The sequence below is a fragment of the Nomascus leucogenys genome, chromosome 19 (genome assembly GCF_006542625.1).
Source record: "Nomascus leucogenys isolate Asia chromosome 19, Asia_NLE_v1, whole genome shotgun sequence".
Lineage (NCBI taxonomy): Eukaryota > Metazoa > Chordata > Mammalia > Primates > Hylobatidae > Nomascus > Nomascus leucogenys.
The window spans coordinates 18,033,373-18,105,461 of NC_044399.1; the positions used below are offsets into that span (position 1 = coordinate 18,033,373).

At 37.9% G+C, this 72,089-nt stretch overlaps 2 protein-coding genes and 1 non-coding gene across 8 annotated transcripts; all 3 read right to left on the minus strand.

Moving 5' to 3' along the window:
* Window positions 1-15,909: 15,909 nt before the first annotated feature.
* Window positions 15,910-21,907, minus strand: RDH14 (retinol dehydrogenase 14). The gene is made up of 2 exons (XM_030800133.1): window positions 21,406-21,907; window positions 15,910-16,999 (listed from the first exon to the last, which is right to left on the minus strand). Exons 1-2 carry the CDS (start codon window positions 21,796-21,798, stop codon window positions 16,382-16,384), a joined length of 1,011 nt encoding a protein of 336 aa, XP_030655993.1. The 5' UTR covers window positions 21,799-21,907; the 3' UTR covers window positions 15,910-16,381.
* Window positions 21,908-24,060: 2,153 nt separating this feature from the next.
* Window positions 24,061-50,790, minus strand: NT5C1B (5'-nucleotidase, cytosolic IB). 6 transcript variants are annotated; one of them, XM_003275966.2, is made up of 10 exons: window positions 50,666-50,790; window positions 48,735-48,824; window positions 48,175-48,405; window positions 47,487-47,624; window positions 45,750-46,211; window positions 45,303-45,470; window positions 44,070-44,199; window positions 37,983-38,105; window positions 37,394-37,578; window positions 24,061-25,310 (listed from the first exon to the last, which is right to left on the minus strand). In XM_003275966.2, the coding sequence occupies exons 1-10, from the start codon at window positions 50,693-50,695 to the stop codon at window positions 24,987-24,989; spliced, it is 1,881 nt and encodes a 626-aa protein (XP_003276014.2). In that variant the 5' UTR covers window positions 50,696-50,790; the 3' UTR covers window positions 24,061-24,986. The 6 variants fall into 6 exon arrangements, with proteins under 6 accessions (XP_003276014.2, XP_012353241.2, XP_012353239.2 ...); XM_012497785.2 differs by having other exon boundaries at window positions 24,422-25,310; window positions 48,226-48,405; XM_004091343.2 differs by having other exon boundaries at window positions 24,427-25,310; window positions 48,226-48,355; window positions 48,736-48,824; window positions 50,666-50,695.
* On the minus strand, window positions 44,572-44,676 carry LOC115831697. The gene has a single exon (XR_004027202.1). It is a non-coding gene; the product is annotated as a U6 spliceosomal RNA (small nuclear RNA).
* Window positions 50,791-72,089: the final 21,299 nt, after the last annotated feature.

A 72,089-nucleotide genomic window follows, 5' to 3' on the forward strand; every position in this document is an offset into this window, starting at 1 on the left:
TGAACCTGAGGATAGGTTGGTGAGAACCTGTGATTTGTGGCCAAGTTGGACAAAATGTAGGTAACCTGTGGACCCACTCCTTGGAATCAATGCCTTAAGTTGTAGGGGAGAGTGGTCTTGTGAGACTGCGCCTTAAGTTGTAGGGGAGAGTGGTCTTGTGAGATTGTGCCTTTGACTTTTGGAGTCTGACATTAGTTATTTGTAGATAACGTCAGAATATAATTGAATAATTGGACAACCAGCTGGTGATTGCAGAGAATTGAAAAACTGGTACCCCACACATTTGGTGTCAGAAGGGTTAGCAATAGAGGAACCATTTCATTTGCTTTCAATTTTTTTTAAACCTTCCTTTAGTTTTTGCTGTACTTTCTTTAACTTCTGGAGATAATCACATAAATGATTGGTTTCCAGTTATGCTCTATTTTTATATATTTATTCAAGACTATAATTTCATTATCTTTTTTATTTCCCAAATATTTTAAAACTTCCACCTGAGTTTGGGAGTTCGAGACCAGCCTGACCAACATGGAGAAACCGTGTCTCTACTAAAAATATAAAAATTAACCAGGTGTGGTGGCACATGCCTCTCCTGAGGCAGGAGAATTGAATCTGGGAGGTGGAGGTTGCAGTGAACCGAGATCACACCACTACACTACAGCCTGGGCAACAACAGCGAAACTCAGTCTCAAAAACAAATGAAAACAAAAACAAAAACAAAAACAACTTCCATTTTGATTTCTTACATGATCCATGGATAATTTAGAAGTATATTTCCCTCCTTTCAAACTTACGAAAGTTTCAAATTATCATTTAGTTACTGATGTTTATTTTAGCTGAATTGTGACTAGAGAATACATTCCATGTAATCTCAAATCCATAATATATGTTGAATCTTGCTTTATACTCCGATAGAAGGTCACATTTTGAAATTCTGCATGTGCTTGAAACTTGATGTATCCTGGTATCCTGGAGTTGTTGAGTGCAGTGTTCCATATCTATACATTGCATCAACTTTATTAATCAAATTGTTGTTCAAACCATCTGTAGGCTCACTGATATTTGGTCTGTTTTCTCAATTACTGAGAGAGACGCATTTTAAAAATCCACTATGACAGTAAATATGCCTATTTTTCTTGAAGATACACAGTTCTGCTTTTTGTTTTGTACGTTTGAGACTCTACAATTTTAAATTTTCATGCAGTTAAATTCTTGCAATTTTTTTTAACTGTTATATTTCCCTGGTGAGTTAAAACTTTTCTTATCATAAGTGACCTTCTTTTTCTATGCTAATAGTTTTTGGCTTAAGTTCTAGTTTGTCTTAATATAGTTGAATAAGTTCAATAACTTAATTGAATAACTGGTTATTCAATTGGTTACTTTTTCCTGAAGTATCTTTTTTCTTTCTTTTATTTTCAACCTATCCTAATACTTACATGTAAGATGCATCTCTTGAAACAGCATGAAATTAGACTTTTTTAAAAAGTCTAAAATCTCTTCTTTTTACAGAAGTATTTAATCAGTTACATTTATTGTAACTATACAGTTTTGGTTAAATATCATATTATTTTGTGACTCACATTATGTTTTTTTTTCAGAAAGATTATTTTTATCTTTCTGGTTATTTTCTGCTCTCTTAGTTTGGAGATTATACCGTCTTAATATTATTTCAATGGCTACTCTCAATTGTATCATGTAACCTTGACTTAAATTTTAATATCAGTCTTTACTTTTATATTATTTGTAGACAATGGAAAACATTTAGAATACTTTAACTCAATTTACCCCTTCCTGATTTATACCTAAATATTGCTAGATATAAGTCATCATTTTACTTTATTATTTTATATTATTATTTTCTAATACAATTTTCAGTTTTATTTTTACTTAATATTTTCTTTGGTTTTGCTTATTTCACAAGTCTCAGAACCTCCATCTGGAATTATTTTCCTTAAAACTGAAGTGAATCATTTAGAATGTCCTTTGTTATAGTTCAGCTGTGGCCAGTTTTCTGTTTGGGTACGTTTGCTAACATTTTTGTGTCATATCCATTCTTGATATATATTTTGATTGAGTATAGAATTCTAAGTTGGCAGTTATTTTTATTCATTAGATTAATTGATCTGTCCTGGCTTACATAAGTGCTGGTGAAGAGGTAGTTGTTCATCAATTGTCTGTCTTTTAATGATGATCTTTCTCTTTTTCTCTGTGGTTTTTAAGATCTTCTCCTTGACTTCTGTTGTCTATAGTTTCTTTATGATGTATCTTGGTATGAATACTTTTTTTTTTCCAAATAGGATTCACTTTTGGTATAGTAGTTTCTATGGGTTTTGATATGTGTCTACCATTGTCATACCACAAAGAATAGTTTCGATGACCTAAACATCCTCTGTACTTTACCTATTCATTCTTCCCTCCCCTCAACCTCTGGCAACCATTAATCTTTAAACTGTCTCCACAGTTTTGCCTTTCCAGAATGTCATATAGTTCAAATCATACAGTATGAAGCTTTTTGAGTTTGGCTTCTATCACTTAGCAACATTCATTTAAGGTTGCTTCTTGTATTTTTATAGCTTGATAGCACATTTTTCTTGTTAGAAGGAATCCTGTTTTATTGATTGAATATATCACAGTTTATTATTGTTCACCTATTGAAGGGCAGGTTGCTTCCAAGTTCTGGCAATTATTAATAAAGATTCTCTGAACATCTGTGGATCTTATGTCCACTCGTGTACACATAAGTTTTTAATATATGGCTTTTCAATGTTTCTATTTAAAATTAGGCTTCTTGGAGCTGTGAATTGTTGTTTTTCATCAATTCTAGAAAATTTTCATTATCTCTTCAAGTATTGTTGCCTCTGTTCCTATTCTCTCTTTATTTTCTTTCTATGTCTGACAATTCCCATATCTGAAATATTTGGATCAGTGCTGCTGATTCTCACTCATGGTATCTGTACCTGTATCCTTGGTGCTACTCACTGTCCTGAAAAAAATTATTTACAGGGGCTGCCCAAGCCTTTTTATGAAGTTATCTTCCTCAAAGAAGACGTGGGTTTTTTCCTGCCAGTCATTTAGTATATTATCAGTCCCTAACAATTTTAGACCAAATTGATGGTTTGAACTTTCTTGGATTGCCCTGGTAAAATCATTTGTACTTCTGTATGGAGGCCAGTGCTTAACTTGCAACCTTCCTGGGAAAGATTTTCCTTTTTTTCCTTTTATACATACCCTCTCTGCTCAGTGTTAAGGCAACTGTCCTGTTCCATGGGAGAGTTAGGACTGTAATAGTGTTAATTCAAGCATACCTTAAGATAAACATGTGGTCCTTCAGAATCCAGCTTATTGTGAATCTGTGTGGGCATCTATCAAACCCCAGATTTTTTGCAGACTTTCACTTCTGTTGTCCTTGAGGTGCTAGGCAGTCAAAACAAACGTTCACATTCATTGTTGTTTCTTCTAGGAAGACAAATACTCTCTGGGTAAAAGTGATTTTGCATTCTCTATTAACTTTTAGGGTTCTCACCTTCATGTTGGCTTGATTTTGACCTAAAAATTTTTCACCAGCTTGTACCATTATGATGTTTTTAAGAAAAAAACGTAGACATATGGATATCTGTCTATTTATCTATCTATCTGTCTATTTAAATTTCATCCAGAATTTCTAGTTGTTCTGGAATAAAAATTAGCCAAAGTGATTTAGCCCATCATGTCTATAAGCTGACATTCCCTTAAATAACATTTTTGAAAAGGAAAATACACAATATTTTCTCTGTGAACTCTAATTTTATTCAGACAGTTTTTATGAAATAATATTGCTATGCCAAGTGTACTATTGGTTGTATAGTGGGAAAGCTATACTAAATATTTGGAGTCTTTAGTGGGTTTTCAGAGTTATGTCTAATCTCTGAATTCTCAGCAGATGTTGAAGAGTTAAAACGGTTGCATTTCAAAAGAAATAGTTGCATTTACTATATAGTACTGTAATATGGTTCTTTTGATCACCATATTGTGATTTAACTCAGACATGTTCGTTGTTTGTGCAATTTCTCCGAACCCCTGAAAGATGATATATATCCCTCTGGCAGGAAACCAACACTCTAGAGTGGCACTGGGTTATTTAACCACCCTGATAAATAATTTACACTTGGGGATATTATGCAGAAACCTTTTCAATTAACTTGTGTTGACAGAGAAACTAAATATAGTAGTCAGTGAAATTTTTTTAAACGCATTCTTGACCTATGAGGCACAAATAATCTTATTTGAAATAACATCTATTCTAAAAAATGAATATATGAAAGAGAAAGATTTTGAAAATAACTATATACGAGAGTTAAATATCTATGATTGTTTTGATTTCAGAGGAAATTTTAACTTTTTCTAAGTACATCGTTTTAGTTCACTAAAAGAAGGATCTGCTGGTAGAGTAAAAAAGCCAAAGTTTCTAAACCCTAAAGATTTTGGTCCAAATAGTGGCTTCAGATGAGTCACTTGAGTTTTCTGAAGCCTTGTTTCCTTATCTATAAATTAGGAATAAGAATAGCTTACAATGTTGTTACAAGAATTAGAGATAATATATGTAAACTATCTCAAATAAATAGTAGTTTTTATTCTAGAAAGAATTTTCCCTAATGAGTTTAATCACATGTCCTATTTTATTCTATTAACTGATAAGCCATGGTCTTAGGGATTTGCAAGAATGTGGCTTTATTTTAAAAAGAAAATAAGTCTCCTTTAGTTCTTTTTCCTACATGTAAACTTATTTGAAAATTAATTAAGAGCTGGAGTAAATTAATACTAAATATGGCAAAATTAATTGTGTTGGCTTTAGCAAGTCATATCTGTCAACTGAAGACAGGCTGCTTACTAAAGTACACAGGCATCTGTAGAAAGAACTAGAAGATGCTAGTCAATAAATTCCAGGGGAATTTGTGGCAGGATGATGATGATGATGATGATGATGATGATTGTCTGTATCCTTTCTTTGTAGACATTCTAGTTTTCCTTATACTAATTCCCAATTACGATTGACTATCATTGTCAAAAATAATGCCACACTTACTTAATGGCATTTTCATGCTTACCATTTTGACTGTTAAATACGAGTGTTAAAGAAGAATCCATCATTGGCTTCACAAGCCAGAAGAGCTCTCTTTTCTTCAATAAAGATGGAACTCATTTCCTAGGGTATAGTAAGAGACCATCTACCAGGACAGCCAAATCAGCCCCATCTGCCCTGACCATCAGTAATGTGGTAGACACCTGAGCTTTCAGGTCATTAATTAACTAATTAATTTGTCAACCTAATATTTTGCGAGTGATTGATACATAATAGCCCCATTCCAGATGTTAGCAGGATACAGAAAAGGTTCAAACAGATTCCTGCTTTCAGTGTACTCACAGTTTAGTGCTTGACCACTCACAACTAACCTTTGAATCCCTTCCTATCTCTACTTCTCTGACTTGATTTGCAGCATAAACATAGGAATAAATATTCCTAAGGTAACCAAGGATTCGGTCATGAATATCTTTCTAATCCATTCACACTACCCAAAACACTTATGCAGGATTATCCATCACGAGTCATTCTACAGTCCTAATCACGTTGGCTGCTGAAGGAAGCCTCGTATTTATTACATTTTTCCTAAATGGAAAACAGCTGTGATAAATTAATCTATTCACCAGAAATCTCATATTAGGAAATGAAGTCTCATATTTCTCATATAGGAATATCTACATCCTGATATAGATTTTTCTCAACTGTCAGTGTCTCCAACTGGAAGAGGAAGAATAATATCTTCCTCTACCTTACCTGTGTCTTTGAATGTGGCTGGTTCACTTGGCCCCTTCTACTTCTCTGTCATACAGCAGAGACAAAATGTTTCCTCAGCCAGGCTAGAAACATTTAAATGATAAACATACATTTTTTTAAAAAATGTCACTCAGATGCAGTAAAGTCAGCAAAGCAGAACACATAATTACAAGGCCCACTTAAAGAGGCACATCCAGAGCATAAATCTCCTGCTTAAGGATGGGCCTAATGCAGATATTACTGCTAATGCCACTAAACATTCAGTTTCAGAAGTCACTTCCTGTGCCCTGATTCTAGAAGAACTAATTAAGATTCTGAGTATAAGTTGGCTTCCCAAATGGATTTTCTTTATTGGGATACATTTTGCTACCCAAAGAAAAGTTTCCTGTTCTTTTGTTGGTTTCTCATTATTGACAGATATTTTGACAAATTCAAAATCTGAGGCTACTAAGCTAAGGCTTAAACATTGTACAATTGTGATTAAATTGTGATTAAAGAAATGTCATACTGATTGCCTCTCTTTCCCCAACCCGCCCCCAGCCCTTCAAGTAGTAATATTGAATTTCTTTGTTCCTTCTATATACGCCATGGCTTGGTCATTTGCAAAGTGATTTTAATTACCAACTTATGTTTTTCCTTTCTGGTCAGCAATCCTGGTAGATTATATTCGTTATATGAAACAGAATCCATCCCAGATATTTTAACGAGAGAGGAACATGTAAGTATGTATAAAATAATGGGAAGGGCTGGAAGAATGGCATAGGTTCTAGAAATAGAAGTGACTCCAAGAATACACAAGAACTGACCTGTGAGGGGAAGGTACTAATTCTGCCCAAATCTGCACCTTCAGGAAGTTGTAAGACCTAAAGACTGTCAATGGAAATACAAGTTAAAACACATGGCATCATGTGTGTCATACTAGGATCTAAACTTCAGGGAACTGGGATCAGGATACCACCGCCACTGCAACCTCCTCTCAACACCCATCAGGAGGTGAGTCGACATGGAATCATTGTAGAGTCTGCCCCAATTGCCTCTTGTTATCAAAACAAAGAAAACAAAACTAAACAAAATTGACTCTGTTTCCATGGCCTTTCTTGCCAGCAGAAAATAGGCAAAAACAGTAGGTAAAAAGGCCTGCTCAGTTGTCCCCTTAACATCTAATTTCATGGGTATATGTTTGCTGGAAACTGGTTTTCATTCATGATGTAGGCAATGTAGTTTCTTTTTGTTTTTAAATTGTCCAACTCATGCAAGATAAAAAAGGGCACTCTAGATGTAGGTAGGAAGGAAAACTGAATACCAGTTGACCATATCCAAGATATTTCATGTTCCATTTGTCTTCTTATGTTCCTACAAATATAAAAATTTATGCAAGATACCCTATCTTACACAGTCTACTCTTTGCATGCAGTCTCTTAATGCAGATGTATGTATGCATTTGAGAATATGGTTGAAACTGTGCCCTGGAGTTGGTTGTAAATTATTATACTTAGTAGCATACTACATGAGATTCTGTACAGTACTATACCTAAGGATGCTACAGCTAATGATTAAGTATGTAATAAGTGTATCGTTGAACATCCCTATGCCGTATGTAGGCTGAAGAAAAAGCCAGACGAACCTCCACCGAGAAAAGATCACACGCATATGACTGTTTACATCCCACATTTATTTTAATGAAATATGGACGTCCTAATCTGCTGTTTCTTTCCTTTCTACTATGCTACGATACTTTTCTTATTTAAGAATAATCACTTTTTTTGGTAGCTTCAGTTATTTCTTTCAAAATATCCAAATACAGTTATCTTCCTCTTTTCCAGTTCATAAAGAGAACATGCAAAATGTGTGTTCAGTGAAGAATGAAAAATATATATCCAAGCCTTCTCCAAAAAGGCCTCAGTGACTTTTGCAACATCCTCAACTTCATTTATCTATAGGATGGCTTTTGATAGCTTTATGTAAGCTTTTTAAAGTTCAGCCAAGCCAGCTGCATGATCAACACAAAGACAATAGCTCCCACACACAGGGTTACATGGATTAAAGAACCCGATCCATCAGTAAACCTGCCAGATGGCAGTGGAAGAAAGCTTGTAACTCTCTCACTTTCATTTCAACAGCAGCAAACAATGTTCAATGTTTAAAATAAACTCTTCCAGATGAGCTAAAGATAAACTCTGAGGTGGGTGGACTTGATCTTGCTAGGCTGCAGCTCTGAAGTGTTTGATTACATTAACACAAAACCCCTGGGTAGAACCCACTTCTGTCAACAGAATGCCTAGACTCAAACACCTACTACACAAAGCCATTTCCTGTGCTTTCATGGGTTGGTGGCAGAAACTCGCTTTGCTTTTTTCACAAACTAATAATGATTATGTATTTTTCTGTGCTCAACATTTCCTCAAACCATGTGGATAACTTCAAGATATAACTAAAATGCCAACATAAATGTATGTCTGCACAGAAAATGTTTGAATCTGTTTACAACTTAAAATTCTACTATTTATTCACCTTACTACTCTCATAGTAGCAAAAATGGGGGCTATTAGGAAGATTTAGAACCAATTTCATTCTGTTAAAAGCTGCAGAACTATCTACATCTGTGGGTTATACCAAAAAGAAAAAAGACAAAGGTACAAGTGCTTAAGTTCAACATTATAAAGGAAGGTAGAAACTTTTTTGTTTTTAATAGACTCTCAAACCCCCAACTTAGGACAAACCAGCCTGGAATAGTTCATATGTAACACGGCAACTTCCAAATATAAAATTGACATACTGAAAAATAACTTTATTAAACATTCAGAAACATATTTATCACAATTAATAGGAGCTTTTTAAATGAGAGAGAGAGAAACAAATCTGATGATGAAATTAAATTTTAAGAACTGGCTACAAAAACACTTTAGGACCAAATATATCAAGTTATCAATTCAATATATTGGTGCATTCTAAAAAATAAAACTATTCCCAAATTTAGATTAGAACTCCTTGGAAAAACATGCTTCACTACGCAGAACACATTTATTGTCAATCCCTCCAAACGAAAACTCTTCTGATATGAAGTGATGCCTCTGCTGTACAATAGAAGCATTCTTATTTTGAATTGGTTGGTTTCATTTAAAAAGTTGATTAAAGCAGAAAATAAAAAAGATGAATTATATGTACCACAAAATGTTTGAACTTAAAACATATAACATGTTCATTTCTTTGTCTATCTTCTAATATAAGTCTATGGGTTCAATTGGTATCTTTGTTGTTTTCCTTTTTGAGCATGGTCTCACCTGGAATTTCATTTTCTTACATTGTTCAAGAATACCTTGTTTTATCATGCTTCACCTGACTGTGCTTTGCAGGTACTGCATTTTTTTTTTTTTTAACAAACTGAAGGTTTCTGGCATCCCTGCATGGAGCAAATCCATTGGTGACATTTTTTCAATGGTTTGTGCTCACTTCATGTCTCTATGTCACATTTTGGTAATGCTTAGCAATATTTCAAACTTTATGGCCGGGTGCAGTGGCTCACACCTGTAATCCCAGCACTTTGGGAGGCTGAGGTGGGCGGATCATGAGGTCAGGAGATCAAGACCATCCTGGCTAACACGGTGAAACCCCGTCTCTACTAAAAACATAAAAAATTAGCCGGGCGTCGTGGCGGGCGCCTGTAGTTCCAGCTACTCGTGAGGCTGAGGCAGGAGAATGGCGTGAACCCAGGAGGCGGAGCTTGCAGTGAGCTAAGATTGTGCCACTGCACTCCAGTCTGGGCGACAGAGCAAGACTCCGTCTCAAAAAAAAAAAAAATGTATTTCAAACTTTATTATTTTATCTGTAATGGTGATTTGTAATCAGTGATCTTTGATGTTATCATAGTAATTGTTTTGGGGCACTAGAAGCCCCACCCATATAAGATGGCAAATATAATTGATAAATGTTGTGTGTGTTCTGACTGCTCCAGTCATTCCCACATGTCTTTCCCTCTCCTTGGGCTTCCCTACTCCCTGAGACACAACAATATTGAAATTAAGTTAATTAATAATCCTACAATGGCTACTAAGCATTCAAGTGAAAGAAAGAGTCTCACATCTCTCAATTTAAATCCAAAACTAGGAACTATTAAGCTTAGTGAGGAAGACATGTCGAAAGCCAAGAAAGGCCAAAAGCAAGGCCTCTCATGCCAAACAGTTGGCCAAGTTATGAATCCAAAGAAAAGTTCTTGAAAGAAATTAAACATGCAATTCCAGGAAACATATGAATGATAAGCAAGTGAAACAGCCTCATATTGCTGATATGGAGAAAGTTTTAGTGGGCTGTCTAAAGTGATCTTCTAAGATCAAACCAGCCACAATATTCCCTAAAGCCAAAACCTAATTCAGAGCAAGGCCCTAATTCAACTCTATCTGGGTTAAGAGAGGTGAGAAAGCTGCAGAAGATAAGTTTGAAGCTAGCAGAGGTTGGTTCATGAGGTTTAGGGAAATAAGCCATCTCTGCAACATTAAAGTGCAAGGTGAAGCAGCAAGTGCTAATGCAGAAGCTACGGCAAGTTATCCAGAAGAGCTAGCTAAGAACATGGATGAAGGTGGCCACACTAAGTGATATGGTTTGACTGTGCCCCACTGAAATCTCATCTTGAATTGTAGCTTCCACAATTCCCATGTGTTGTGGGAGGGACCCGTGGGAGGTAATTGAATCATGTGGATGGGTCTTTCCTGTGCTGTTCTCATGGTAGCGAATAAGTCTCATGAGATCTGGTGGGTTTATAAAGGGAAAGCTCTTTTGCTTGTCTCTCATTTTCTCTCTTCCCTGCAGCCATGTAAGACGTGCCTTTCGCCTTCTGTCATGATTGTGAGGCCTCCCCTGCCACATGGAACTGTGAGTCCATTAAACTTCTTTTTCTTTATAAATTGCCCAGCTTTGGGTATGTCTTTATCAGCAGCGTGAAAATGGAGTAATACACTAAGCAACAGATTTTTAATGCAGACAAAATAGCTTTCCATTGGAAGAAGATGTGATCTGAGGCTTTTATAGCTAGAGAGAAGTCAATGCATGGAAACAAAGCTTCAAAGGACAGTCTGACTCTCTTGTTTGGGGCTAATACAGCTGGTGACTTTAAGTTGATGTCAATGCACATTTACCATACTAAAAATTCTAGGGCCTGTAAGAATTATGTTTAGTCTACTCTGCCTATGTGCTGTTAGGGGAACAACAATGTCTGGATGACAGCACATCTGTTTACAGCATGTTTTACTGAAATTTTAAGTCCACTGTTAAGACCTACTGCTTAGAAAAGATGCCTTTCAAAATATTACTGCTCATTGACGATGCACATAGTCACCCAAGAACTCTGACAGAGATGTATAAAATGATTAATGTTTTCATGTCTGCTGATACATCTAGTCTGCAGCCCATAGATTAAGGAGTAATTTTGACTTTAAAGTCTTATTATTTAAGAAATAACATTTGCTAGGGCTAAAGCTGCCACAGTTATTCCTCTGATGGATCTGGGCAAAATAAATTGACAATCTTCTGGGAAAGTATTAACAGTTCTAGATGCCATTAAGAACATTCATAATTCAAAGGAGAAGGTCAAAATATCAACATTAACAGAAATTTGAAAAAAATCTGAGTCCAACCCTCATGGATGACTTTGAGGGTTCAAACCTTCTTAGGAGGAAGTAAACACAGATGAGGTAAAAATCACAAGAGAAGTGGAAGTGGAGCCTAAAGATGTGAGTGAACTGCTGCAATCTCATGATAAAACTTGAAGAGATGAGGAATTGTTCCTTAGGGACGAACAAAGAAAGCGGTTTCTGGAGATGGACTCTACTCCTGGTGAAGAGGTTGTGAACATTTCTGAAATGAAAGCAAAGGATTTGGAATATTACATAAACTTAGTTGAGAAGGCAGCAACAGGGTTTGATAGGATTGACTTCAATTTTGAAGGAAGTTCTACTGTGGGTAAATACCACCACATACTACAGATAAATATTTCATGGAAGGAAGAGTCTATCAATTTGGCAACCTGCATTGTTGTTGTATTTTCAGACATTGCTCCAGCCAACCCAGCCTTCAGCAACCACCACCCTGCAGTCAGCAGCCATCGAGGTGAGACCCTCCACCAGAAAAAGGATAATGACTCACTGAAGGCTCAGATAATTGTTAGACGTTTTTGAGCAAAAAAAGTCTTTTTAAATTAAGGTATGTACATTGTTTTTTAGACATAATGCTCTTAGACACCTAATAGACAACAGTATAGTATAAAAATAACTTTTACATGCATGGAGAAACAAAAAAGTTTGTGTAACTCACTTTATTGTAATATTTGCTTTATTGTGGTGATCTGGAACAAAATCAGAAGTATCTCTGAGGTATTCTTGTATTCACTTAAATAGTAGAGTTGGATTTCTAGCTTTTTTGTCCTTAAAATGGACTCAAAGTTTAAAGTTACTTGCAAAGCACTAACTACAGACTCCTTTTATATTTTTGTATTTATTTTTAGTATTTGATAGTTGCTTTGAAACTTTAGTCAACAGGAAATTTTTAGTGACTTGCTTTCATTTAGTTTTTACAAACTACTTTTCTACTTTTCATATAAATTCTCTTTGTACTCACATTTCATTGACTTGCAGTACGATTAATAATTTGTAATATGATTATTAACCAGCACAGTTGACATATGCATGCACAAATTGGGTTGGGTTTTCTTTGTTGCCTCCTGCATGCCCAGAACTAGAATAATGCCTGGTTACATAATAGGTACTCAATAAATATTTGCTAAGTGAATAACAAATGGTACACAACTCACTCTTAAGTATATAATAGAACAAGAGGAAGCAGAAGGGCTGTTTTGTGCTAGAAGAAAGCCTATCAGCCTAGAGTTTCACATGCTATGTGCATTAGGTTTTTTTTTTTTTTTAGATAAAAAGAACGGAGAATCAGTTATTACAGCAACTATCTTAGATGCTAGTTGCTTAAAAGTGCTTCCACTGCACGTTGATTACACATCTGGCTTAGCAAAAGCTTTTCCTTACTCTCTGCATAAAACTAAGCATTCCATCTTAGTTTCCTCTAGGAATAAACTACCTTTCTCCATGTTAATCTGTAACTAATTTAACTCCCCATCGCCCAGAGAGGGCTTGTGGAACATCTGAAGCTGTCTGTGGGGGCCAAGCTCCTGAAGGGTGATTAGTAACATGTTCTCTCTTCAGTGTTCCATAGGACATTTGGAATCAATTAAATATTCAAATACAGAGTCCCTCAGATCTCTGGCCAGGCCCAGCAAGTTTGTCAGGGGAGGGAGTTGAAGGCAGATAACTGCTCTTCCTCACACCAGAAGCTATAGCTGGAGACAGACTTTTAAAATACACTCTCTAGGCTTCCTGGTCTGCCAGCAAATAGCTGTCCACAACATTAGAAACAATATGGGAAAACAACAGCAGCCTTATAGAGTAATAGGAGTCACAGCATATATGACAACTACTCCCAAACAAGGTGTCTTAAAGGTAAACAAGTAAGCGAGTACATTGGGCCTGGAAGACTGTACCAGTCGTTTTAGTATAATAGTATGGTATGTGCTGGCTACAAATGGTTTTTACATTTTTAAAAGATTATAAAAAGAAATCTGGCCTTTTAGATGAAGTTTGCTGACCCTTGGTTTAGAGTTTTGTTTCCATCATATGTACTTGCCTAACCATTAGCACTGCTAATTACTATTACTGCTAATGGTTAGTAATGATTATGTGCATTGTGGAAGGAGAAATGGATGTATGCCCGTATGTGCCAAGCACTTTGCTAAACACTTTACCTACTCTGTCTCTTTCATTCACTGAGTAATCCTTTAAAGTAGACACTTATATTTCAATATAGAGCCAAAAAAAATAATAGCTCAGAAAGGTTAAGTAACTTGCCAAGGTTACAGGAAGCATTATACAGTAGAGCTGTTAGTCAAACCCAATGTGGCGTTGTGTTTAAGCTGTGAAACCCCTTGTCCAATTAAATGCTACTTAGAACCCCACTATATAAAATAGTTACTCTCAGCAAAGCTGAAACAGAAGGCTAGCAACCTCAACCCTTCTCAGAATAAGCTGCTTGAAACAGGAGTCAGTTTTTCAAAAAAAATGAAGCCGAGAACCAGCATGGAAAATGGGCTTTCAACTCACTTCTTCCATTATCTGGCACATTACAGTTTCACCTCTAATATATTGCTGAGGGTGAGAACAGTATCAAAATAACAGGACTGCCTTTTGCTTATTTCTTTGCCCAGTAAAATGGTTTAAAGTGAGTCAGCAAAAGGCAGAAAGAAGGAGGGGAAGTTAAGGACTTCTTCAAAATCTACCTCATCATTTTGGAGCTTTTAGTCTTCAATTCCATCAAACACAGTGGTGGGAAGGACATCTTCCAAATGGCAGCTCACTTTACCTTAATAGTTGGTGTTTCCAGACAAGTTTCTAGTTTTCCATCATAAGTTAATATATCCTATTTTTATTATGGTGCCACAAACAAGAACTTTGAAAGGCTCAACTCTTACAAAAGGTCCAAATCCCCTGAAAAGCATCAAGTATCAAAGTGCAGCCAGAAAAGATGGTATTAAATGAAAAAAAGGGGCTCCCTTTTAATGAAGTCGAGGTGTAGGACAGATTTATTAGCTTCCATTTTTCCAAGTTGCATTCTGGTGTATTTCCTGCCTATACTTCTAAGTTCAGCAGGTCTCTTTGTAGGATTACTTTTTAAAAATACAATGTTTCAAAGAACATGATGCAGCTATATCCACTACACCTGCAGAGACGCACCTGTGATGATACACTGTTTCTCCAATTCACAAGGCAATGCTCTAACAGAAAACAGACCTTCTGCATGATATGCCAAGATCCTGCCATTCTTGAAAATAACTGATACTTATAAGCTGATATTATAAATGGTCTTAAAAATAATAACCAAGCATTATCCCTGGGCTAAATAGTCATTAAATTCAGTGTAACTGTCTATACTTTAGTGTTATAATTCCTTTTTCCGATATGAGATAGTGAAACAAATAATTAAAATTAAGTAGATCCTTTTGATGTTGTAACACAGATGCCTGCAATATTCCTATTTGGGCTCAATTATTCTTATGCATACCATTATTTACTGATTTTTTTACTGTGTGCTGGGCACTATACTCGATTCTTGAGGGAGGAAAGCTAATAATAAATCTCTTTTCCTTAGAGAATTTCTATTCTGATTATCTAACTGAACCTGTGAATGAATAATTAGTGCACTAAACTCCTAGTAAAAGTACCAAGATCAGAGGAAAAAAAAAGTAGGAAGAGAGAATTGTCTCTGCCTACAGGGGTTGGAGAAAGGAACACATTTCAAAGGAACCTAAAGGGTAAGTCGTATTTCCAAGGAAAAAGGAGAGGGTATTCCAGACTGAAAGAACAGTATAAAGAAAGGCCCAAAGCAAGTGAGTAGGTGACTGTTCTAAAATCAGGACTGGATTATCTGATGGGATGACCAGAGATGTCCTGTCCAAGATACCAGTTGCTAGACATGTGCCTATTTAAATTAACATTACATTTAATTAGAAATTCAGTTCTCAGTTGAATTTGAAATACTTAATAATCCCATGTTTCTAGAGTCCACCACATCAGACAACGCAGAGTATTCCTTCCCTCACTGCAAAGTTCTACTGAACAGTGCTGAGTGTGAGAGTATAGGGTAAGCATGGTGCCGTCTCATGGAGCCTCAACTCTATCTTCAACAGTTTAATCTTTAGTCTAAATAAAAGTGGTTTATAAACCACTATATTCTATGAAATCCCTTTAGGAATTGCTATGGGGGACTCTACCTTGGCAGCACTGCAATAACCTGCTTTACCCCTCCAACTTCTATGTTTCAGTGAAACACTTCTTTTGAAGAAAGAATTCTGCAGATTTTTTTTTTTTAAAGGCTCAAAACCCACTGTTTTTTAAGCAGGAAGGTGATAGATTTGGGTTTTAGGAATATTATCTCTCAGAGCAGTGTACAAGATACGTGGCAAGAAGAGACTGGGCAGACCAAGATCAGCAGAGGCTAATGGTGACATGATAAAGGACTGTATTCAGTGAAGCCTCCAAAGAAATGCACAGTTAAGAATTTCTATCATCAGTAAATTTATTCCAAGTAAGACTTGTGTGCACACACCAGGCAGATTATTTCCACACAAACACCAAACATCATAGTAAAAATAGTTAACACTTTGGCCATGAAACTCAAAAATACTTGAAAAACTTCTCGATAGCACTTTGAGTTACTTAATTCTGACAAATATTAATATGTCATCTATGCTTGCCCAGTTATAATTTTACAATATAATTGTATTTTTCATTATACTTATTATTCTTTATACTTACTATATATATTTAAAACATCTTTGCTGAAATTCTCTTATCCCAAAAATAATTTTTCAGTAACTCCAAAATACCCCCATGTACCTCTTAGCAGTGCTATTCCAGTATCAAAATTCTTTTTCTTCAAGTAACAAGTTCTCAAGCCACACCATTCCTGATTACAGATATAACTGATATGCAGTTTTATAACCAGCTCTTTTACTCCTTGTTCCTATTTTAGCAGGCCAACCATCACTTCACTGATATCCCAGAGTTTTCTTGCAACAGATTCATCCATAGCTTTGGGCAATAGTTCTTCCTCTTTACAATCCCCAAAGTATCTTCCTGACACTCCTTCTACCTCAGGTGAAGAGGCCAAATAAATGGAAGTCTGGGCACCTTCTACTGGAGTTTTGAAAAAAGCCCATGACACCAAATTGAAGAGTGGTTTGACCAACAGTGGAATGTGTATGTGCCTCCCCAGATTTGTCCGTACAATACCAGGATGCAACACATTGACGGTGACATTTGTGCCTTCTAAGCGGCGGGCTAGTTCCCTGGTAAAAAGAATGTTAGCCAGTTTGCTCCGGCTATAACAAAAGCTTTTATTATAGCTTTGTTCACTGTTCAAGTCATCAAAGTTGATGTCTCCATATTTATAAAGTTTGGAAGAAACTACCACAATCCTGCTGGGAGCTGAACTTTTGAGGAGTCCAAGGAGAAGATTGGTGAGTAGAAAGTGCCCCAGATGGTTCACTCCGAACTGCATCTCAAACCCATCTTCAGTCTTCATGTAAGGGCACTGGAAGATCCCTGCGTTATTGATCAAGACATCCAGCCTAGGCTCTTCCTTTAAATGTCAAAAAGAGAATGGCAGAATTATTAAGATCACATGCCTTGTATTGCTTTTTCTGTTCATGATAATTACATTTTAATAAAAATGGGAACTTGAGACTAAAAGCATTTAATTTCAGATGTTGGTCTATCGATCAAAGAACTACTTGAAACACTGGCAATTTTGTGTTTAATAAATGGGGAAAAGGATTCCTCTGCAGGATGTTCCTCAGATAAATACTGATATTCATGATCTTTCATTCAACAGCTCTTTTTTCTCATTTATTAAAATGATATACAGAAAGATATTTATCCACAGTCATCTTCCAATAAAGGATGTAGAAACTAAATCTAAGACTTAATTTCTGGATTTATGCTTTTATAACAATAACATTTACAAATATATAAACTTTAACATTGCACTAGAAAGCTGACTACGTGATCAGTACCAAGATCTTTCTCAAAACAGAAATACAGTCAATTTGAGGACAAGGCACTCCTATAATCCCATATTTCTCCCTTTAATTTCAGTTGAACTAGGAAAATATCAATTTGGGAGTTATCAGGTTAATACTGAGATCATATCAAAATTATAAGTGTACCTATGATAAAGTGTTTAAAACTACTTGCAAACTACTAAAATTCTACAAAATGCTTCTATGATCTTCCAATAATTGAGAGAAAAATAGAAAAAAAAAACAGATGCAGAAACTTGACAGGAGCCTGGCTTTGTGCTTTTCACATGTCACCACATCTAATTCCAACAACTGTATAAGCAAATGAAGCTCACAGGCTAAGTGACTTGCCCAGTATCAGAACTCCTAAGTAGCAAAATAAGATCAGATCTGAAGATGAAGTCTTTGACACCAAGGCCTATTTTCTTAATTAGTAAGCTGGCATGGCTTTCTAATTGGGATTTTCAAAACAGCTAGAGAGGCAATGAAAGCTAGACAGACCATATGCTGTAGAAAACAGGTAAGCATAGTTTATTCCCAGAGCTACTAGTTATCAACACCAAGGGCAAACTTATGGCTGCTTTATTCTGTAGTTCTCTCAGAGTAAATGACACCATGGGGGTGGAACAACTTCAAGTCATTTCCTTAAAACTGAAACAAGCAATAGAAAAGGTCAGAAATGCAAACTTAACACTGGAGAGAACATCATGAATAAATTGAGATTCATAAAGATTAAGATTAAGATTCATCAAAGATTAAGAAAAAAATAAACAGGTAATATAAAAATATCCAGCGTAAAGGGGACTCTAGATCTGTAGAGTCAACATTTTATACTTTGAACATATGCTTCTGTATCTTTCCAAATTAAAGTCCTAAAATTTAGACTGTTCTCATAGGGAAGTCTTTTTATTCCTTAAATCATGTAAGATGGTCTTCTCTAGCCTTTTCTCGGTTGTTCTATGTTTCTTTTGATGGACAAAGAAATGCACAACATGTTCCAAGTGTAAAGACACTGTGATGACCCATGATTAATATGAGGTCAAATTTCAAATTTCACTGGCCCTTCTGCCAACTGTAAGTGAAAAGAAAAATGTGTTACATTTCACAACTGTTATCGAAGCCCACCTGTCAGAGGATTAACTATTTCTCATTCTGCCCTGTCTCAGCATCTTTGGGTTTTCCAGTAGTCAACTTCAAAAAGAAGGCAAGAGTTCACTCATGGGGGAAAGAAAGGAGTATTCTTTTTCACTAATCCTTTGGAAGAGTTTCCTGAGTTAATCATTTGTTAGCCAGCATTCTTTGCTGGGCTTGTGTTATTTTAAAATTTACTATTTTTTTAAATTCTAGAAGATAAATGAAATAAATACCAAGAATACCAACCTGTGGGAAATCTACATTTCCATTTTTTTTTCCCTTCTAATTATAGTCACTTAACTTCAGAGCCAGGCAGGAACAGAAATACTTAGAAGCAAGGACAACTTAGTTATCTCTTTGTGTCCTCACTTTTTAATTAGTTCTGCCTCAAGTGCCAAAGAAGCAAACCCAGCCCCATCTATATTTTAAAGAGGAACAGACAGATCCATTTTTAATGCTTCCAAAATCTCATTGATGAGTATTATTTCTTAACCTGTGTTACACATAATTAAATACTAGCAATAAACAAAAAAACAAGTCTCTAGTTCTGCAACAGCTCCCAAACTGTGGCCTGCAGCATTGCAGCAAACTCTCAGGGTGTTGTGAAATATTTCAAATTTTCGAGGGAAACACAGTGATATTTGCTCAATACCTCAAAAACTACTAGCTCTAGGTGGTTCACAGCTTGAACATTACATTGTGCTATATTCCTTTCAATGACATTATTTCTTTGTGGAGCTGACTTTTAAGCAGCTGTTAGCAGTTGCTGTAATAAAAAACAAGAACAATGCTAAAAATCCACCTAGAACAGGAAACGAGGGTGGAAACGAGGGTGGCAGTGTCCAATCTGATTCCAAGATTTCAGACACTGGTGTAATGACCAACAGGGATACATTTCCCATTAGTAGTCATGGTTGTTTAAGAACAAAATAAAAATACTATTTTTTCTTTCAATTATGTTATCTTCTCAAATAGCTACTAAATTGTTAGGACATAACTACTTATTAGGTTGCGTCAAAGGAAAATAAATCTCAGAACCCAAAATCACTAAGTCAAAGGTTAAAGTCAAGCTGGGAACTGCCTCAGACAAACCTGCCTCCCATTTTATTCCTAAATAAGATAGCTACAACCCTCACAATTTGCCCACATGGGCCTCAAGATCTTTACCCTAAAATAGTTCTGTTGAATTTCACCCTGGCAATGTACTAATAAATTGATAGCTCATCTTCACACGTGCCAAAAGAAAGAACTCTAGTCATCCTTCTGCTCACCTGACATAAATGCTTAGCTGATTGCTGCCTCTGCCCTGTTGTTTATGTGAAAATGCAGACTCACTGAGCCAGTTTAAGACATAAGTGATTATTCCTCTATCCCTCCTGCACATGTAAATTGTATTCAGTAAAAGGCTAATCAAAGACCCAAAAGAATGCAACGTTTTGTCTCCCATCTACCTATGACCTGGAAGCCCCCACTTCGAGTTGTCCCACTTTTCCAGGAGAACCAGTGTACATCTTACACATGTGATTGATGTCTCATGTCTCCCTAAAATGTGTAAAACCAAGATGTGCCCCAACCACCTTGGGCACATGTCCTCAGGACCTCCTGAGGTTCTGCCACGGGTGCATCCTTAACCTTGGCAAAATAAACTTTCTAAATTGATTGAGACCTGTATCAGATACTTTTGGTTTTACAGTTGTTTGGACTTAACTACGTAATAAATGAACTGGGAAGTATTTCTGGCCTAAGGGCATCATGAAAAAATTACTGAGAAAATTTGGGAACCTCTTATCTAGACTCAAGAGACTCCATGTCATATAGGCACCTTTCTTGTCCCAGCTAATTTTAAATTTCACTCTTCTGAACAAATGCCCTCTGAATGCCAGTTATCCCTGCAAGAAACTCTTCTACCTCAATCTCAACAGAGAACATCCACTTATGTGGAATTACTTACCATTTGCACAAATAAATCCTCACACCTCACTACCAGGCAGCAGGAGGAAACAAGGGTTAAAAGCAAGTGTTCTGGAGACAGACCACAAGCAAGTTTCTTAGCCTTCCTATGCCTGTTTCCTCGCGTTGTAAAATAGGGATAATAATGCCTACTCCACAGGGTTACTGTGTAGCTTCAATGACAGTTATAGGCAAGGACACTTCATTTTCATTTAAAACATAAAGGAAGATCTGAAATGCTTGGAACAGCTTCTGGCATACAGATCTTCAGTAATGCTGGGTATTATTTTTATTCCTGTCCCTGTATGGAGCATGACCACTGGGTTCCAAGCTGTATTCTACTTGGAAATCAGGCCACAGTCCTGTTAAGGATGGTGCTGAGTTTACTTGTGGCAGCGAGCTCCCTACCCCAGCAGAAAAGGGGCAGAGGCCGGGGGAGGGAGAACTTTTTTTTAAAGGACCGATCTGAGGTCTTTGGCTAGCAACTTCCCCCAGTGCTCTGGGGTTCTGAAGACAGCTCGGTGCAAATTCACTTCTGACACAGGAAAAACAATTCAGAGGCCATGGATCTACTCCGGGGCGGTCCTCACATAACGAAATGAAATGTTCAGAAACTGGTTTATTTATTTTCTCTTGGGCCCATTTCTTTTTCGACGTCCTTAGAGGACAGAAGGCAGCCCTCCCAGTTAGTTTCTCTTTCCTTCTCAACCCTGCAGCTTCCTGGCAGCCTCAAAGTGGCTTTTTGGACTCCTCTCAGCCTCAGCGGTTCCCAAGGTGACACCCTGAACCCCAGGGCGGTCCCTCGCTGCTCAGCCCCAGCCCGCAGTCCCCTCCCACCCCATGCCCAGGCCCTCCCCACCAGCCCGGCCCCCGAGGCCCACACCTGGAGCATTTCCTGGCAGAAGGCGCGCACCGAGCGCAGCGAGGCAAGGTCCAGCTCCCGGACTATTAGCTCGCCCGCCCCGCTGACGCCGGGCTCTGGGCCGCACTCCGCGGCCTGGCGGAGCTCGCGGCGGAGCTGACTCGCCGCCTCCTCGGCGCGCGCGCGGTCCCGGCAGCCCATGATCACCCGCGCCCCCAGGCGCAGTAGCTCCGCGGCCGTGGCGCGGCCCAGGCCGCTGTTCGCCCCGGTGATCAGCACAGTCTTCCCGTGCATGAGGCCGGGGTCCCCGCCTCTGCGCAGCCGCTGGACCCTGGTCCCCACGAACCGCCGGGCCGCCAGCCACAGCGCCCCGCCCAGAGCTGCCAGTACTGCCGCTGCAGTGGCCACTGCCATCGCAGGGCCCGAGGGCCCACCGGCCCCTCCACGGGAGTTCCGGAGCCACCGCCTTGCCGGAACCCAAGCGACCACCTGTACGCGGAGAACTCTGGGGCGCGGCGGGTCGGCCCCTGACGGTGCGCGTGGGGCATGCTGGGACTTGTAGTTTCCCTCTAGGGGCGCCTGATTGGTTGGGAGAGTTCAGCGCCCTGGGTCCTGCGCCCTCCGTGGAACCCGCTCCCAGCCTAAAGATGGAGGCTGGGCAACCAGCACAGTATTCAGGCTGCTGGGGTTCATACGTATTGAAATCCCAGTGTAGGGGCGGACTTCCCCATGGGAATGTCTGATGAGTACTTTGAATTACAGAGTCCTGTTAGAAATGCCACTCTTCAGGGCATTTCGTGTGTTTTCCTTTGAGGGCTCCTGGGACTTGTAAATTCAGTTCAATTCACCTTCTGAGGAATGGGCCCTGACAAGCTGAAGTCTGAGGTAGGACTGTTTTTCATAGACGAGACAAAGAATTAAGCAACATGAATCAGCTGGAAATAGAATGGGCGAGTGGTTCTCAAACTTAAATGCACATCAGAATCATCTGGAGGACTTGGGGTGGGGGTTCAGGGTGGGGGAATGAAACAAAACGAAAACAAAAAACCAGGGCCCCAGTATTAGGGTTTCTAATTCAATAGGTACAGGATGGGGCCTGATAATTTGCATTCTAACAAGTTCCCAGGTGCTGCTGCTGCTGCAGATCTGGGAACCACACTTTGAGAACCACTGAACATTATGTCATTGGTCCCTATTAAAAAAAAGAAAGTCATCTTCAAATGATCTTGACACTGGCAGAGGTACAATGGGAAAAGCTTGGACTTATGGTAAATATAGGCTTCTGAGCAGGCCATTTACAAATGCCTCCCTGCCCTCTCCATAGGACTATTACACGCAACGATAGAAGGCAAAGTGCTTGGCTCACTGTAAGATGCCTCATTAATATCAGGGTTAGTGTCACAGGGACCCTTCTTCAAGCTACAAACTTCATAGCTGTAGACCAAGCTACTTTTAAAGACTCATTGGTTCGTCTGCCTCTCCATCCAATATGTGCCTGGCCCTGCCTGTTCCCTGTTAGAGCCACAGAGAAATGGGACACCATTTCTGCTCTCAGGGTGCTTACTTTCTGAAACTGTGATCTCCCACTTCCCACCCTCCACCCATTGCAGGTTCTTCAGACAAGGACAAAGAACCACAGCTTGTGTAGTTTGAGACAAACTCCCCCATAATTGTGATAATCCATTTTCCACTCCCTTACATTTGGGAAGGATGTAACATGCCACTAATAGAATACAAAGAAAAAGGGATGGATTCCAGGAGGTTTCTTATGAGTAATGAGAATGGAGCTCAGAGGTGGGAAAGAGCACTCTTACTGGGGATTATACAAGGCACCAGGAACAGGAATCATGAGAGGTGGTCCTACACCACCCTATCCCCAATTTGAAGCTGCTACTCAAACTCAGTGATCCCCCAGCATATCTGTTTCCACTTTATTGTCCTTTCTACCCATTCACATCTTGCCCATCCATCAAAATCACAGGCTACCTCAAGTCTTTCTTTCCTGACCACTTCCAGCCTATAAAGATCTCTACTCCCTTCATGTGTGACCCTCACTGGCACTGAAGACAAACAGCCTTCTAGTGTTGGCTGTTTTGAGTTTGCACATTTGACTTCCTTGACCAGATTGTTAAGGTTTTAAGTTTCCTAGAGGATAGGATTATGTCTGCGTACCTCTTGTGGTCTTTGCATGGGAGGACACCTACAAAATGGTAGGTACTCAGTAAGTGTCACATGTCACAACTGATATATTTTGGACTGGTTTACATAAAATTAGGGAGCATCAGAAGATGTGTTTCAGCTGTGGTCTTCTCTCATCTAGAGCCAGGGGTGGAATATATATGTACAGGTGGAGTAGAGATGAAGGTGGAGGTAGAGAGAGCAGGAGAGGGTAGGAGGAAAAGAGGAGGGAGGAATCCTTAGACCTGCAGTGTAGCTGCTGTGTAGTTTATGCATGGAACTTAATGAAATGATTAATCTGTACCAGATGGGTCCAAAGGCCATGAAATTAATAACTCTATTTGGAAGGGAGGAAAGAGACCTCATTATAATTTTTGAAGTAAGATTTGAATTTGAATCTAATTAGTCTTAACACTCATTAGCTCCATATCCTTAAACAAGCTATCTAATCTTTTTGAATCTTAGTCTCCTCATTGATAAAAAGAAAGGTAATAATAATACTATGTCACAAACATTTAATTTGATAAGAAAATGAAGTAACATGTGAAAATAACCAGGTCACTGTGCCTAACATATGATATATTTAATGACCAACCAATTTTTGTTGAAAACAAAACAAAAATCACAAGAGAATGACAATGAAGGGCCAGGATACTACACTTCATGTCACTTTTTGAAGTGGTAGCTTAGGGTCTTTTTTTTTTTTTTCCATACAAATATAGATGTGCCAGCCTGCCAGGCCCAAAGCCAGAGACTTCAAATATGAAACTCTGTGGACCAGAGGCATTTAACCCACCAAATAATTTTCAGAGAACCTTTCTTAGGAGTTTCTGTTTAAGACTTATCTTAGAAAGTACCCTGGAGGAACAACCAGATGATTTATTTCTAAATGAGCAGTATCGAAATTGTTATAATCATGCAGGTAGAATGAAATTCTCATTTTGCTTTGGTTAAAAAGCTGGCCATAGCAGTCACAGAATACAAAGCTCCAGTTTTCAAGAGTGTACTTAACCATACTCCTTCTGCCTTTGAAGACACTATTCTACAATGCTGATGGGTAACAATTCATTGTTATCTACAAACATCCAAAAATGAGCAGTGCTTTATGAAACTAAGTAAGCTTCTAAAACAGTCCCTTAAGCATGCAAATATTCAAGTTCTAAACTTATCCTAAAGAGTCATCATTATGACTTACACAGAGATAGGTGTAATGGCATTCAACAGTATTGGTAGTTCAAAGAGAAGTAGTTTGATGGTAACTTGAGGGTTCAAAAGGTTTTCCAAAAAATCAAGAGAAAACCTTTCCAAAGAAGCAAAGTTTTAAGATCCAATTTTCTGAAATACCTATCTAATTATCCTAGAGAGCCAAAAGAAGTGGCTTCTGTAATACCAGACTATCACCACTTCATTTCTCCTCCCTGCCCCTAACTACTGAATTTTTTATTAAAGCCATAAGCTGCGATGGAACCTAACTTCTGTGCCCCTTCAATGTGGAACATGTGGTCATCAAAGAAGATGTGGGGCCGGATCTTCACTAAGATGGGACTTTTGGGGGCTCCAGCAAGGAAAAGAGCTTCGTCTATCTCTAGACCCCAGCGTCGAAGGGTCTTCAGCACACGGGCGCCTGAACTGGCTGCACTCTTAGCTGTAACCAGGTAGGTCCTGATAGGACAAAGTAACCGTTGATTTTTGGCATAGAACTTCTTTTGCAGTCTGCCTAAATCTTCCAGAAAGCCTTTTAGGGGACCCTGTAAAAGGAACATATATCACAGCTGTGATACAGTGAGCCAAAGAAAGTGAATGCTAAAAAGCAGAGACCTATATGATACGATACAATACAAAGGATATAATACAGCATGACATGCAGTGTTATGAAGCTGATGGCAACATGCTAAAACTCAATAGGAATTTATGTGAATATGTTTTCTGATATAGAACCATCCTTGCATTCCTGGAATGTGCCTAAAATGACCATATGATTTAACATGTAAACCTATATACTTTAAGTATGAAAGAATGTTCAAAAAATAATTAAGCCAGGACAACAGAGATAAACTATCCATGGTAAGCTGGAATAGAGGGTCACTCTAAATAACTCTAATTAGTTACCAAAGCACCACTCTTTTAATTTGCTTTTTGTGAATTGTGCATTTTAACTTTATAAAGTGTATGCTTTTGTCTAGTTTAATGCTGTTTGGCTTGAATCTAACTGTGTCTTTCATTTTTAACCCTTCCAAACATTTAGTTTTAGTATCTCTTGTATAGACCCTAGAATTGGATTTTGCTATGTGATACAACCTGAAAATCTTATTTTTTAAAACAATAGTTAAGTCTTTGTTCATTTACATTTATTCATATTACAAATGTGCTTGAGATTGTTTCTGTCTTGTGGTTTTTATTGCATTTTCCATGTTTTAAAAATTTTAAAGGATTGTTCAATAATCTGTGTCTTTCTTTTTTGTAGTTGTGTATGGGTGGTTCTTCTGACATTTAAGAAGGTTTACATTATTTCCTTCTATAAATTACCTTTACAACTATAATCTTTTATAGTACCCTCAGTCCTCTATTTTAAAAAGAATCCCAGATCTATTATTCTTCATAATGAGAAATAATGAAAACAGGGCATATCTTCAGTGTCTCTGTAGTCCTCTATTTCTTCTCTACCATCTAATTTTAGTCATTTATTTACTTCTCCATGGTGTTTCTTTTGCATTATTAAATTTTGTTTTATTTCTATTTATCAAGTTTACATTTCATCCTTTGATTGGCTATTGTAACTGAAAATTCCAGCATACTTCTTCCGTAGACCTTCTTTCCCCATATTTTTCCATTTTTTGTTAGCTATATAATTTGTACACCATACAAATTTGTTCATTTGTACAGTTGTTTTAGTTTTAATTCTATGGTTAAGTATATTATATGACCATTTGTGTCTTTGTGCTTCTAGTCCTCTGCATGTTGGCCGAAATTTGTCCTGTAGTACTGATTTTCTCAAAAGCATCTTATGGTAATAATCCCTGAGAATATAGTATATTCTCAACTGTATATCTATTTCCTCTGTCCATGAATAAACTTTTGGCTAGATATAGAATCCATGATTTATATATAAGATTCTCCACAAGATCTTATAAGTAGTGCTCCACAGTCTTTTGCTTTTGAATGCTGCTCTTGAGAAGTTTGAGGGCCTCTTGATTCCCATCCCACCTCTTCCACCACTTATATGAGTAGGCAGCCCAGATAATTATTTCCTCATTTTGAAGCCCAATAATTTCACTAGGCCATGTCTCAGTGATGGTCATTTTGATTCTATACCTCTATCATACAATATGGGCTTTTAATCTTTAATATTTTAATCATTCAATATATATAAACATCTTTGGATAGTTTAGCAGTTTTTAATTTATATTTTTACATTAATTTGCATCTTTATATTTAACGTCAATCCCCCTCCCCCAACATGATTTTAAAGTTTTTCTTCTGGGATTCCACTTAGGCATATGCTGGGTCTTCTTTACCTGTTATCTATTTCTGTCATTTTTCTATATGTAATTGTATTTTTAATCTGGTACCAGATGGGTAATAACTCTATTGGAAGGGAGGAAAGATTTACAGCATTCTATAACTTTCACATTTTATCATCTCTTCCTTGACTATTGCATTTTTACTTTATGATCTTGCTTTAAGTCTTTAAAAGTCATGGCAAATGTTCAGTCATAATTATCTGTATTATGTCAACTTTTTCTTGTAAGAGCTCTTCATCTGTTACTAGATTTTTTTCTTTTTTAATCTGCCTTTTTCTCATAGTATCTTTGAATGTATTCAATGTCAGTTCTCTTTTTATTATTGCTTATACTGAAGTAGACTGGTTTTTCTTGGGACAATTGGTGGGTTTCTAGGGGAAGGTCAAGGGTAGTATTTGGAGACTGACTTGTTTTCATGATTCAAAGGCTCCCTTCTTTGCTGTCATGGAAACAAACTGTTTTCTGTAAACATGACTTATTGTGTAACCATTTGCTTAAATTTTCTGTAAGGTTGTATATCTTAGAAAAAAACAAGTAAATTTACTTTCTACCAGTAAGAGGCCATACATATAGGTGAAAAAACTGGGACTGTTTTTATGACAAGAGCAGCAAACTCATAGTGACTGTTGGCAGGAACCACCCTCATTGCAGTTAGTCTTTAAAACACAGAGGGGCACAGTTTCCCTTGCTGTTTTTGGATGATTTCCAAATGGAAGAAACACAGAATGCTGAGTTTATGTCACCACATTCAAACCAAGTATCCATCTCATTCTCTTTTACTTCTATTTTGGGGTATGTTTTGTAATTTATATATTTGCACAGTAGTGCAGCATATAGTTTATCAATAAAAATATAACAATACTAGGGAAACTTACAAAAAGCAAATACTAGGGAAAGACTGTTACTCTCACCCTAATAATAAGAAAACCCCAATCTAAAAAATAACTTTTCTTGAGCCCATCAAAGAGCTGAGATTGCAGGGTAACCAACTAGCATGAAAACTAGGGAAAAACAGTCATCTTCAAGAAGACCTGGAGTGCAAGAACTGCGTACTTTTGGTAGAGTGTTGAAGAAAGTTATACCAGATTCCATACAAGCAAGTACAAGCAATTAAAGTAATTTTAAAAAGACATTGACAAAGAACTAGGGTCCACCAATGAGAGAGCATAGAAGCCCTAGGATCCACAGGCACAAGGAGTACACACTCTCTTTTAGGCTTTTCTCCATGGACTTCACTAGATGCTGATGACAAAGACTGCAGGCAGTAGGGTGATAGAATAAAGCCATCCTTTGATGGTACAGGTGTGGAGGAGGGGAGCACCTGCCACTGGGGGCAAAGACTAAAACTCCCCCTAGTTGCTTATACCCTCAGGAACAAAGAGCCTAGACTGCTAGAAGAGCTTCAAACACTGTTATCCTCCAGGGTGTGAGTAAAGATCCACTGTTACAGAAGAAAACATTCTAACTTTGGGAGGAAAAGAGACTATCAAGGATTGGTACCATTAGATATTGGCTATCACTGGGGCATGGCAAGATCCAGGATATTCATCCCTAAGCCCTAGGAACATAGAAGAAATAGCTGGGAAGGGGTAAGAACGAGGAGACTTTCTCTGCAGCAGACACACATGGAAGGCCTGCTGCTGAAAGTCGACTAGAAATCTTGAGAAAAACCCTCTGGCAAGCCAGTTTGCACCCTAAGAACAAAGTTGATACCAGACAAACTTGGATCCTGTGGTGCCATGAAGATAACCATAGCAACCACAAAACCTAAAACAACTTTAATACCTGATTTGATTGATTCAATCTATCACAATAATTGCTAGTCCCACAGTAAAACAGAACAAAACAAAATGAACAATCTACTTTCAGAAGAAATTAAAAGAACTAGACTTAGTAATGACCCAAGTGTCACAAATATAACAGAGGGAATTGAAAATAACTGTGATTAATATCTTTAAATGTCTACTTTAAAGGTGGATACCATACATGAGTAGACTAGCAATTTTGGCAAAGAGATTGAAATGATAAGAGAGTTGAATGGAACTATATAAACAGTGCCTAATGGACGTGTCAGTAGACTCAACACAGCTAAAGAAAGAATGAGTGAACTTGAAGACAAGTTGATAGAAATTGCCCAAACTGAAAAGAGAAAGAGAAAAAAAGAGTGGGGAAAAAAGAGCAGAGCATTGAAATGCTGTGGGACACACACACACACACCACACACCACACACACACTCCCCTCTCATATTCAAACCAAAGGAAATATAGACAATTATGAAGGCAGCCAGAGAAAAATAGACACATTACATACTAAGGACCAAAGATACAAAATTCATAACATTTGTCATCAAAATCTATACAAATGAGAAGACAATGGAAGAGCATCTTTAAAGTGCTGGAAGAAAAACACAGTAAGCCCAGAATATTACATTCAGTAAAAATAAAATATTGTTTTAGAAACTAAATAAGATTAAGACTTTTTAGGCAAAGAAAAACAGAGATTTAGTACCAGTAGATTTGTACTACATGAAATGTTAAACAAAACAAAATAAAACAAAAGATCTCCTGGCAGAAGAAATATGATAACAGAGAAAAACCTGATCTACACAAAGAAAGGAAGATCTCTGAAAATGATTAAAAGGAATTTGAATATGAAATACATGTTTTTGCCTCATCCTTATTTACTAGAAGATATTTAATTGCCAAAAACAGAAATAGTAGTGGAAAAGAAAAATAAATGTTGCAGTCCCCATGTCACTAAGCTAAAGGGAAAAGTCAAGCCTGGAACAGCTTAGAGACAACCTGCCTCCCATTCTATTCAAAGTCACCCCTATGCTCACTGAGATAACTATATATCTGACTGCCTCCTTTGGAGAGGCTAATCAGAAACTCAAACCTGCTTGGAGTCTTCCTACCTTTGCTTCAAGCCGTCCTGCCTTTCCAGACCGAACCAATGTTCATATTACATATGTTGATTAATATCTCATGTCTCCCTAAAATGAATAAAACCAAACTGTGCTCTGACCACCTTGGGCACATGTCGTCAGATCCTCCTGAGGCTGTGCCATGCGTGTGTATCCTCAACCTTGGCAAAATAAACTTTTTAAATTAACTGAGACCTGTTTCAGATTTTTGAGGTTCACAGTAGCAAAGTATAGGAAGTTTATAGCATAGATAAAATAAAAATATATGACAACTGTAGCACAAAACATGAGGGGGAGAGTTTTTGGCAGTTCATTGTTTCAAGGTTCTTACAGTACATATGATGTTGTAGAGTATAACATTGACAATAGACTGTGATTACTTAAAGTTGTATATTGTAAACACTAGAGTAACTAATAAAAAATTTTAAATGAGTCATAAGCCAATAGTGGAGATAAAATGGAATGTAAAAACACACAATAAGTCTTTAAGTAAATAGGGGAAAAAAAGAAAAGGAAAAGGGAACTAAGAACAGTTGGAACACAGAAAAAACATAGGAAGATAGTAGATTTTAATCCAACCAAAGCAATGATCACATTAAATTTAAATGTCCTAAAAATAGCAATTAAAACACAAGGATTGCCAGATTGTATAAAATAGCAGCACCAACTGTAATATCTATAAGAAAAATAAGTTAAATATAAACACAATTTAAATATAAAGACACAGATAAAAGTATAGAAAAATCATATCATACAAACATTAGCCCCCCCAAAAAAGCTGGAGTGATTATAAGAGTATCAGATGAATATTACATAATGAAAAGGTATTAATTAAGATTAAGACGATATAATAATCCTAAATATGTGGGCACCTAAAAACAGAGATTCAAAATACATGATACAAAACTGATAAAATTGAAAGGATAAATAGATAAATTCTCAAATATATTTGGAGATTTCAACATTGCCTTCTCAATAGTACATAAAACAAGTAGACAGAAAATTACCGACAATATAAAAAACCCAAGCAATATGACCTGAGTTAATTTACATAATCTAATTGACATTTATAGAATACTTAATGACAACAGAATATTCTTTTCAAATACACATGACATATTCATCAAGATAGACCATATTCTGGGCATAAAACATACCACAACAAATTTAAATAATTGAGATACAAAATATGTTTTCTAATCACAACACAACAGAGTTAAGCTTTGTTTCAACAATAGAAAGATATCTGAATAAACTCCAAATATATGATAATTAAGTAACCTACTTCTAACCTATTTCCTTCAAAGAGGAAATTATAGAGAAATTTAAAAAATATATTTTGAATTAAATAAAAAAAACCATCATCTATCAAAATTCGTGGGATGCAACTACAGCAGTGTTTAGAGGAACATTTATAGCATTAAGTGCTTATATTAGAAAAGAGGAGAGGTTTCAAATTAACAATCTCAGCTTCCACATTTGAAAACTTAGGAACAGCTGGCTCAGGAAAATTGATTTACCTCTGGCCAAACTGACCAAGAAAAACAACAACAAAAAAGAAAGAAAAGACACAAATTACTAGTATCAGAAATAAAAGTGGAGACACATCACTAAGGATCCTACAAATGTTTAAAACATATTAATAAAACACTAAAAGTTTATGTCCATAAATTCAGTCATTTAAATGAACAAATTCCTTGAAAAACGCAAGCTCATAAACAGAGAGAAGAAAAGAAGAGAAAAGCAAGAAAAAGAAAAATGGAAGTTCTATAGCTCTCAAAATAATTGAATCAGTAATTAAAAGCCTTCCAACAAAGAAAAAAGTCCAGGCCCAGATGGCTTCTCTGAAAAATTCTACCAAACATTTTAAATAGTTTGTATCACATTTTATGAGGTTAGTATTACCCTGTTACTAAAGTCAGATTAAGATATTACAAGAGAAGAAAACTATAGAGGATGAACATGAATACATAAATGAATAAATAATACAAAATATTAACAAATTAGATTCAGCGATATATGAAAAGGATAATACCACATGACCAACTTGAATTAATACCAACAATGCAAAGCTGCCTCAGCTTTTACAAATCCATTAATGTAATTTACATATCAACAGACTAAAGGAGAGAAACCACATGATTTTTCTCAAAAGATGCAAATCAGGCATTAGTCAAAATTCAACCTTCATTTATTATAAAAACTCCCAAAAAGCTAGAAAGAGAAGGTAACTCCCTCAACCTGACAAAAAGCATCTAGAAAAGACCTATGGATAACAGTTAAGAGTGAAAGATTGATGTCCCCCTAAGACCTGGGTATGTGGCAAGGGTTTCCACCCTCATCACTGTTCTGAACATTGTACTGGATGTACTAGCAAGGTAAAAAGGCAAGAATGATAGATAACAGATATACAGTATGGAAACACAGAAATAAAACTGTATTTAGTCACAGTCAACATTATTGTTGACTTAGAAAATCTCAGTCTACAAAATTGTTGCGAGAACTAGCAAGGAAATTGAACAAGGTTGCAGAATACAAAAACCAATTGTGATTCTATGTATTAGCAATAAATAATTGGACAGTAAGTGTTTTTAAAGTGCCATTTATAATACTAAAATATTACAAAATGCATAGGTATAATTAAAAAGATATAATATCTGTGTGCTGAAACCTACAAAAGACTAAAAAAAAAATTTAAATGATCTAAATAAATGAGGAGAGGAGAAATACCATGTCCATGGACAGAAAGACTTAATATTGTTAAGATATCTATTATCCCAAGATCTAGCTATAAATAAAATAAAAATAAAAATAAAAATTCTCACAAAATTTTTTCCCCCAGAAATAGATAAACTTCTTAAATCTATATGAAAGTGCAAGGGAATCAGACTGTACTCTCTCTTTCCCTCTGTATGTATATATATATATGTATATACACACACATACATATATACGTATATATATATATATTTTTTTTTATTTTAACAAAATTGAAGTATTCACACCACCTGGTCCTAAGAAATACTGTAGTCAGACGCAGTGGCTCATGCCTGTAATCCCAGCACTTTGGGAGGCTGAGGCAGGTGTATCACAAGGTCAGGAGTTTGAGACCAGCCTGGCCAATATGGTATTTTAGTCTCTACTAAAAATACAAAAATTAACCGAGTGTGGTGGTGGGTGCCTATAGTCCCAGCTACTCGGGAGGCTGAGGCAGGAGAATCTCTTGTACCCGGGAGGCGAAGGTTGCAGTGAGCCGAGATCATGCCATTGCATTCCAGATTGGGCAACAGAGCGAGACTCTTGTCAAAAAAAAAAAAAAGAACTACTATAAAACTACAATAATCAAGACAATGTAATATTGATAAAAGGATGAATATCTGTATTAAATGAACAAGACAGAAAGTCACCCTTTTCAACAAATAATGCTTGAACAATTAAGATATCCAGGAAATTAGGATAAGCAGGAAAAATGAACCACAACTTGTGCTTTGCACAAATACCATATTGACTCAAAATAGATGATAATCCTAAGTAAGAAACCTAAAACCATAAAATTTCTATATAAAAAGTCTGGAGATAATCATTGTGACCTTGGATTAGGCAAAGATTTCTTATATATGACATTAAAAGCACAATTTCTAAGAGAAAAAATTGATAAATCTGACTTCATCAAAATTATAAGTTTCTGCTCACTGAAAAGCACTGAAAGATGTTAGAATGAAAGACAAGCACAGGCTGAGAGCAGATATTTGTAAAACACACACCTGATAAAGGATGAGTATCCAAAACATATGAGGAACTCTCAGAAGTTGATAACAAACAAAAACCCAATAAAATAAGGAAAATATTTGAACAGGTACTTCACCAAAGAAGATATGTGGTGGAAAAAAGCACCGATAAGATGCTCAGTAACATTTGTCATTAAAGAAATGCAAGCTAAAACTACAATCAGATAACTTTTTTATAAACACTAAAATTGCTTAAATAAAGAAAAAAAAAGAAAAATACTGAATACTACCAAAGGCCAGCAACAATGCAAAGCAACAAAATCATGCATTGCTTTTAGGAATGCAAAATGTTATGTCATTTGGGAAAATAATTTGACTGTATCTCATCAAATAAAACATACACTACTTACCACATGACCTAGCAATTCCACTTCTAGCTATTTAAAAATGAAATGAAATCTAATATATACACAGAAATTTGTATTCAAATGTTTAAAAGTAGCTTCATTTATAAATGTCAAAGACTAGAAATGACCTACTCCTTCAACAGGTAAATGAATAAAGAAAACGTGGTACATCCACAGAATAGAATACTACTCAGCAATAAAAAGGAGCCAAGTACTGATACACGCAATGACATGCATTATGCTATAATAAATAAAAGAAGTCAGATTGCATCCCGTATGATTCCATTTATGTGACACCTGGAAAAGGCAAAACTATAGAAAAAGAAATCAGTGGTTGATGGGGTGTGGAGATAGGGTACTAGGATGACTACAAAGGGGCATAAGGGTATTTAGTGATTTAATGAAACTGTTGAGTATGTTTTTTTATGTTAGTGGTTATTTCACAATTATATATATTTGTTAAAACTATCCACTTAAAATGATAAATTTTACTCTATATAAATATACCTCAAAAATTCTGATACACACACACACAAACATACACACACACACTTAGAGACCATTATTCCAGAATGGTGAGACAAGAGATAGGGATCAAATCAGGAGATATCAGTTACTTGTCACTGTACTACACTGGAGATTGGAGGCTCATAAACTACATTCAGACTTGTTAAATTAATCCTCTCCAGCTGTCCCATTTGCTGGTGACTTTCAGACCTCTTCCATTTGACAAAATTAAGATACTGCCATGAACATACCACCACCCTACTAGCAACATACTTGAATGTCTTCAGTAGGAGTTGTACCTCATACATTCTTTCTCGTCAGTGGAACACACCCGGCAAGGCCTTCTGGCCTTTATGGAAAATCATCTTTTTATGTAAAAAAATGGCATGTTTTTTAAACTGGCAGAAGTACTGCATAATAAAGGAAAGCATGTATACTAGAAATGTGTTGAGTATTCCTGCAATAAGTAGGGTTGGGATTCACAGTTTTAATTGTTTAATGGGAGAAAAAGGCAATTTAAGGAGCAAAAATAAGTGAGAATACATAAAACTAGAAAGTTTCTGCAAAGCAAAGGGAACAACAGAGTGAAAAGGCAACCTATGGAATGGGAGAAAATATTTGCAAACCATACATCTGATAAGGATTAATTTCCAAAATATGCAAGGAATTCTTACAACTCAACAGCAAAATAAAAACAAATTAAGCTGGTTAAAAATGGGCAAAGGACTTGAATAGACGTTTCTCTAAGGAACACATACAAATGTCAACGGGTATATGAAAATGTACTCAACACATTAATCATCAGAGAAATCCAAATAAAAACCACAATCCAATATCAAATTTTACCAGTCAAGATGGTTATTATAGAAGACAAAAAAAAACAAAGATACCAAGTGTTGGGGGAGTATGTAGAGAATGTGGAACCCTTCTACACTGTGGGCAGAAATGTAAAATGGTGTAGCCGCTGTAGAAAACAGAATGGAAGTTTTTCAAAAAACTAAAAATAGAACAACTACCAAAGGATTCAGTAATCCCACTGTTGAGTATATATCCAAAAGAAATGAAAGCAGGATCTGAAAGAGCTATGTAAACTGCAGTGTTTACTACAGCATTATTCACAATGGCCAATATTTGGAAATAACCCAAATGTCCATCATCAGGGGAACGGATAGAGAAAATGTGGGATGAGACACAACATAATATTAGTCAGCCTTTAAAAAGAAGGAAATACTACCATTTGTAACAAAATGGATGAGACCTGGATGAATAAATTCTAGAGATCTGCTGTACAATGTAGCTCCTATAGTTAACAATATGGTATTGTAAAGTTAAAAACTTGTCAAGTGGATAGATCTTATGCTAAGCATTCTTATCACAAAACAAAATAATTTTTAAAAGACAAGGAGAAAAGTAAGTTTTTGGGAGTGGTGGATGTGTTTATTACCTTATTCGTAGTGACAGTATCATGAGTGTATGTATATGTCCAAATTCATCAAAATGCATACATTAAATATGTGCAACTTTTAAAAATTAAGTATAACTCAATAAAGCTGAAAAAAGGACAAAGTACAAATGAGAAAAGAACTGAAAAATGTAAAATCTAAAAGAAATTTAGATTATTTACTTCAGATGAGAAAATACTACTTTAACATTTGTCTGGAAGTAATGCTTTCTTTGAAGTGTTTCTGTTTAAGTGTTCTTTTTATGGAGGATTTCCACATTTCAATAATGGTGAAAGGCTCTGAATTTCAGCAGAGTGGATTGATATAAAATATAACAAAGAATTTTCTTCTCAATAGTAAGCTTTGTTAATACGGAACTTTATAACACTAGGTCAGGGTTTCCAAAGGAGCTATTTAGAAAGAGAATATGAAGTTGAACACACACTCCCATAGTTTAAATATTGCTTGCTTTAATGAGAGGTGACTAAGTAGAAAAACTTTTCAACTTTCAATTAGTCTATTCATACTTTTATAAATTTATATAAAAATAACAATATTTAAGTTTAACTTAAGTTCAGGAAGAACTGAGAAAAAGGACAATTAAATTTCTTGGGAAAATTGATAGAATAAAATTAAAAGACCTATCAGTTTAGATTCAGATTAAGTGACATTTTGATTTCAGATTTCCTTTTGTTCAAAAGTTATAGGTTCTGTTCATTTTCAACCTTGATTTTAGCACTTCAGTTCATGGATGGATTGAAAGGTACTCAACAGCACTAATCCAAAAAAATCTAAATACTTAGTTTCAGTTTGATTACATATTCATAGTTTGCACTTGTTTGAGGATCATTATTTGATTCAATTCAAATTCTTAGTTGTGCATATTTTCTCAATTAAGCGACGCCTTTCTTGGGTTTGAAGTCAAGGACAGAGATTCAACAAATGCTTACTCTAATCTATTGGAAATGACCCTACTATTTTGAGAATTTATTATGTAGAAATGGCTTATTGATAAGCAGTATCTCCCAATTTGGAGAGGGTAGACTTCTTATTATGGGAAGATCATACAAGCATTTCCAAAAGGATAGATAAAATAATGTTAAAATTAAAAATAAAGTTGTCAGCAGTGAATGCATCAAAGTGATCAATTCATGAAAGAAAGAGAGAAAGCCCCAAAGATAAGACAGTAAGAAGGAGTGCCCTGCCTAGAATAACTTAAACATTCATCAGAATGGACCAATATTGATATTTATATATTAGAAAATAAGTACATAAAAATTAATTAGCACTCATTGAACCTACCTGAGCAAGAGGCTTACTTTCACATAATGTATCATACTGGAAGAATTTGTCCGGCCCATGCTCCTTGGTAAAATGTTCAGACTCATCAGAGAAGAGGACAGCATCCCCATCAAAGGCTACACGGAGCTGAGTGTCACAGTAAGCCATGTCTTTGGCTCCATCAAACATTGTCGCAGAGGCAATACCTGATAGATCATGGAGACTGATTAATACTCTTCTCAGGTCCATGAGTTATAGTTTCTACCATTAAAAAAACAAATTCTCCCAGACCTTATGTTTTCTCTCTAGCTATTACCTGATGGCTCAACTCCTCTTCACAACCACAGATCTCAGAACAGTTGTCTATGCACTGCCTCTGTTTCTATAGTGATGGGAACATGTAAAATGGATTGTAGGACAATTACTGAGGATGTCCATTTCCAGGAAAGTCAAAGCTCTAAAGGACAGACTTAAGTGTTGCCCCATGTGGAAAAACTTCAGAAGAATATCCAACAAGACCATAAGCCTCATAATCATATGCGAAACTTAATGTAAGTAACCATTAGTGTAAACCTCTTTATTAACTAGAGGAATAAAATCAGACTAATACCTTCTTGTATTGCCTCTTGCACTTTTTCAGTATCTGTGGCAATATACAAGTTGGTAAGATATGCCTTCAAATAGCCAATGGGGTTTTTTCCACCGGTCAGACAGAAGCGGTCAATCAGTAAGCCTATTATCCGGCAAGAAAGACTTTGTTATGACAGAAATTAAAGACAAAATGCTGTAAATCCAAGTAAAAGTTACATTAGAGATAACTGAGTTTATTTGTAAATTCATCTGGCTTTATTTGTGAACCTAAAGGAAAGTTACCTTAGAAATAAACTTTAAAAATCATCTTATAGCACCAATATTTAAAATTCCTCAACTATTTTATGTAATAGTGGTTGTATTTGGTACATTATAGTTTATGGGCATAGTATATTCACATAGATCATGCCATTTTATTCTCACAAACATACTGAAAGTATTATTATCTTCATTACAGGAAATGAAAGTTAGACATAAAGACTTATCTAACACACGGATTTAGATGCATAGAGCAGACTTGAGCCCAAGTGTTTGACTCTTGTCTAGGCTAGAACAGGGTACTTTTTCTTGAACTGCAGCCTCCTCACTAACTGTAAAGGTGTATTAAGATGTGGCTCTTGAGATCGCGCCATTGCACTGCAGCCTGGTGACAGAGCAAGACTCTGTCTCAAAAAAAAAAAAAAAAAAAAGCAAAAAATAAAAAAGGCTCTATATGAAAACCATACAGTTACATGGAAAGTAAACAACCAACCTCCTCCTGAATGACTTTTGGGTAAACAATGAAATTAAGGCAGAAATCAAGAAATTATTTGAACCTAATGATAATAAAGATACAACATACCAGAATCTCTGGGACATAGCTAAAACACTGTTAAGCGGGGAGTTTATAGCACGAAACACCTTCATCAAAAGATAGAAAGATCACAAATTAACAACATAACATCACACCTAGAGGAACTAGAAAAAAAAAAGAAAAAAACTAACCCTAGAGCTAACAGAAGAAAAGAAATAACCATAATCAGAGCTGAACTGAATGAAATTGAGATGTGAAAAAATATACAAAAGATCAACAAAACCAAAAGTTCGTTATTTGAAAGAATAAATAAGATTGATAGACTGCTAGCTAGACTAACAAAGAAAAAAAGAGAGAAAAATCCAAATAAACACAATCAGAAATGACACAAGTGACATTACTACCAACCCCACAGAAATAGTAAAACAAAACAAAAACCCCTCAGAGATTGTTACAAACACCTCTATGCATAGAAACTAGAAAACCTAGAAGAAATAGATAAATTCCTAGAAAAATACAACCTCCCAAGATTGAACCAGGAAGAAACTGAAACCCTGAATTTACCAATAACAAGTTTCTAAATTGAATCAGTAATAAAAAGCCTATCAACCATAAACAGCCCTGGACCAGATGGATCCTCAGCCCAATTCTACCAGACATATGAGAAGAACTGGTATGAATCCTACTGAAACTATTGTAAAAAATTACGGAGGAGGGACTCCTCCCTGACTCATTTTATGAGGTCAACATAACTCTGATACCAAAACCTGTCAGAGACACAGAAAAAAGAAAACTTCAGGCCAATATCCCTGATGAACACAGATGCAAAAATCCTCAACAAAATACTACCAAACCAAATCCAGCAGCACATCAAAAAGCTAATCTACCGTGATCAAGTAGGCTTTATTCCTAGGATGCATAGTTGGTTCAACATACACAAATCAATAAATGTGATTCGTCAAATAAACAGAACTAAAAGTAAAAACTATATGATAATCTCAATAGATGCAAAAAAGGCTGTCAATAAAATTTAACATCTTTTCATGTTAATCCCCTCCCCAGAAAAACCCTCAACATTAAAGGAACATACTTCAAAATAATAAGAGCCATCTATGACAAACCCAGAGCCAACATCATACTGAATGGGCAAAAGCTAGAAGAACTGGAATAAGACAAGGACGCCCACTCTCACCATTTGTATTCAACATAGTCCTTGAAGTCCTAGCCAGAGCAGTCAGGCGAGAGAATGACAAAAACATTAAAATAGAAAGAGAGGAAATCAGATTATCTCTCCTGGAAGATATGATTTTTCACCTAGAAAATGCCATAGTTTCTGCCCCAAAGTTCCTAGCTCTGATAATAACTTCAGCAGTTTCAGGATACAAAATTAATATGCAAAATCAGTAGCATTTCTATATACCAACAATGTTCAAGCTAAAAGCCAAATCAAGAATGCAATCCCATTTGCAATCACCACACACAAAAATAAAATACCTAGGAATACAGCTATCCATGGAGGTGAGAAATCTCTACAAGGATTACAAAACACTGCTGAAAAAAAAATCAAAGACAGCACAAACAAATGGAAAAACATCCCATGATCAAGAATATGAAGAATCAATATTGTTAAAATGGCCATACTGCCCAAAGCAATTTACAGATTCAATGCTATTCCTATCAAACTACCAATGATATTTTTCACAGAATTAGAAAAAACTATTTGGAAATTCACATGGAATCAAAAAAAGAGCTGGAATAGCCAAAGCAAACCTTAGCAAAAAGAACAAAGCTGGATGCATGATATAACCAAACTTCAAACTATACTACAAAGATACAATAACTAAAACAGCATGGTGCTGGTACAAAAACAGACACATAGACCAATGGAACAGGTTAGAAAACCCAGAAATAAAGCCACACACCTAGAACCATCTGATCTTCAACCAAGTCAAGAAAAACGTGCAATGGGGAAAGGACTCTGTATTCAATATATGGTGCTGGGATAACTGGCTAGCTATATGCTGAAGATTGAAATGGGACCCCTTCCTTTCACCAGATACAAAAATTAACTCAAGATGGATTAAAGACTTAAATGTAAAACCCAAAGCCAAAGCCCTAGAGGAAAACCTAGGAAATACCATTCTGGACAGGCTCCGGCAAAGATTTCATGATGAAGACGCCAAAAGCAATTGCAACAACAAGAAAAAATTGACACATGGGAGCTAATTAAACTAAAGAGCTTCTGCATAGCAAAAGAAACTATCAACAGAGTAAACAGACAGCCTATAAAATGGAAGAAAATATTTTCAAACTATGCATTTAACAAAGGTCTAAAATCCAGAATTTGTGAGATATTTAAACAGATTAACAAGCAGTAACAAACAACCTCATTAAAAAATGGGCAAAGGACATGAATAGACACTTCTCAAAAGAAGACACACATGCAGCCAACAAGTATATGAAAAAAATGCTTAACCTCACTAATCATTAGAGAAAATCAAATCAAAACCACAATGAGATTATCATCTCATACCAGTCAGAATGGCTATTATTAAAAAGTCAAAAAATGACCTGCTGGTGAGGTTGTGGTTAAAAACGAACACTTATATGCTGCTTTTGGGGGTGTAAAATAGTTCAGCTGGTGTGGAAAGCAGGTTGCAGATTTCTCAACAAATTTTAAACAGAATCATCATTTGACCCAGCAATCCCATTGCTGGGTGTATATTCCAAAGGAATATAAATTGTTCTACCATAAGAATATATGCATGGCAGGGCATGGTGGCTCACGCTTGTAATCCCAGCAGTTTGGGAGGCTGAGGTGGGCAGATCATCTGAGGTCGGGAGTTTGAGACTGGCCTGATCAACATGGAGAAACCCCGTCTCTACTAAAAAAATACAAAATTAGTCAGGCGTGGTGGCACATGCCTGTAATCCCAGCTACTCGGGAGGCTGAGGCAGGAGAATCACTTGAACCAGGGAGGCGGAGGTTGCAGTGAGCCTAGATAGTGCTATTGCACTCCAGCCTGGGCAACAAGAGCAAAATTCCGTCTCAAAAAAAAAAATATATATATATGCACACATATCTTCATTGCAGGACCATTCACAATAGCAAAGACAAGTAGTCAACCCAAATGCCCATTGATGATAGACTGGATAAACAAAATGTAGTGCATATATACCATGGAACACAACCATAAAAAGAATGAGATCATCTTTTCTGTAGCAACATGGATGGAGCTGGAGGCTATTATCCTAGGTGAATTAATGCAGCAACAGAAAACCAGATACCACATGTTCTCACTAATAAGTGGGAGCTAAACATTGAGTACACATGGACACAAAGAAGGGAGCAATAGACATCAGGGCCTATTTGAAGGTGGAGGGTGGGAGGCAGATGAGGACTGAAAAACTACCTATTGGGTAATATGCTTATTACCTAGGTAATGAAGTAATCTCTACACGAAACCCTCATGACATGCGATTTAGTCATTTAACAGTGAATTATCATCATTAAACATTAATATAACATCAAATGCTTTTTAAAATCAGTAACAATTACAAAAAAACACTGGCTGTTTGTAAGAGGTTTATAAAATATGCACCTTCATGTACTATCGGTAAAAATATACATTGGTACAAGCTGTCTAGAAAGTGATTTGATGATATGAAATATGTATCAAGAGCTTTTAACAGGTTTTTACCTTTTGACCTAAGATTCTTTATTTTTTTAAAAAGGAATATTCTGAAATTCTGATAAAGATTTCTATAGAAAGGTCTCAGTTTAGGGTTATTTATAAAAGCAAAACATGTTCAACAATGTGACAGTAGTTATATAAAGTATAGGATTATCCATATGATAAAATATCATGTACCAATTCAAAGAGTTTTTTTTTTTAGGTATATGATAAACTGGGTAGCTGCACATGATATAAAGCAGAATACTGTGTCTGGTTAGTTGTTTGTCATCTGTATGGACCAAGAGAGTAGGTCAGGTCCATTAACTGTCTTGGTGGAAGTATCTGCTTTGGTATTAGAAAATGCTCTCATTTTTTCGCTTAGTCAATATTGGGCATATGTGGCACAAAAGTGTACTCTACAAATCCCTAAATCATATGAATTTCATCACCCAGAAATTATTTGGTGACATTAAGACTCCAGAAATGATTAAAGCATCATCCCTTTTCTTAAGGAGATCACAGTTCACTGAGGAGCCTGGCATGTAAAACATTTATTATAATAAAGACCCTGGCAGATGGAGATACGAATTGCTTTCAGTACCCAGAGAAGGAAGTAACTAACTCTTCTGGATCAAAAGATTTTTATTCCATGAACAAGGCTGCATGAGAAGGTTGTACACAATCAGTTCATCAGCAGAATTAACAGGTAAATAACTGATTTCTTATGCTTCCAGCCTTGATAGGTCAGCGTGGTGAGGGATAGATAGACCTCAATCACCTACTAAATCAATTAAGGCTATATGTTGTTAAATACTAGCTGTTGTTTACTAGGTGATTGCTATATGCCACTCATCTACGTTAAATTTTTATGTTCTCTCTTTTTACTTCATAACACTATGAAGACTGCACTTTTAAAAGGCAAAAATTTTTTAAAGGTGCTTCAATGATTCCAGCCTTATAGTTAGAATAATATAAAGTAAAACTCATAACTTATATCTTGATTATTTATAAATATGCCCAATTTAAATGTTATTTTAACTTCACATACCCATTTAGAAAATAGGCTAATTGTGCCTGAAATAATTCAGGTAGTTCCATAATAGGAAAAGTTGGAACTTTCTCTTAAAGTCCCCAACACTGATAGAAACACTGAAGAGACTAGAATCAATCAAATGCTCTATGTGAATTATTTTATATGTGGGGAGAGAGAGCAGCCGGGGACAATCAGATTTTAAGAGTGGAAAGGAGAGGTGAAAACCTTTAAACCTTTAACACAAATCTGTGGTGAGCAAGAAGTTTGATCACACAGTAAAAGCCTTTGGGTTGACGGCTCCTTGAAGTCAAGTTCAGAAGTGAAAAACATACAACAGAGAAATATATTGCAGGACCTAGGATTAAGACTTTGAAATTCACACTTGACAAGTTAAGTCCAGAGCTTTGAGCCCAACTCTGTGCTGAAGTTAAAAATGAGCATGGCCTCTCTTGTTCTGACATAGGCAAATAAACATTCCTGGCGCAGAAGGGGGTGTCAGTATCAAAGACACTGCATTTGGTTAAGCCACAGTTAGCAAAATAACATGGCTTCTCTCTTTCAGAGCGGAGAGCTGGTCTTCCACATGGTATTTATTTTACTTACCGTAGTGATTGACGCTGTTTATAAGCCTCACTCCCACTTGGGCATGGTTATTAGTCATCAGTACAATATCAAATAAGTCCTGTTCATCAGGATATAGATCACGGAGTCTAGCATTGACATACTGTAGTGCCTGCAGGTTACAAACATGAATGTGTGTAAAGAGGGGCAGGCAGGGTGGATTTGGGGAGGCCAGAGAGGAAGCATCTCATCAGAGTCAAATTCAAGCACTGAAGAATCTTCACTGAGAGATTCTGGCTCCTTTAAGGAAGATTTATCCCATGCATTTCTGTATTATCAACCTCTCATTCATAGGAACTCAGTTAATGTTCACAATACATGAGTAATGTTTGTTGAAAATTGTTTCAACTTTGGGTTCACTAGAATTATCTCTGGGGGACAGGTAGAGAGTAGGGTCAGGCTAACCCTTTTATGCTTTGTCTATGTTTAATTGATTTTTAAAATCTGCTTTTATCGATCATCTAATGATTGTTTTTTAATTTTGAAAAATATGGACTGCTTCATGAATCTGCATGTCATCGTTGCCCAGAGGTCATGCAAATCGTCTCTGTTTTGTTCCAATTTTAGTATATATTCTGTCAAAGAGAGTACTTTGTGTATTAACACGTATCTTTAGGTTTGTGGCTCCTGCCTATGCTTTTACTATGTCTCGTAAGTACATTCTACCAACAACTTGTAGAGGTGTCATTTGTTTTTGCATGGTTATGATGTTGTGTAATATTTATATGAGCAGATCAAAGTTGTAGGTGCTATACATTTCGGTGTAAGTTCAGAGAACCTTACCTTCTCTATTAAAGTCACACCCCTAAGTGCCAAGGGCATCTTTATTTTCTTAATATGCTATGTTTGGGGCCAGAAGAGCTAATGTGAATTTCATTTCACTGTAATATGGCGTTTTATTTCTACTACTCAGGATTGTAAACTCATTATGGCTTCTTAGCACTCCTTCGAGGGAGAGAGGCTTCTGTTACAGGTCTCATGATTAGGACTTTACTTAGGGAAGGCCAACATACCAAATCTAGGGCTGTGGGCTGGAGTCCCTTCCTCCACAGTCTGGAAGGCTGTGTGAAATCATAAACTGACCTGGGTCAGGTAGAAGGAGACAAGAATGACAGGGTGGGCTAGGAATCATCTGGGAAATTGGATGCCCTCCCAAGGGTTGGCCTGGGTCCCTCCCTCGCCATCGAGGCGGGCCAAAGACAGCTTGCAGAATACCTTGACTAAGCGGAACGCCGGGCCCGGGGTCAGGATGACGTTCTCATTGGTGAGCTGATACTCCATGTACTTTTCCAGACCCTCTTCCTCGTAGATTTTCCTGCCGTCCACCATGTTGAAGAGCACGCAGGATGAGAGAGCAATGGTGATGGCATTCTTGGGTTTGGGCTGCAGAGAGGGACGCCAACGGGAGGATAGTCACATAGCCACGAAGGGGACAGGGTTGGGGCTCCTCCAGGGTAGGGTGAGAGTAGGACAGCGGGCCCCTGCTTGGAGAAGCGGGATGCTGGAGACAGCTGAGGCTGGGACTCCCCGAAGTTTGGGGAGGAGAAGCGGGAGACAGGGGAGGACCTCCCTGCGCAGTGGAGAGAAGGGCGGCTGGAAGAGGCTCTGCTGCGGGCTGCAAGGAGGGGCGCCCCGGGTGCCAGGGGCGGCGGGCTGGCTCACCGGCCAGGGGCGCGAGCAGCTCGGGTTCTTCTCGTAGAACGACCTCATGGATGCCCAGTAGACAGCCTCGTAGTTGTCCTCGTCCTCCCGCTGCTGCTGCTGCTCGGACAGAGAGTCGCGGTCCAGCTGGGTGGAGGCGGGGTAGATCCCCCTGCGCTGGCTGGAGGACTTCCACTCGGTGGGGGACGTGCGCGAATATTCCCGCGGCTGCGAGTCCCGGGTCTGGTGGTTTTCCCGCACGATGCCTTGGGCCCAGGCCTCCGGATTCTCTTGCATTTTGGTGCTGCGCCGGGAGCCAGGATCGGGCTCTGGGGGCGTGGGAGGCCGCGAGTCCAGCGACCGGGACGGCTGGGGCGACGCAGGTGGCTGGAGCGAGGGCTGCCCGGATAGTGGCGGCGGTGAGGAGTCATGCAGGCTTGGGGAGGTGGATGGAGTCCGGGAGCTCGTGGAGCTGCTGGGGAGCTGCAGCAAGACAATGGGCGTCTGAAGTCGAGGCGTGCCTGCCCATCTCCCGTCAAAGATCTGTCCCTTCTGCCTATTCCATTCCTAGACCTTGGATGGGTGCTGGTTCATCTCAGCTCCTTAAGTAGGGCTTAAGGGACCCGGACATTTCTAGGCCTCAGCAGCTTGATATTTCTGTTAAACAGACACAGAGACTGTCTGCTTCCATTCTCCCCTAGCTTCCCCATAAGCATTTCACACATTTTTATTTGTTTGGAGTAGATAGGACCCAGTCCTCTTCCTCCGCCTTAGGCAGCTGACGCATGGTTTGCAAAGTTCTGTTCCCTGCTCGGCATATACCTACTCTGTCAGAGGCCTGCAGGTAGGACAGAGGGCGTGCAGAATGGATCTTGCTTGGCCAGTGCCTTAGTGTGCGACTTCCAGTTAACTCCATGAGCAAAGTGGGCCAGACATTCTCACAAGAACACTCTACATAGCACCTCAGGGCATGTCTCTCCCCGCTCCCCATGTGAATGATGCAGTGATGGCTGGGAAAGTCTCTTGTCTGGAGACTGGAGCATCTCCCCAGGGCCTTCAGAGCTCCTTGTGCCAGTGAAGCACAGTTACATAGAATCATCTTCCTAAACAGGAAAGGGCCATTCTAGAGAAAAAACTCCTTTTCTAAGGTGAGCAAGAAGTTATTAGGTATCCATATATGATTTCAGATTGTTTCACACATGACTCAAAAAAGCATGTTTTTGTTTAGATGATTGAGTCAAATCTGACAGAGATGATGATTTGGGTAGGAATGCATGCTCTCCCAGTGGCTGGTTCTGGATCATTCACTCTGCTTCCAAAATCTTAATCTCAAAACTAACTTTTTTTTTAAATTGCTTATGTGGTCAGGCCTAATTAAAAACTCAAAGCCCCACACAATCTGACACTCTTTTTCTCTTGTGGTGACCATTTCCTTCCTTCTTCTAAGAATCACAGTTAATTACTATTTGTTGAATGAAGGAAGGAAGGAGGAAGTGTGCAGCCTCTAGATCTAGAGCCCCTGGGTTTTAATGCTAGCTCTACCACTTATTAATGTGAAACCTTAAACAAATTCCCTCTGTACTTCAGGTTTCTCAGTGGTAAAATGGGATTTATGGGCGGAAGGGAGTTCTCTTGAAGGCTAAATTAGCTAACACATGTAAAGCACATAAACAGGGCCTGGCACATAGAAAGCATCAATAAATGTTAACCATTGTTATTATTCTATCATCTACTCCTCCCTTTCATCTTTACCTCTACCTTAGCACTGGTGTTCCTGCTTCTAGGCTCATCTATGGATGGAGCCTTGGCGGATGGGCTCCGGGATGTTCTAGACCATTGACTGCGCACAAGGTACCCTCGAGAGTCTGTCTTCCGCAGTGATGATTCTTGTGATCCCTGTGATGGAAAGAAGAAGCCCAAGGGTGTAAAACCCCATCAGCAACTCCTATTCTATACATGTGCCTGCAGAATAGTCATGTCAGGCTGAATATAGCAGCACCCAGTGAGAAGATCCCCGGCCTCAATGACTCTTAACTCAACCTGAACTCTTGTGTACTATTCTAACTCTGGTCTAGTCCTCACTTTTGTTTGGAGCATCTATGTGGGGGTCCACTTGAAAGAGCATCCAAAACCAAGATACAAACATATTTTTTCACTGTGACTCCTCTTATATAGAACTTAGTATGGTTCACCATTTTTCCTCCCTTTTGCTCACTTCCCTCGAGGATAAGCCTGTTAACAGATGCTGAAACAATATATCCACCATTTTTTACCAGACTGTAAAGATGAGGGCAGCTGGTGCCCCACTGAGGTTGCAGGGGGACTCTAAGGCAGCTGCTTAAAAGGAATGGAGCCCTCAAGCTTTTCTTTTAGGAGAAACAAGAATGAAGGAGACCATGAAGCAGCAAAGTAAAAGAGTTGATATTTGCCATATTCTTCCCCTCACCCAGATTGTCTGTGGTTCCCCTCCAGAATCAGTAGTGTGATCTCTGCTCACCCTCATCATGGTGATCTGCTGGCCCTGCTCCCACAACAGGCACATGTGAATATAAATACGTATTGTGCGGCAGGGGCCAAGGGCTGTTCCCTCAGCTGCACAAAGGCAGCGTCTACACGACGAGTGACCCCGGAAGGGGCAACATCTCAGCGAGTGATTCGGATTGACTGCACGCCTCATCTGAAAGATTGTGCAGAAAGTGGTCAATGCCATGGCCAGACCCCCTCCCCTCCCTGATTTGAACAAAGACCAGTCTCCTCCCTGTGTAGGCGGAGCAGAGGAGCCTGCTGTGATTCCACACATCCTAAGTGAACACTAGGGTATGGATGGAGGGGAAGGCAGGACCCAACCTCTCCTAGTTCCTTAACCTCCTCATGACGACATTAGGGACGCCTTAATACAATTCTCAACAGCTTGGTCTTCTCTCCCAGAACTCCCTGCCCCCTAACATTTTCCATTATGCTTTCTGCTCCTTAATTACCTCACCTCTGCTACAGAGATCGGCTCACCTGATAGCTCAGACGAACTCCTGTTTTGTCAGATTCCTTTCTTTTTTCTGCTTCTAGACTCTCTTTTGAGGACCTCATTCCGGGCTCATTCTTGACAAGGAAACAAAGAATGTTTATTAATTTTTAATCTCAGGGCATTAGGAACTTTGGCTTTCGGAATAAAAGGATAAAGAAAACCTAGAATTTATTTATTTGCCAATGTAAAAAGGTATAAACTCTAGACCTTAGTTTCCCCTGTTCTAACAAGCATGAGTAAAAGGTAACACATATTTTATTAAAAAGAATTATATAAACAAGTTTTAATATAGAAACTTGCTGGTTCATAGATTTGAGATATAAAGCATTTATTGTTTAAAGACTGATAACATGGGAAATACTAGAGAATTGTGAAGTTTATATAGAATAAGTTTGGTTTTTTTTTCTCTATTACTCTGGAGATTGCTACATACGGAACTTTTCCTTGCCATTTAGAATTCATTTTTTTCTTGTTTTCATCATCACTACAGCTCAAATTTTCTGTGGATCTAGCCTTACCAATATTAGATTGATTTCTAAATATAAGGACCTTAATCTCATACAAATTTATTGAAAGTCATGTCTTCTGTTCCTATCATCTAATTACTCATAGATCTAGAGTGGAAAGGGATTTCTTACCAACAAATTAACAACAGTTAGGGAAAACCAAGTAAAAGAGCACAAGGAGATAACTCACTTTATGGAAGTCTACTCAAATATTTATGTTTTCATTTTCATTTGGAGGAGATACTTATTGGAGTATTATTTGAACTGTTTCGTGCTAAGTAAGTAGCTGCAATGTGATCAAGATTAGTGTTATTTATATGTTTAAGGAGCACAACTTCTAGGTTAGACCAAGATCCACTAGAGCAGTCTATATTCATCCGTTTATGCTCTGTGTCTTGCATGCAGGAAAAATCTCATCAATGTTAGTTGCATGAAAATATTAGTTGCATGAGAGAATGGCATAGCTGTATGGCTCCTGAACTAATTTTAAAATCTTTTCATCAACCCTCACCCCCGTTATACATATACATAGCAGTCACCATAATATCCTCTTACTTCTAATTCCAAATGATATTTTGAATCCAGTTCCTTTTTTCTATCTCTATTATCATTGCCTTGTTCCAGGCCTCTGACCATCCTGGGACTACATTTTTAGAATATAGCCTTTCGAACAGGTTTCATGGCCTTAAATCCTCTCCACTTCTAGATCTGTCCACCATATTTATTTAGAGTAATATTTACAAGATGTAAATCTAGTAATGCTTCATTCCTGGATAAACACTTTCTTCACGTGATTTGACCAGGAGACTCATGATGTTTTCCCGTGTACCTGCTACTTGCATGCCCTTCACTCTATACTTTATCACTATGTTCTGCTAATACCAAGTGACTTGTATTTGCCTGCGTACTCCAGCCTTATTTCCTTATGGTCTCCTCTTCTCTCTTGTGTTCTTCAAAACCCAGCTCAGTGTGACCTGGGGGAAGTTCCCAGAGTGAAATATTGCCCTGTGTTGCTTGTGTCTTTTGTACATACTTTTATGGAGCAATGAGTTGTCCTTTGTCTATTCTCTTTCCTACTAGGCCATGCATTCTTCAAAGACAGCCACTGTTTTTACCTTTTACTACTAACATATAAGCATATTCTAAATGAATACTGACTTATTGGAATCATTTATATACTACATGTTTTAATCTTTTTCTTTGCTGTCTTCATTTTTTAAAAAATTCTCCTTCTTCCCTTTTCTCTGCTCTTTCCATTGTCTTTATTCTCTCCCTTCTCTTTTCCTCCACCTGAAGCCATTATCTGAAATTATTTGATCATTGCAGAGCCTTTGCAGAGGCAAATGATGGACTGATATCCACATTTCTTCAGCCCCATGGCAAGATTCTAAGACACTCGATTCACTCACCTTTTTCTGTCTGAGAGATGTTTGACTCATTTTTTTAACTGTTGAAATTCGTTTGTTGTTATCCAGATTTTTGTCTCCCCAGCTCCATTTCCTGTCGCTTCCCTTGCTCAGTCTAGCTTTGCATTTAGAATGTCAAATTTATGACATCATATGTGATTCCATAGTAACAAACTGACTCTATGAATATGTGATTAACCTTTTCTTAAAAAATAAAAAAAAGTTTCTTCATTTTGAGTGTATCTGCTCATAGCCATTATCTTTGTTTTCAGAAATTGATGTCTAAACATTGTTCAAATGTTCAATATGTAGCAATATCAATATTACCACTTCCTTCTTTTTAAATCTTTTTAAGCATTTCTCTGCCATTCATTATATTAATCCCATTTGTGGCTGTCTGTTTCCTGGTACTGCCAAAATGAATGGCAAAGTCATTTGTGGTTCCAATCATTTATCCATGTTCATTCTGCCAGACAGACTTTGGAGGGCTTTCCTCAGACCTAGAGACTATTTTTGACAGCTGGGATTTTGTTCTAAACGTGGAGTTTAGACTTGAGTTTGAGTTTAGCTTTAATGTCTCGTGTTTCTTTCAATGGCAAAACCTGTTGAGGAAGACACTGCCAAAGCCCTTTCCCCATGGCTAGACTCAGTGTAGAATGTTACCTTTGCTGACCCATCCTTAACCCTTAACCCTGGGCTGCCCCATCCTTAACCCTTTAAACACTAAAGCTAAACTCAAACTCAAGTCTAAACTCCATGTCTAGAACAAAATCTCAGCTGTCAAAAATAGTTTCCAGATCTGAGGAAAGCTCCCCAAAGTCTGGGAGAGTGAACATGGATAAATGATTGGATCCACAAATGAGTTTGTGATTCATTTTGGCAAGTAACAGGGAAAATACAGCTACAAATAAAATTGATATTTGTAAAAAGTAGCCCCTAACTCTGGTTTACAGAATCTAAACATGTTCTCCATTTTAGTTTTCTCCTTTTATCTTCACCCAAGCTTTAGATAGGAGACATGTGCCATGCCAACCTGAGCTGGTGAAATCATCAAGGACTGAGGCAGGTTTCCAGCCTGTTTTCATGGGACAAGTTGATAGCTAAGGTTGAATATCAGAAGTTGTTGATGGTTTTAATTTAAGTTATCCAAGGAGTCTTTTAGTTAGTAAAACATTCAGGCTGTAGGTAAGAGTGCCTGGGTTTAAGTTATTTCATCTCTCCCCTACTCCCCACTGTACACCCAACCCCCACCATTCTACCCAAAATTTGTACAGGGGTCATTTGTTTTTGCATGGTTATGATGTTATAGTGTAATATTTGTATAAGTTATGTAGACAATCAAAGTTGTAAGTGCTATACATTTCAGAGTAACTTCGGAGAACCTTACCTTCTCTATAAAATCACACCCCTAAGTACCAAGAAAACGTCTTTATTTTCTTAGTATGCTATGTTTGGGGCCAGAGCAGCTAATGTGAATTTCATCTCATTGTAATAAGGTGTTTTATTTCTACTAGTCAGGATTATAAACTCATTATGGCTTCTTAGCACTCCTTCGAGGGAGAGAACAAAGGCTTCTGTTACAGGTTTCGTGAGTAGGACTTCACTTAGGGAAGCCTAACATCCCAAATCTAGGGCTGTGGGCTGGAGTCCCTTTCTCCACAGTCTGGAAGCCTAGGCAAAAGCATGAACTGACCTGAGTCAGAGATTTATGCGACTCACAGTTCTGCAGACTATACAGGAAGCATAGTGCTGGCATGTGCTTCTGGCGAGGCCTCAGGAAGCTTCCCAATCATGACAGAAGGCAAAGAAGGAGCAAATGTGTAACACGACGAGAGCAGGAGCAAGAGAGAAGGGAGGAGGTCCCAGATTCTTTTGAACAGTCAGATATCCTCATAACTCATTACCATGGGAGGGCACAAAGCCATCCACTAGGGATCGACCTCCATGACCCAAACACCTCACACTAGGCCTCACCTCCAACGTTGAGAGTCATCTTTTAACATAAGATTTGGAGGGGACAAATATCCAAACCATATAATGGGTTAAGCATGTTCTTGTCGCAAGACTTTTAAATTTGCTGCTCCATCTGCTGCAGCAGCCCATATATTCACGTGCCTTGATTCCTTATTTTTTTAACTCTGCTGTCAAGCAATCTCCTCAGAGAGGACTTCTCTGACTGTTACTAAAAATGATACCTCATTTCCTTCATCTTTTAACCCTTACATCACTTTATTTTCAATCATAACATTTATTTCAACCTGACTTTGTTTCAGAAGACCTTATTTGCTTATTGTCTTTTCTGGTCCCGCTGGAGTGAAAGCTATTTGTGAGAAGCGACCTATATATCTTTTCTACTGCTGCTTTCTTCTTGCCTAGAATAGTTACTAGGAGGTAATTCCATAAATATTTGTTGAATAAATATATGAATCTTTTAAGAAATGCATTTGCTTAACAGTGATAAGCAGGATACAGAATATGGTAACAGTAGTGGTGGAATTTTTTTTTTTTTCTTGAGACAGAGTCTTGCTCTGTCACTCAGGCTGGAGTGCAATGGCATGATCTCAGCTCACTGCAACCTCCACTTCCCAGGTTCAAGCGATTCTCCTGCCTCAGCCTCCCGAGTAGCTGGGATTTCAGGCCTGTACCATCACGCCTAGCTAATTTTTATATTTCTGATAGAGATGGGGTTTCACCATGTTGGTCAGGCTAGTCTCTAACTCCTGACCTCAGGTGATCCACCCACCTCGGCCTTCCAAAGTGCTGGGATTACAGGCGTGAGCCACTGCGCCCGGCTATGGTGGAAATTTTAAAAAGTCATTTCCCTATGCCTTTGAGGAGGACCACGAAGTTAGTGCATGGGAAGAAAACCCAGAAAAGTGCTGTATTTCTTTCCTGTCCTTTAAAGCTTTTTTTGTAGAAATCAGGGGTTCTCAAGCCTGAGAGTGCATCAGTGCATTACTTTGAGAGGTTGTTAAAGTGACTTTGCAACAGGAAAATGGTTAAACTGTGGCACATTCATACCATGGAACACTACTCAGCAATGCAGAGGAACAAACTATTGATACACACAATAACCTGAATGACTCCACAGAGAATTATGCTGGGTAAAAAAAAGAGCCAGTCCCCAAGAGCTATATACTGTATGATTTCATTTGTATAACATTCTTGAAATGACAACAATTATAGAATGGAGAACAGGTCAGTGGTTGCCAGCATGACAAGGTGGGTGAAGTTAAGTGGGTGTAAATAGAAAAGGGCAAAATGAGAGATCTCTGTGGTGATGGAAAGTCTGTGTTTTTTATTTGGTTGTATCAGTGTCAACACCTGGGCTGTGATATTGTACTATAGTTTTGTAGGATGTCTAAATTGGGCAAAGGGTAATGGGATCATTCTGTAATTTTTTTTTGCAATTGCCTATGAATCTACAATTATTTCAAAAATTTTAAAAAGTTTAATAAATTTTTTAGAAAACACATACACACAAATTTTTGGGCCTTTCCCCCCAGAGTTTCTGATTCAATAGACCTGGATAGGGCCCAAAACCTAAATGTGTAACACGTTCCCCGATAAAGCTGATACTGCTGGACTGAGCACCACGCTTTGATAATCACTAAGCCAGAGTAATTAGGAATTCTTCTTACTCACAGGTAAGCTCTAGCTGGTCCATCGACTCCGTGTGAACAACATCAAATAATCCTCTACCATCTTAAATATTATTTCTCGTAGTAAAGACTATCATTAGTGAAACAGTCTCTAGAATGGGCCTGTCAGACTCCAATGCTCAAGACAAAGCCTCACCTTTTTTCAATAGGGCCCTGTCTGATTGGCTGGACTGTAAGCAGTTCACCAGCAACAGCTGTGTCCTTTTCTGACTGCCTCAGCTGGAAAGGAACTGTCCAAGTTGGAGGTTCACATCCTCGGCTGCACATTACAATTACCTGAGAGCTGTTAAACATCCCAGTGCCTGGGATCTTTCCAGGTCACAATCACAGACAAGTTTAATTAGAATCTCTGAATGTAAGACCCAGGTATCAGTATCATTTGTGTTTGAATGGAGGGCTGAGCCCTAGGCTCTCAGTAGAATTTCTAAGGTGCCTACCTTCTTTCCTCCCTCTCCCCACATTGCCTTGGGTCCAGTTTCCCAGATTCCACAAAGGGGAGGCAGCACCTGCTCAAGAAGCTGAACTCCCAAGCTAGAAACCCCAGTCTTACATTCCTTTCTCTCCCTTATCTGAGGTTCTTACAAGTTGCATGTCTTTTTTCTCAGCAGTGTCTCTCAAACACCAGGCACCCTTGCATTCCATTAGCTTTTGCCAAGTCTTCATCTTTTCCAGTGAGCTATGCAAGAGTTTCCTCACCAACCTCCTCAACTGTACTATTGTGTCCTTCTCAAATCCATCATTATATAGCCACTAAAGAGATCTTTCTAAAACACTAATAGATTCTTTCACTCCCTTATTTGAAACCCTTTGTGGAGAACCTTTTTTCCCCCCAAGAAACAAATTAGTATGATATCCAAGACTCTCCATGACCCAGGCTTTCTCCCATTCCTTGCCTCTTTTGCAAGCCTCATATATCTAGATTTCCCCAACAAAACACTTTCACTTCCTTAAAAAATCCTGGTTTATTGAGATATAATTAACACGCCATACAATTCACCCATTTAAAATGTACAATTCAGTGGTTCTTAAAATACTTGTAGTCATGCAACTTTAAACACAGCTGAATTGTAGCATATTTTCAACATCCCCAAAATAAATTCAGTATCTTCTAGATGTAACCCCTATCTTCCTATCCCCTGCCCAGCCCTGAGTAATCATTAATTTACTTTCTTCATAACCCATTTTACAGATTGATGAATCACTACCCAGTAGAGTTATGAACTTTGGAGCAAGACTGACCTAGGTTTAAATTTTACCTTAGCTAGTATATAGGTTTGGATCACTTACTCCATCCAAACTTCAGTTTTGTTGCCATCAAAATTGGAAAAGTTACATCTACTTCTCATACAGGCTATGAGGATTATTGACAGTATAATAAGGTGCCTAGCAACAATAGCTGTTATCATTATATTTTAGTGAATTATGAATATAAAATTTTGAAAAAATCATTGCTGTGATCCTATAACCAATAACTAGATACCCCATTGCAGCAGTAACTACACTTTCAGATTTTAATAACATGTGGGCTAATGTGATATTTCAAATGAAGACTGTCTTAGAAAAGTTAACATGATTAGCACTGGACTCAATCTAGGTCATGGGGTGGATAGTTTTGGAAATATCAGGCCTAAGATTAGTCAGCATAGATGCATAATTCCTGAGGCTCACAGAAAGGCTGTGGAGAGGGGGAAAGGGTCACATTTTCTTCTCATCTCCACCTGTCACTTAGATCAGCTTGCTGTATTAATTTTGCATGGCCATGTAACAAATTACTACTAACTTACTGGCTTAAAATAATGTGCATTTATTATCACACAGTTCTGTTAAGTTAAAAGTCTGGGGAAACTCACCTGGGTTCTTTGCTTAGAATCTGTTAAAGGTAAAATCAAGGCGTCAGCCATGTTGCGCTGTTACCTGGAGGCTCTGGGGAAGAATCTATTTCCAGTCTCATATGGGTTGTTGGCAGAATTCAGTTTCTTCTGGTTGTAGGACGGAAGTCCAAGTTGCTGGATGTCAACCAGGGAATCACCCTCAGCTCCTAGAGGCCACTCTCAGGCCCTTGCTCTATGGCCCCCTTCATCTCATTAATGGAGAACCTCCCTTGTGCTGAATCCTATCAGTCAGAAAAAAACTCCTTTTAAAGGGCTCAGATAATTAGGTTATGCCCACTGAGATGATCTCTTTTTTATTAACTCAAAATCAACTAATGAGTAAGCTCAATTATATCTACAAAATCTGTCTTGCCATGTATAATAACATAATCATGGGAGTAATGCCCCATTGTATTCCCAGGGCAGGGAATTATACAAGGGTGAGAGTCTTTGGAGAGATCATCTTAGAATTTTGTCCTCCACACTCTTTTAATTGACTTTGCCTAAGTGAATCCTCAAAATAGGGAACTAAATAAATAAAACCCAGGCTTGCAAAGTGGTGACCACCATTATCTGTTTCAGTGCATATGGACTATCTGGGGGTAGTATGGGCACTTGATTTGAAGATATATTCTATTTTTAAAAGTATAGACTAGGAAATGTAACATGTATGGATGTGTTAGAGCCTGTCACTAAGTCCCCTGGATGTGCGTGTGTGGATATTTTTGGAGGAGTTGTGTACTTTCTCCTGCACCTTTCTGAGGTCTGTGATTGTTGATGTGGACATGGAACAGATCTAGGAGCACATTGATACCTCAGAGAAGGTTTACAAACTCAAGATGTCTTCACTGGGATAGTCCTAAAATTAAGTACAAGGATAAAGTGGTATATCCTTCTTAGTACCTTTCTGTAGAAATGGAAGTGTATTTCATGGTTGGTCTCTAAATATACTAAAGTAACAGTATTGGTTTTGGAGTCAAATAAGTTGGAGTTTTAAAACCAACTCTGTTACTAACCACTTGCTTAACATCAGGCTAGTTACTTAACTTTGATAAATCTTTTTATTTTATGTCTATGAAATGGTTGTTGTACCTAGTTGGAGGGTTTTTAGGAAGAAATAAATGGGTAGCACATATAATGTGCTTGGCCCAAAGTACTGGTTCGTGGTTAGGGTCTATGGTGAACAATAATTTGAAGCTGTTCCCATCAGGAGCTGGATTCTATTTCCCAACTTTTGAATTTGGCTCTGTCTTGTGATATGCTTTAACTAATATAATGAGAGAAAATAACATTATGTGAGTCCTTGAGCCCAGGGCTCCCAAGGCTTGCAGTGACTATCTTCTTGGAATGCTGCTTCCATGGGGTGGCTTGAAATCTTCATGTTAAGAAAATAAGGACAATAAGAAATAATATTTTTGAGCACATGCTAGACACATTGCATTTCATACTATTTAGTACTTTTTAATCACTAAGCAGTGTAGAGTGAAACAACTTGCCTGAAGTTGCGAAGTGACAGTTGTTTAATCATACTTTCTCTTCTACAGTGGCCCGGTCTTTTATACCTAACTTAACAATAGGCCCATCTGGAATCCTATGTAATTAATTGGATAGTCAAAAAATTGGATAAGTAAAGTCATTATAGTTTCTAAGTATGAGCTTCATCCAATGAGACTGTATCTCTATGTATTAGCCTATTTTCATGCTGCTGATGAGACATTCCCAAGACTGGGCAATTTAAAAAGAAAAAGAGGCTTAATGGACTCACTGTTCCATGTGGCTGGGGAGTTCTCACAATCATGGCAGAAGGCAAAAGGCACTTCTTACATGGTGGCAGGCAAGAGAGAATGAAAGCCAAGTGAAAGGGGAAACCCTTTATAAAACTATCACATCTTGTGAGACTTATTCATTACCAGGAGAACAGTATGTGGAAACCACCCCCATGATTCAATTATCTCCCACTGGGTCCCTCCCACAAGACGTGGGAATTATGGGAGCTACAGTTCAACATGAAATTTGGATGGGGACACAGCCAAACCCTATCACTCTGAAAGTCTCCACAGGTCTCAGATCATGATAAAGGAGCAGCTTCTCAAGAGCTTGGCCCTGCTCATGGTGCATATGCAGAATACTCTTGCCAAACGCTGGTAAGTGAAAATTCCTTGTCCAAAATATCGACTAGAGGTCAATGTGTATCTACTAGCTTCTTCCCAGATGGCAGTTACGTCAACATTCCACTCATGTAGGTCAAAGATGAAAAATACAAGTTCCGGGAAGGTTATCCAGAGAGGTGAGCATGTCTCTCAGAAGTCATCAGTGAACAAAAAAGTTTTCTTTGAAGTTCATAGTTCTTGAATTAGTCCATTTTGACCATCCACGTGATTCAGGGGTTACTATGTAGTCAGAGCACCAGAGAACTCTGTCCACGGACACTAGATAGAACGCCTTTGACGGATTGGGAAAAAATTTTTAAAAAGTAAAAAACACTTGTACTTTAAGAAAATATTTATTATTATTATTATTATACTTTAAGTTTTAGGGTACATGTGCACAATATGCAAGTTTGTTACATATGTATCCATGTGCCGTGTTGGTGTGCTGCACCCATTAACTCGTCATTTAGCATTAGATATATCTCCTAATGCTCTCCCTCCCCCCTCCCCCGAGCCCGCAACAGTCCCGGAATGTGCTGTTCCCCTTCCTGTGTCCATGTGTTCTCATTATTCAATTCCCACCTATGAGTGAGAACATGTGGTGTTTGGTTTTTTGTCCTTGCGATAGTTTACTGAGAATGATGGTTTCCAGTTTCATCCATGTCCCTACAAAGGACATGAACTCATCGTTTTTTATGGCTGCATAGTATTCCATGGTGTATATGTGCCACATTTTCTTAATCCAGTCTATCGTTGTTGGACATTTGGGTTGGTTCCAACTCTTTGCTATTGTGAATAGTGCCGCAATAAACATACGTATGCATGTGTCTTTATAGCAGCATGTTTTATAGTCCTTTGGGTATATACCCAGTAATGGGATGGCTGGGTCAAATGGCATTTCTAGTTCTAGATCCCTGAGGAATCGCCACACTGACTTCCACAATGGTTGGACTAGTTTACAGTCCCACCAACAGTGTAAAAGTGTTCCTATTTCTCCACATCCTCTCCAGCACCTGTTGTTTCCTGACTTTTTAATGATCGCTGTTCAATGCCATCCCCATCAAGCTACCAATGACTTTCTTCACAGAATTGGAAAAAAACTACTTTAAAGTTCATATGGAACCAAAAAAGAGCCCGCATCACCAAGTCAATCCTAAGCCAAAAGAACAAAGCTGGAGGCAACACGCTACCTGACTTCAAACTATACTACAAGGCTACAGTAACCAAAACAGCATGGTACTGGTACCACAACAGAGACATAGATCAATGGATCAGAACAGAGCCCTCAGAAATAATGCCGCATATCTACAACTATCTGCTCTTTGACAAACCTGACAAAAACAAGCAATGGGAAAAGGATTCCCTATTTAATAAATGGTGCTGGAAAAACTGGCTAGCCATATGTAGAAGGCTGAAACTGGATCCCTTCCTTACACCTTATACAAAAATTAATTCAAGATGGATTAAAGACTTACATGTTAGACCTAAAACCATAAAAACCCTAGAAGAAAACCTAGGCAATACCATTCAGGACACAGGCATGGGCAAGGACTTCATGTCTAAAACACCAAAAGCAATGGCAACAAAAGCCAAAATTGACAAATGGGATCTAATTACACTAAAGAGCTTCTGCACAGCAAAAGAAACTACCATCAGAGTGAACAGGCAACCTACAAAATGGGAGAAAATTTTCGCAACCTACTCATCTGACAAAGGGCTAATATCCAGAATCTACAATGAACTCAAACAAGTTTACAAGAAAAAAACAAACAACCCCATCAAATAGTGGGCAAAGGACATGAACAGACACTTCTCAAAAGAAGACATTTATGCAGCCAAAAAACACATGCAAAAATGCTCATCATCACTGGCCATCAGAGAAATGCAAATCAAAACCACAATGAGATACCATCTCACACCAGTTAGAATGGCGATCATTAAGAAAAGAATTTTTAAAAATATCCTGGGGAAGGTAGTCTCAAATGTAAAGATGCTGTATAAAATATAAGGTCTTGAAAAATAAAAGTGCCACTTATTTGCATTGATTAGGGCTCTGAAATTCAGTCTTCTCATCTGTAAAATAGGAATTAAATGCCTATGCACATCTTACAATTTTTTTGTGAAACGTGAATGTGGTCATGCAAAGAAAAGCACATAGGAAGTTCACAGGAAGTTCTTTATAACACATCCCACCAAAAATCTGCATGATGAACAAATAAATAGGTCACTTGGAAGATGGCCAAAGGACTTGAAAACTGGGCAGGCTAAGTGGAAATTGATGACCACTTCCTCATAAAGGTAAGGGAGCTTGGTGCCAGTGCAAAATCAATGTCTTCCTCTTTTTAAGAAAATTATGAGGAATGTTTTCCATGTTTTATTAGGCTTAGCCAAAATGGTGCATGTTCACCTTTTCCCCTCCATCTTGCCTTCAACACTCACTTTAGTCAGTAAAATTAATAAATAACCCCTTTCTCCCATTAGTAATAGCCATGAATTGGAATGCTCGACACTCACCAGCATTAACCAAACCCTAATCAACTAAATGCTGTCTGCCACCCCCTCCTTACAATGCTCACCTTTCTTTCCCTACGCCTGTGATAGCTTTCCTGAAAGACATTTGTGTGCAGAACTCCCGTCTTTGGTTCATTCTCCCTCACATCATTAATCAGCGTGCTATGCCTCATCCAAAAGAGGGAAAATAATCCAGTTTCCTGCTCCACGCCAGCCAGATGAACAGGTGCTAAGTAGGACTTACATAGGCACTTAAGCTGCTGCACCTGGAATCGTGGTGTGTTTAGATCATGTCTTGGATCTCACAGAAGCTGTCTTTGTGTTGACTGGTTCTGTATGATGTCCTAATACTTCTGCTGTCCAGGGCCAGGCCTTAAGTAGAACAACACAGGAAAATAACTTCTGGCCTAGGTTCTTCAGGAGTTTATCAGTTTGCTAGGAGAACCTATGATCCGAAAGGGACTGTGGGGATGAGGAGACTGTCTCTATTAGGTAGCTTTTAAGAAAGGAAAATAATCAAACAGATAGGCTCAAGGCATCTGCACGTACACACAGTTAATCACACCTTGCCTGCATTGATACCAAGGGATTTCTTGTGTGGGGGTGGTCCTTGTAGGAGCTTTCAGGCACCAGGAGCTCCCAAGTGGCGTGCTCACCTCCTTGAGACAGGCAACATGTTGCCAAGAAAAGAAACATCTTCATACTCTGCAGACGTGGATTTTCATATTAGTGCTGCCACTTCCTATGTCTCTGAGAGTTGCTTAGCCTCACAGCCCATTTCCTCATTTGTAAAATAGGAATGGTAATAATAGTGACTTCATAGAGAGAAAGGAAATGAGGAATGTGAAGGATTAAGCACAATGCCTGGCACAGGACAGGCACTCAGTAACCATCGTCTTCCCAGGTTCCCTGCCTCCCGATTCACCTGCATAAACATATTTCAGGCACTCTGGGTAGGGTTTTATCTGGACCCTGTGACCACCTAGGGAGGGCCCTGCCCTGAACCCCAGTGCCCCATGGATGACAGACTGTGTGTCTTGTCTGTTTGTTTTCCTTTGGCCTGTTTTTTATTTTGGGTCTGTGTGATTTCCTGGCAGAAGCCCCATCAGTGGTGAGAAAATATGTGTGTTTGCTATTATATTTGAGGAGTGAGCAGCTTGTTCCTAGAGGTCCCCCAACCCCCGATATTGTTGCAAAATGTAGTTCAGCAATGTCCTCAGTGCAGCACAGCTCAGAGTAGAGTCCCAAGTCTGGACCAGCTTGGATTCTGTATTTTTGGTGATGAAAACGGATAGAATTCACTCTAGTGACATTTTTCAATTTTTTAACGTTTGGCTTTGGCATCGATGACCTTCGGTTTCTTTTCCACTTAGTTCCTTTGGCTTCCCACTTCTTCCTGTTCAGTAAAATTTTAAAAAGCTTGTTTTTACTCCTGTGTTTCTGTTTCTGTGGCCAGAACCACCATCCTCCCAATCAATAGTTCAGGAAAGATCCCAAATTAATCACAGATTGCTGCATTTTCTTCCCTGTCACATCCTGTTTCTCTCTAGCATCTTTTGGCTTGACTTCCTTAATACCAGTAAAAATCAGCCACACAGCTGCATCGCATGTCTAGCGTCTTACCGTGGGCCCTTCCGTGGCACCCTGTGCATTCTCTGTCCTAAGCCCCAGGCCTGCCAAGTTATAATTACTTGTTCTTATGTTTTTCTTTTCCACTAATCTGTGAACGCCTTTCAAGGACAGAGCCTATGCATTATTCATCTCTGCATCCCCAGTGTTTAATACAGTGTTTGAACAAAATGTTTCCTGAATGAATAAAAGAATGAGTAAAAAATCATGTGTTCCCAATTAGAAAGACTTTCTGTGTCACAGGGTAGACAAGGGTTTGAGGAGGCACTTTCTAGGACCATAAAATGAGACTCCCAATCCTATTTTCATCAACCCTGTACTCTACTGAGACTATGCCTATTTGAATTTTTCCAACTTTCAGCCAAAACACATTCAGTAATTGATTAGTCCCCTTTAGAGCTTGGCAGAGGATATTCTAAGTAAATATACATATGAGTGCTGCCGTGATGACCCAGGAATACCTAAAACTTGACATGCCCAAAACTGGACTTATTATCTACCTCCAAAATTTTTTCTTTGTCCTCTGTTTCTTATTCCAGTGAGCTCTGTTACCTGAGCAGGACTGGAGAGGCATGCAAAGTCTCTCCTGGCTCCACCATGAAACTGTTCATTTGGTCACTGAGTTCTACTGATTCATCTTCTGTAATGTTTCTTCAATCTGCACCCTCCTCCTGCTCACTGTCTAGTTCCTGCCCTTCTCGCTTCTGATACAAACTTCGACACCAGGTGCACTGACTTCCCCAAGCCGAGGTAATCACTTCTTATTTTAGGCCACAACTGCGCTGAGAGTAAAAATCTCTACTGATAAGGTGTTTCATGTGTTTGTTTAAATATCTTTCTCTCTACTAGACCATTAACTGACAACAGGAATTCTGTTCATTCAATAAATAAATAATACAGGGTTGAATTTTAGTTTAATTTGAAATTAAATTATAAAAAGGAATTCTTAGATTTGTTTAACTCAGATTTGCCAATTGTTTATATTTTATTCCACTTAATTTTTCTGTCTCTTTTTTTCTTCCTTCCTCTTACGTAGACGCTTTTTTCTAGTTTGTGAACAGATTGTAGTCATTGTGCCCTTTTATTCATAAATAGTTCAGTGTGCATTTACTAAACAAGGATGCTCTCTTACATAACCATAGTGTAGCTATCAGAAACTTGAAAGTTAACATTGATGTAATATTATTATCAAATCTATGGTCTATATTCACATTTGGTAACTGCTTCAATATAAGGTTTTTTAAAGTTATTATTTTCCCTGTTTAGGATCAAATCCAGGATCACACGTTGCATTTAGTTTTCATCTCTTTAGTCTTCTATCACTGGTATATTTCTTCAGCCTTGATTTTTTTTTTTTTCTTTTTTTGAGACAGAGTCTCGCTCTGTAGCCCATGCTGGAGTGCAGTGGCACAATCATGGCTCACTGCAGCCTTGACCTTTCAGGCACAGGTGATCCTCCCACCTCAGCCTCCCGAGTAGCTCAGACTACAGGCATGTGCCACCACGTCCAGCTAATTTTTGTATTTTTTGTAAAGATGAGGATTTTCACCATGTTTTCTCGAACTCCTGGGCTTAGGCGATCAGCCCACCTCGGCCTCCCAAAGTGCTGAAATTATAGGTATGCGCCACGGTGTCCAGCCGACCTTGACTTTTTGGAAATTATAAGCAAAATATTATGTAGTATGTCCCTCCTTTGGGGTTTTCTGACAATTGCTTATTATTGGATTCAGGTTATGGATTTGGGGCAGGAATGCCACTGAAGTGATGTTGTGTCATTCTGAATGGTAATGTGAAGTTGTCCTAATATTATTTGGTGACTTGGTTGAATTTCTGCCAAGTTTCTCAGTTACTAATTGTCCCTGTGTAAGTAACATGCAATTGTGATGAAATATGTAAATCCTGACCAAACTTTCATCAGTAGTTTTAGCTTCCATTGATGATTTCCTAGCTCTATTATTCCTTTTATGTTAATTAGATGGTATTCTATTCCAATAAAGTACTTCCTATTCTCTCACATTTACTCATTTCTGTAAGTATGGACTCATAGATTCTCATTTATTCAATAGGTATAGTTCATGATTTATGTAGATGCTCAAATTGTCCCAGATTTGGCCATTGGAAGCCCTGTCAAGTGGGTTCCCTTGCTTTTGAAATGTCCCCATGTTTCTTTCAGCACTTTCTTACTTTCTAGAATAACAAAATTTTCCAAACTTACCTTGTGCTTTTTCTCTCACATCCTTGAATTAGCCATTTCTTCATAGCTCTAGTTTTTTTTTTTTTTTTTTTTTTTTTTTTGGTGAACAATAGTATTTAGAAGTCAATATGTAGGCGTTAAGTGTTCTTTTTCTTCTAGGCCCTGTCAGTGGATGGAACTCTGGTTTACACACACACACACACATACACACACACGCTTATTCCCATATCTCTTTATCTAACTGCCTGTCTATGGCATTAAAAACTATGGGTTTATATTGGTACCTTCAATTCCAACCCAACTTTTCTGTGTTCACATTTACTTTGAATATATTGTGAAGATCTTGTGGCTATCTGAAATATTTGTGTTCAAGAACATTTTTATGGTAATGAAAAGCCTACAAGTTCTATATATTTTCATTAAAAGAACTTTTTAATTAGTTCTTGTATATACATAGGTGTCTGAAATAATTATTCAATTAAAATCCTGCTCATATATTTCTATGAAGGAAGTCAATGTTTTATTAAATTTTTATCTTGCTTTAAAAGATAGCCTCAAGAGGGAGATCTGGGTATTACCCCAGCTCTTTCATTAATGCAGACAAGAGAGTTTTGAAACAGCTGCCAAGCTAATGGCAGCTGTTACCAGGTTTGGATGCTCCTCCAATAACATCACGTGCGTTCCTCTATTTTCAAACATATTCCACCACATTTTAGTTGTCATTTTATATGTCTGCCTGTCCTGTGACATCATGAAACCCTTGCTTGTACTTTTTACTTTGATACTTTATCACAGGCCTCAATAAATGTTTTTGAAGGAATGAAGGATGGGTGACTAACTGATGAAATGAATGACCTTCTCTGTCTCCAGGATCTGTTTAACTCACTCATTCTAAAGCCTGATCTCAGGCTGGGAAGCTGTGGGATAGGAACGAAGGGGAATATACATGCATTTCTGCAATAGGATCTGTGTGGCAACAGATAAATCATAAGCTATGACATATAATGAGAACCTGCTAGGTGCTAGATGGCTACGTTACGTATTTATCTTATTTAAGCCTTACAAAAACTCAGTGATGAAGGAAATAGTAATCTCATTTTCAGATGCACATTTCAGAAAAGCTAAATAACTTTCTGAGCAAATGATGGAACTAGAATCCAAACCCTTGCTAGTTTAACTTTAAAACTTAAATTTCATTTTGCTGTGTGATGGTGCACATCAGAAATAGGATGACATCAGAACTGTGAGGTAACACAGCCAAAAAGTTAGCTAATACGTGACATTCTCTAGAGGGACATCACCAAAATGAGTGAATTTATCAAGTAAATGCAATGGTGAATATAAACGTAGTTTATTGTATTGGGGAGGAAGTGTGACATTTCTGGGGGGACAATAGACTTTAAAAAAATATATGGGCTAATTGAGTAGATAATATTTCAGACACTATCAAGAAAAATGAACTTGGCCGGGCATGGTGACTCATGCCTGTAATCTCAGCACTTTGGGAGGCCGAGGCAGGCAGATCACCTGAGGTCGGGAGTTCAAGACCAGCCTGGCCAATGTGGTGAAACCCCATCTCTACTAAAAATACAAAAAAATTAGCCAGGCGTGGTGGCCAGCACCTGTAATCCCAGCTACTTGGGAGGCTGAGGCAGGAGAATTGCTTGAACCCGGGAGGCGGAGGTTGCAGTGAGCTGAGATCCTGCCATTGCACTCCACCTGGGTGACAGAGTGAGACTCTGTCTCAAAAAGAATAAAAAAATGAACTAATGCAAAATGAGATGAGGAAACTGAGGCCTAGAAAGAAAAAGTTATCTAAAGTCACGCAGCAAGTTGATGTTGGAACTAGGACTTGAAACCAGGTCTTTGTGTTCTGTCTCTTATTACTGTACCTCACCGCTTTCTTTTATGTTATTTCATTTTTTCATAGTCTGCCTACCTTTTTCATGTGCTTTAATTCAATAGCAAAATGCTCATTGAGAACTTTGTATCAATCATTGTGCCAGGCACAGGAGAAACAAAGGCAGGAGCACAAAATTTGAGGTTAGCAAAGCACTTGTCTCTTGGTAAACAACAGACGGACTCCTCACAGAGTGCAGACAGAGGTCAGGACATGCCAGCCCATGAATATGGCCCTGTGTGTTTTGTGGGCTTTGTTACTGTGCATATGTACTGAGGCTCAGTGTCACATTCTGCATTGCCCCCAGATAAACAACACACAGAAAATGGATGAGAATGACGATGAAGAGGGAGAAAATGTCCAGATGTTAGTAGCTCATAATGTTTTAATTTAGAGTAGTGCTTTTGCCCAACACCATCACCAAAGGTTTGTCTTTGGTTTATTTGTGTTATCACAACAGTGACGATGGAGTTAAATGCAGCCTTTGAAAAGAGGATTTTTGCTTGTTTCATTTACATTCTACTGTTCTTTCATGAAACATTTCTAAATATCCATGGGGCCCAATTCTTACAAAAACAAATCAGATAAACCCAGGGTTCTTGCCAAGTCAAATATCTACAGTTTCTGGCAATTATGTAATTTCCAACTCTGCTGCAGTGACTATTGCTGATAAGTCAATCGTCATAAAGAGAAATATTCCAGACCAATCTTTATTAGTGTGTCCTTCACTGATATATGCAATGTCTTTTTTTAAAAAAGCAGAGTTATAACTTTTTTGGGGGGTCTCTAGTGAATGGCTTCTCATCATAACAATTTATATCTGGATAATGTCATTGTAAAACATGAAAATGGTAAATTAAAACCAATGAAATTAGGTTCTGCTGTTATTAATAACAATGGCTCTGGTTTTCACCGTTTTGTTATGATGGCACTGTCATATAATGCGGCTGTGCAGTAATGTCTTTCTGGCATTGCAGTTTGATTTGGCCCAGACAAAAGCAATATTTAGGAAGTTACTCTGTAGAGCTTCTCCGGGAAGAAGGAACTTGAGAATCACAAGCTAATTTAAATCGTTCTTTAAAGTTGAGGTTAAACATATTATTGATTAGAAAGAGCTTTTATGGAGACAGGAACTCTGCTATTCTTTACGAGTGGTATAAAATAAACAAACTGAATATACCAGCTCCTATTTTTTTTTTCAGAGTCACATATCTGTTTGGTGCAAATATATATCACTAAAGATGTTTATATGAAGAAAACATTACTTTTAAATCATAATTTCTTGCCCATGCTTTGAGAAAGATCCCTTGAGACTGACTTTCTGTGCTGGAGCTCACAATGTTAAATGCTTGCTTTCACTGGGGTCAACATGATTTGTGCAATATTTTACTCACATTATCTCATTTATATCCTCCTACAATACCCCTAAGAGGTAGGCAGGGTTTAATTTTATAGATGAGGAAGCTGTCATTCACACTGCCCTTGCCCAAGGTTCCTTTGAGTAATTCTAGTAAGTAGCAGCCCTGGGACTCAACTGGAGTTTCTGACTCTTGACCACATCATTCCCCAGTACTGTGCTTAAGAGGCAGGTAGTCCTTTTAAGATGCAAAACATATGCCTCTTAAGCACAGTTCCTTTGATTTCTCTGAAGAGAAAGTAGCTTGATAGCACCATCTTAGTTTAGTTGCTTCCCTCTTAGAGCACAGAGTGATCACCAAGATAAACATTCTTTTCCACCTCACACTCACATGGAGGAAGGAGAATACAGGGAGGTGGACATCTATGTCAGTGGAGAGCCCAGACTTTTAGCCTCTCTCAGAACAGGCTTGATCTACAAATTGTTATTACAAGAATCCTGCTGTTGGAAACACAGCTTTTCAATTTCTTGAAGATCTTCCAAGCATTGTTCTTTATGGAAAAAATGCCCTTCTTTGCCAGTATCAGTGAAAAACACAAGCTAAAAGAATGGAGCTTATTCTTAGTGGCTAAGAGATTTATTTCAGATCTCTGCTTCTTAGGGTATACTACAGAGTTAGTTAAATGGAAATTTCCAGCTACAGTATGTTTGGAGACAATCAGTCTAGATAGATAAGAAAATTTCAACAGAGAGGCCGGACTGGGTGAAGAGGACTGGAAACAAGCTTTCCTCAGGCTCTTAGGGCAAGTGATAAAGGTATGGTATTACAAAAGATGGGGCTAAAAGAAAATATGAAAAACACACAAAAGGGTATCATTGGCTTTGCAAAGAAATGCAACATATACATATATTTGTGTTTACATATGTATGTGTGTATATACACGAATAGTTTTCGAAAGTAAAGGCTATTTAAATTGCAAAAATTAGAATGCAGAGAGAATGATTCCTATTTTTGTTTTGCATTTAATTGGCATTGATTTCAGGCTGTTGGACAATGGTGCTCATTCTCACTTTGTGCAAGCAGGACAGTTGCAGGGTGAACTTGGTGTATAATTAATCAGTTTGACTCTTAAGCTCTTTTTGTGATTGAACAGTAGGAGCCAAGCATGCTCCTATTTACTTGTCAGTTTTTCTGCTGGACTATGAAACCACCTCGCTGGGGTTTTATAGTGAGATATGTCTCACTGATCTGTGTCCTTGGTTCCTAGTGTGGTGCTTGACACATAGTACAACTCAGAAGAGGTTTGTTGAAATATCATCAGACTTTAAGAGGGGGCATTTCTACTGGGACAGTTTTTGTCAACCTTGGCCCCCATCTTATTCTACCTAATAGCAGCATTTGACACAGGTGTTCACTTCTTCTTTGAGTCACTTTCTTTGCTTGGCTTGCTGGCCACTGGCTCTTGGTTCCCTCCTAAATCACTGGCTGTTCTTGTTGCATCTTCTATCCATAACCCTCTACCTCATCTGTGGCTTTGAAAGATGCAATAATCTGTCCACCAACTTCTCTCTTTCTATAGTTATTCCTTGTGTGCATATATGGCACTGGCTCTAAATGTCATCTATACTTCTTCAGACCTGAACTCTCTCTGTAACTCCAGACTCAGAAATCCAACTTCCTATACAATATTTACAGATGAATGTTGAACTGGCACCCCCAATTGAACAAACTGAAAATAGACTTTTTTGATATCTAGCACCATCTCTACCTCCAAATCGGCATCTTCTCCAATATTCCTTATTTCAGTAAGTGGCACTTCTGTTCACCCAGTCTGTCAAGTCAAAAACCTTGCAGTCAGCTTCCCCACCTGATTTCTTTCACATAAATTCATCCACTATTTATGTCAACTCTACTTTTGGAATATATCCAGAATCCCACCAATACTGTCCTTTATTGCTATTTTCTTACTTTAGTCCACCATTAGCTCTTAGTTAAGCTTAATTAATGTAATAACTACCCTATATGCGCTCACTAATTCTTAATTCAACTCGCTCTCCATCACTTATTCTCTTCCTCGTGTAGCAACCAGAGTGATCCTTATAAAATATAAATGATGCTATGTCATTTCTCATCCCTCAGCCCTTCAATGAATGATCCTCATACTTGGAGTAAAAATGGGCTTGCCACCTTCTGCATAATCTGGCTACCTCCTGGATGCCACTCACCTCCTATTTTCCTTATTTCTCACTGCAAAGAATGTCTCTATCTAAAGATCTTGTTTCTGCTGGTTTCCTTTTGCTGGAAAGTCATATTCCTAGAGTCTCTTGAACTCTTTTCCATTTTATTCACTGTGCAGCCATACAGCTGGGTCTGCTGTCAGAGTATGAGAGGATTACTGGGCTCCCACATATTTCATTAGGATTGCTTTGGAAATGAGGGCGCTAGATTCCCTGCTGCTCTTGTTTTATTTGGGACTGTGCAACAAGGATAGGGACAGGAAGAGGCCTGCAAAGGCAATTAACATGCAGCATACACAGCTAATTTTACAAGCCTGGAGTCTCTGTAAGTGTCCTCCCTGGGATTGTTTCCCTCTGAATTAGAAAGCTCTAGTTTTAGCTTGATGAACTGGTTTCTGGTAAATTCAGTTGTTCTAGCCCCTGCTGGAACTAGAGTGATGGATATTCAGAGCAGAGAATGTGGCTTTTAAAAATGACATCATGAATAGGGTTGCCACATTGAGTAAATAAAAATACATGATAGCCAGTTAAATTTGGTACTTCAGATAAAAAATGGATAATTTCTTAGTACAAACATGTTCCAAATATTACATAGATCTTCTAAAAAATTGCAAAGGACACATTTATAATTTTAAAAATATTGATTATCTGAAATTCAAATGTGATTGGACATACTTTATTTTATCTGGCAACCCTAATCATGAATAATTAAAAGTTGATATTGCTGTGTTGTTCAAAGGCAATAATTTGATTACTAATTAGGTTCACTGAAATCAATAGATATATTAGTTATTTGTCCTCGTTTATTAGGAGAATTGCATCAATAGAATAAAAATATGTATTTTATCTTTTATATCGTGGAAAAATGAGAATATTCATATAGACACAGATATTTGTTATCTATATGGTAATTTGCTATACATGTTTAGAACATTTGTTTTTATTTAATGCATGATTGAAGACTGATGCCTAAATATGAAATTCTTTATTTTGTTAAACTAGTATACATAATAAACATAGTAGATTGGGTAAGCTGGGGAATTTGATAAATAAAACTATTTCCTGATTATATAAATGATACGTGTTTTTTATAGAACATTTAGAAAATACATAATAATATTTTAAAAATAAGCCTATAATGTTTTTTGTCTATTTTTTTTGTGGAAAAGCTTTTAAAAATAGGTTGGGATTATGTCATAATGTAATTTTGTTGCCTTTAGAAATTTATCATGACAACATGTATCCATTTTATTTCATTAGAAGCATTTATGAAACATTTTAATAAAGATATCATACTCTTTTTCCTTTTTGTTTTGTTTTGTTTTTTCCTGTTCTAATGTTAAAATGAGGATATTGGTACACAATTGTTTGAATCACTGGGTATTTTCTTTGGATTTATTTCTGGAAGTGCAGTTACCTGATCGAAAGATCAAAGTATCTTTAAGACATGAGCTGCTTGTTGCCACTCTTGTGGAAGCCTACGTACTCTATGCTTTATGTTTCCGTCTTCTGGCCACAGGGACCCCCCCTAGTCTTTTTTGCCCTCCCTGCCTCTATTCACTTCTTCCCCTTGGGATAGATGTGACTCATCTGATGGATAGGATTGAAAGCAGGAAGTATGAGTTAATTCCTTCTAAATTCTGTTTCTTTCAGGTCTAACTATCCAACAGAAGGCACTTTTGCCATGTGGTTAGCTTACCAGAGTAGACTCTGCCTGACTGGGCGTGCCTGCAGTTGTTCATTCTGCTAATGAGTATGTTGAAAATTGAACAATATTAAGGAGCTCATTGTGACTTCATTTAATTTACACCCTCCTATCTAGTGATTTTAAGTAATACATCTGATATCTGGTCTTTACCTTTCTGACATTCATGTTTAATTCTTAACTAGTTCCAAGCTCAAATTATCTCAAGGT

Bases quoted from the DNA above. Each gene is read 5' to 3' on its own strand.
- RDH14 (XM_030800133.1), bottom strand. From the start codon at position 21,798: ATGGCAGTGGCCACTGCAGCGGCAGTACTGGCAGCTCTGGGCGGGGCG. The intron at 17,000-21,405 runs GTGTGGGCCTCG...TGACATTTAAAG, and splicing joins TCTGCCAGGAAATGCTCCAG to GAAGAGCCTAGGCTGGATGT.
- NT5C1B (XM_003275966.2), bottom strand. From the start codon at position 50,695: ATGAGTCAAACATCTCTCAGACAGAAAAAG. The intron at 48,825-50,665 runs GTGAGTGAATCG...TTCCTTGTCAAG, and splicing joins CATCTCTCAGACAGAAAAAG to AATGAGCCCGGAATGAGGTC. The intron at 48,406-48,734 runs GTGAGCCGATCT...ACAATCTTTCAG, and splicing joins GAGTTCGTCTGAGCTATCAG to ATGAGGCGTGCAGTCAATCC.